Source organism: Monodon monoceros, unplaced genomic scaffold (assembly GCF_005190385.1).
Source record: "Monodon monoceros isolate NGI ecotype Baffin Bay Population unplaced genomic scaffold, NGI_Narwhal_1 Super_Scaffold_12, whole genome shotgun sequence".
In the NCBI taxonomy this organism is placed as follows: Eukaryota; Metazoa; Chordata; class Mammalia; order Artiodactyla; family Monodontidae; genus Monodon; species Monodon monoceros.
The window spans coordinates 170,145,592-170,217,680 of NW_021703768.1; the positions used below are offsets into that span (position 1 = coordinate 170,145,592).

The 72,089-nt window shown below is 40.3% G+C and overlaps 1 protein-coding gene across 3 annotated transcripts; it reads left to right on the plus strand.

The window, feature by feature from the left end:
- Window positions 1-5,350: 5,350 nt before the first annotated feature.
- Window positions 5,351-57,092, plus strand: NLRP3 (NLR family pyrin domain containing 3). 3 transcript variants are annotated; one of them, XM_029215580.1, is made up of 10 exons: window positions 5,351-5,499; window positions 5,669-5,989; window positions 9,289-9,393; window positions 9,910-11,683; window positions 15,552-15,719; window positions 18,371-18,541; window positions 19,592-19,762; window positions 52,511-52,681; window positions 53,187-53,357; window positions 56,501-57,092. In XM_029215580.1, the coding sequence occupies exons 2-10, from the start codon at window positions 5,713-5,715 to the stop codon at window positions 56,598-56,600; spliced, it is 3,108 nt and encodes a 1,035-aa protein (XP_029071413.1). In that variant the 5' UTR covers window positions 5,351-5,499; window positions 5,669-5,712; the 3' UTR covers window positions 56,601-57,092. The 3 variants fall into 3 exon arrangements, with proteins under 3 accessions (XP_029071413.1, XP_029071414.1, XP_029071415.1); XM_029215581.1 differs by lacking the exon at window positions 52,511-52,681 and having other exon boundaries at window positions 5,421-5,989; XM_029215582.1 differs by lacking the exons at window positions 52,511-52,681; window positions 53,187-53,357 and having other exon boundaries at window positions 5,421-5,989.
- Window positions 57,093-72,089: the final 14,997 nt, after the last annotated feature.

A 72,089-nucleotide genomic window follows, 5' to 3' on the forward strand; every position in this document is an offset into this window, starting at 1 on the left:
TCAGACAATATATATGTACATATATATATTGTGTGTATATATATATATGTATATATATCACATTTATATATATGTAACTACGTCTATATTTATATCAACATCTCTATCTATCTATCTTGAGGGATTTTAAGTGTTTGGCTCATGTGATTGTGCAGGCTGGCAAGTCTGAAATCTGCAGGGCAGGAGGGGAGAAGTTGATGTTGCATTGTTGAGTCTGAAGGCAAATCGCAGGCAGAATTCCTTCTTTCTTGGGGGATCTCAGTCTTTTCTCTTAATACCTTCAACTGATTATGTGAGACCCAACCACATTATGGTGGGTAATCTGTTTTAATCAAAATCTACTGATTTAAAAGTTAATCTCATTTAAAAAATACCTTCACAACAGCATCCAGAATGGTGTTTGGCCAAATGTCTGGGTACCACGGCCTGGCCAAATTGACACATTAAATTAACCATTGCAGGGACTCTCCATTTCTCCAATTCAGTCTCCTGTTGAAATGTTCATGTCCTTTGAAATTGTTCTCATATCACCTTACAATCTTCCCTGTGGTATAGCTTATGAGATAAAATTTATTTTATGAATTCATGAATGCTCATGCTATTTGGAGCTCAACGCAGAGTTTCTCTCTCAAAAAGCCTCCATTCTATCATAAAAGCCTTCCATTCAAGACCATTGTTCTACCTTGAAATTCAGAGCTGGCTGATAACTCCTTATTTTGTGGCCATGTTGCCACAGGGAAAAACTATGATGAGCAAATGGTGAGGAAATGGTAGTGGCTGACAGCTAGGGTCTTTTGTAGAACTATTTAACAATCTTCAGGACACCGATGCCCACCTGTTAGCCCAGGCACAAGTCGATAGCCATGCTACACCTGTACTGGTGAGTATTAGCTCAGTGTTGACCTCAGGGAAATCAAAACTCACAGAGAAGAATAGTCAATCACACCTCAACAATGGCATCTATGTATAAGTTGCCTTTGGATTTAAGGAACAGAGAAACCATATTAATTGGCTTAAACACCAGAGCATTTCACTGTTGGGCTGGTTGCTTCAGTGGACATGTTTCTTCCATCTCTGGCTCTGCCATCCTCAGAGTCTTTCATGTTCCCTTATAGTCATTAAATGGCCACAGCAGTTCCAGGCATCATAACCTGATGTGACCACATCTATTGGCAGCAAAGGACCAAACCTTATGGAAAGTCTTTCTTCAGAGCACAGACTGTTTTATGTGAAGTCCTGGTCTTATAACCAGAACTTACTCACCAGCCCACTCCTTAAACAATCATTATTAGGAGAGCAAGATCCAATTATTGGGTTATATAAACCCCCCTTAATTTGGAGAAAAGAATGAACTTTTCCTGAGTCCTGTAAGGAAAAAGTGAATTCTTGCACAAAATTGGGGTCCTTTTAGCAAGAAAGGAGGCAGAATAACAAGCAAAGCATGGTGATCTTTTTTCCTGATTAGTTTTTATACAAGATTAGAGTATATTTTCAAAATTCTGGAATGACATTTGAACACTGCTTTCTACCATGCATTTCCCTCTCAGGTATTGTTTGATTGATCTGCTGTCTCCCTCTCTGGCCTCAGCATCTGGATTCCTCACTGCTCCTGCATGCACCCTGGCCCTTAACAACATGCAGAGCTTTAGACTCAGGTCTTGCTATCCTGCCCTTACTTCAGTGGGAGTAGATGCCTCTCTTTCATCTCTCGGAGCATTTTGCACATAACTCTGTAAAAACGGTAGTAACAGGAGCTAACCACGGATGCCAGCTTCTTTGATTTAGGCTCTCTCCAAAGGCCTCACATCTACCCATTTGCTCAGTCCTTATGACAACCATCTCCTGTTGGTGCTATTGTCACCCCCATTTCACAGATGAGGAAACTGAGGCATGAAGTAGCATACCAGTGCCCCTCTGTTAGACTTGGATGCTTTTCCTTCTTGCTCCAAGTTTCCTGCACTCTCCTGGGGGTGCTGAGCGCTTCTCACTCACCATGCTCTATGGAATTCATGCCACTGTTGGACTGTGGTCCTGCAGCCATGGTGAGAGCTAGGAAAGTAGGTCTGGGTGTCTCTCTATCCTCCAGCTCCTCTTGGGTAAGGCAAGGTGCTTTTCAGCTTTGCGTTCATGCCTGACACACACTAGGTACTCCATAAGTGTTAGTTGAACAAGTCAGTGAGTCAGAGAGCAGAGTTTGTGCCCATCCAAAGGAATTTAAATCAGGATCTTGAAGAGATATCTGCTCCCATGTTCATTGCGGCATTATTCACAATAGCCAAGATGTGGAAACAACCTTGTCCATAATAGAAGAATGGATAAAATGTCCATAAATAGAAGAATGGATGAAGACAAACAAAGCGTCCATCAGTAGATGAATGAATAAAGAAGATGTGGTATATATGTACAATGCAATGTTATTCAGGCATGACAAAGAAAGAAATCCTACCATTTGCAACAACATGGATGGATCTTGATGACATTAATAAATAAATGAGACAGGAAAGCTAAATACTGAATGAAATCAGTGAAATAAATGAGACAGGAAATATAAATACCAAATGAAATCACTCATGTGGAATCTAAAATAGTCAAACTCATTGAAACAGAGTAGAATGACAGTTGCCAGGGGCTAGAGAGAGGAAGAAAAGGGGAAATATTAGTCAGAGGGTGGGCAGTTTCTATTATGCAAGATGAAAAAGTCCTAGAGATCTGCTGTACAGCATAGAGCCTGTAGCTAATAATACTGTATTGTGGACTTCCCTGGTGGCACAGTGGTTAAGAATCCACCTGCCAATGCAGGGGACATGGGTTCGAGCCCTGGTCCGGGAAGATCCCACACGCCGCGGAGCAACAAAGCTCGTGTACCACAACAACTGAGTCTGTGCTCTAGAGCTCAGGAGCCACAACGACTGAAGTCTGCGTGCCTAGAGCCCATGCTCCGCAACAAGAGAAGAGCACCACAGCGAAGGGTAGCCCCCGCCTTGCTGCAACTAGAGAAAGCCCGCGCTCAGCAACGAAGACCCAACACAGCCAAAGATAAATAAATAAATTTAGATATAAAAAACTGTATTCTGTACTTAATATTTGGTAAAAGGGTAGATCTTATATTGTGTTCTCACCACACACAAAATCATAATCATAATAGGGTGGGGAGAAACTTTGGGAGGCGATAAATATGTTTATAGCCTTGATGGTGGTGATGGCTTCACAGGTATATACTTAGCCTTAATAAAGTGGTTAAAAATATAACAGTCAATTGTTATTGTACTGTCTGCAGACTGCCTCCACGTGACGGCGTGAAAGTGCATGGGATTTGCAGTCTGATGGCCAGGTTATGCTCTCAATTCTCTATGTACCAGATCCAGTGGTATTCTCCAACGTACTCCCCTCTCTGTCAACAAAACACTCACGTGGCTGCTGACAGAGTTACAGGGAACATCCACTGAGTAGCAGTTGAATTTCCTCCCATTCTCTACCCCAGTGGCCACGGAGGAGAGGCTGACATCTCTGGCTACAGCCAGTCTCAGCTTTGAGAACTTCAGTTTGGAAAATCCAGTGATGTGAGTAATCGTTAGTCTCTGCCTTTGTCTGTGATGCAAGCCTGTTCACTCCATAGTGAGACCACATCCTTCCTGCTGGGCTGTGACTGCTATAAAATTCATCTACTTTCCTCTCCGGCTGTTCCTGAGGCTGGCGTCTGGGTGAGTCCAGCTCTGTGGAGCGGGATGGCTGAAATGGTCTTGGGAAGAATGGGGAGATTGTGTCACGGGCCAGAACTTGACTAGAGATTTCTTTTGCCAGCCTTCAGGTCTGTCCTTCAACAATGCTTCTGGAATGTTCTTTTATGTTTATCAGTATTTGGGTGCTATGTGTGCGAGTGCGAGTGTGTGTGGGGGGACGGGGGGTGAGGACAGGAGCCGCAACCACTGCTTACACCCATGACTCCAGCAGATTTGCCAAGCATTCCCCCAGAGAGAGGATAGATGGGATGCATAAAAGCAAATGAGTATTTTAGAAACCAAGGGACAGAGAAGGTGAAGGTCAGGGTGGGGTGCGCTAGGGTTAGGGATAGGGGAGCACAGAGGAAAGGCAGAGTCCTGATGTGGATGGAAATATCAATGGAATGGGACCTGGGAGGGTCTGCAGAGCTGGTGGATCTGTCTGGAGTGCCCCCTCCCCTCCTGCCACCTGCCAGATGCATAGGGAATGGATTTGGCGTGGTGTGCATGAGGCCAGGAGTGGAGAGGCAAGAATGAAGATAGAAGGAGAGATGAACATGTTTGAGATGTCTTGAACATTAAACTGTGTTCTTTATAAATTCCATTTTGGAGAGTTCCAAAGCTTCGCAGGGCCCCTCCCTTCCTTTAACATCATTTATGTCTTTGGGCTAATGTTGTGCTTTTCCAAATTCAGTAATATGAAGGGATCAATTCCAAACAAAGCCAATGTGTTCATCCATCTAAAATCTAGGAGATGTGTATGATCAAAAGATATAGCAGCTTATTTCTAGTCTTTGTGGAACTCAAACTCTAGTTAGGAAACTGAGTTGTTGAACACTATAATGAAAGGCTCTGTGTGATAAAACCTGGGAAAATGTCTTTGCCTTTTAACCATTCATTTTTATCATCTTCGATAACTTTTCCTCCTATCTGACTGAGATACCTACTTAAGTGGTGGAAGAAACGGTCTCACACTTTTTAAGCTGAGAAAAATGCAACGTTAGGGACATGACTCAGAAATCAATGACCCTGGTCCAAATCCTGGCTTTGTCCCTCCTGGCTGTGAAACCCTGGGCAAGTCACTTAGCCTAAGACTCAGTCTCTACTTCCGTACCATGCGACTAGGAATATAATCTTTGGGCTTTGTGCATCAGTGCAACACCTAGCCCATGAGAAGCTCTCAATAAATGTGAGTTCTAATAATTATTATAATTGTGGGTTTTGCAAAGAGACATTAAAGAAATATATGTGTTTATTATTCTCCCTTATCACCCCAAGTTCCATCTCATTTCAGTTTTTATCAATCAGTGGACTGATAAAAGGGCTGTTGCAGACCATCCTCTCCTCTACGTGTTTTATGTTCTCTGTCCTTTTCTCTCTCTAGACATATGCTCCCTGTTATCGCCATAGTTACTCACTCCTGGCATCCTTCTTCTTTTGTCCCTTACTCATCTTTCCTTGCTTCAAAACAGAAACAAGAAACCAGTCTTTCAGTTGGAAGGAATGTAAAAAACATATTTTCCACTCTGTCATTTTATAGAAGAGGAAACTGAAGTTGAAGAATAGTGAAGAATTTGTCCAAGGTCACACATAGCCAGTGATCAGTGGGACCAAAGTTCTCTTGGTGATACATCAAGGTGGCATCAGGAGGTGGTTTAAGATACACATTGCAATGTTAATGTGACTGTGTTTGTGGGTTTAATTTTTTCTCTCCACAGGGGCACCTTTTTTCCATGGCTCAGGACACACTCCTGGGTCAAGTCAATAGGAAAACTCTCTGGTAAGTATTTGACTCACTTTTCAAAACTAAAGATGGCAACTTGTTAGAGTCTGGTGATTTTTTTTTTTCCTTTCAATCTTCTGAGTTTTTGATAGTTTAGTTCTCTCTGAGGGTAGACTTCTTAAAAGACTTCTTATCCATATGGTGTTTTCACCACCCGATTTCCCAGTGTGGACGTATGCCCAAGGACTCTGACCAGGGCTGCAGACGAGCATGGCAAGCGTCCGCTGCAAGCTGGCTCGTTACCTGGAGGATCTGGAAGACGTAGACTTTAAGAAATTCAAGATGCACTTAGAAGACTATCCTAGTCAGAAGGGCTGCACGTCACTTCCTCGGGGTCAGACAGAGAAAGCAGATCACGTGGATCTAGCCACTCTGATGATTGATTTCAATGGAGAGGAGAAAGCATGGGCCATGGCCAAGTGGATTTTTGCTGCAATCAACAGAAGAGACCTTTACGAGAAAGTTAAGAGGGATGAGCCGGAATGGGGTGAGTGGAAGGAATACAGTGTATTTTTTTAAGTTGTAATAAAATACACATAATATAAAACTTACTGTCAACCATTTTAAAGTGTATGATTCATTGGTGTTAAGCACATTCACACTTTTGTGCAATCAATCTCCAGAAATCTTTTCATCTTGCAAAACTCTGTATCCATTAAACAACGATCCCTCATTCTACACTCCCCTCAGGCCCTGGCAACTTCTTTCTGTCTCTATGAATTTGGCTATTCCAGTACCTTTTATAAGTGGAATCATACAGTATTTGTCCTTTTGTGTCTGGCTTATTTCACTCAGCATAAACATCCTCAAGCTTCACCCGTGTTGTCACATATGGCAGGATTTCGTTCCTTTTTAAGGTGGAATAATGTTTTGTGGTATGTATATACCACAGTTTGTTCATCCATTCATCCGTCAGTGGACTTTCTGGTTGCTTCTAGCTTTTGATTATTATGAATAATGTTGCTATGAACATGGCTGTACAAATCTCTTTGAGACCTTGATTTCAATTCTTTTGGGTATATGCCCAGAAGTGGAATTACTGGATTACATTACATTACATTACATTTACATTACATTACAATTACTGGTAATTCTAGTTTAATTTTTTGAGGAATATTTTCCATAATGGCCGCATCATTTTACACTCCCACTAGCAGTGTACAATTGTTCCAGTTTCTCCACATCCTTACCAACACTTATTATATATATATATTTATATTTTTTTGATAGTAGCAGTCCTAATGGGTGTGAGAGGGTATCTCATTGTGGTTTCGATTTGCATTTCCCTATTGACGAGTGACATGAGCACCTCTCATGTGCTTGTTAGTCATTTGTTTATCTTTGGAGAAATGCCTGTTCAAGTCCCTTTCCCATGTTTTAATTGGGTTGTTTGTCTTTTTTGTTGTTGACTTGTAGGAGTTCTTTATATATCCTGGATATTAACCTCTCATCAGAGATATGATTTGCAAATGTTTTCTCCCATTCTATGGGTTGCCTTTTCACTTTGTTGATGGTATCCTTTGACAAATCAAAGTTAGTATGTTTGTTTATTTGTTTTGTTTGTTTGTTTAAATTTATTTTATTTATTTATTTTTTGGCTGTGTTGGGTCTTCGTTGTGGTGCGCGGGCTTCTCACTGCGGTGGCTTCTCTTGTTGCGGAGCATAGGGTCTAGGTGCATGGGCTTCAGTAGCTGTAGCAGTTGGGCTCAGTAGTTGTGGCTCGTGGGCTCTAGAGCAGAGGCTCAGTACTTGTGGTGCATGGGCTTAGTTGCTCTGCGGCATGTGGGATCTTCCTGGACCAGGGCTCGAACCCGTGACCCCGGCATTGGCAGGCGGATTCTTAACCACTGTGCCACCAGGGAAGCCCAGTATGTTTGTTTTTTAATCACTTGTTTTATTATCTTGGCTTCATCTTCTTTTTTCTTCTCATGATAGTGCTATGAGAAGATGGAGGAAAGCAGTTTACTTTTTTCTAACTCCTTTAAAAACCTAAGTCAGGGCTCATATACCGCTAGGAATCTTCTCTGATTAGTTACACTTTATCCAAATCTCTCCTGTGCCTGAAACTTCCTCCAGGTCTCCATCTAGCTCCTCATGTGTCTGCCTGCATAGTCAACAAACTTGAATCTCTGCTTCCCATGGCTCAGGGTGTTTTTTCTTCCAACCCGGTACTGTCCATATTGGCGTGTCTAAAGTCAATTAAAATGTTATTTATACTGGCAAAAAAAAATGAGTCATCAGGTCAGAAGCACGGTGAACTGGGGAAGCAATATGGGTCTAATGAGGGAGATAAAAATAATATGGAGGCATGAGAGCAAGGGCATACATCAGTGGGATGTTACAAACAAATTGCGTATAATAACACAGTTATAAATGTGTCAGTACTTAAATACTCAGTAACCTTTTTAAAGTATAATAATCATAGTGGCAGAAGCAGTTTTTGTGGATTTTATTCATTCTTCACAAGAACCCCAGGAAGCCTGGGCTTTTTCAAATGAACTTTCAGTTTTATTATACTGAGTGAAATAAGCCAGCCACAGCCCCTGGTGGTTGCCAGGGGCTGCAGGGAATAGGGAATGGAGAATTGTTGTTTAATGGGTATAGAGTTTCATTTTTACAAGATGAAAAATAATTCTGGAGATTGGTTGCACAACCATGTGAAGTGAGCCTGGAAAAGGTTTTGGTTGCCCACGACTCTGTTCTAATCAGAGCGAAGACTGGGATTCAATGCCGAGTGTGTCTTTGGTGGAAGCCTGGCCCTTAACCACTGTGCCATTTGGCTTCTACATCTGGGTTTTGGGGTGGAAGAATTATAACTAGGGTTAGAGGTTTTTTGTTTTTATGGGGGGGGTGCTGGCTAGGGTTAGGTTTTAGGTAAGAATTAAATTTTAGTCTTGGTTGGAGTTAATGTTTCGATTTTGTTTTGTGGTTTTGTGTGTGTTGGATGAACAGCATTGCCATTCAGAATAAGTAGACACCTATCAGGAATCCTTTATGTAGCTCTTCGGTTCCTGCCCACCTAAAGTTTTCTGTCCCGTGTGTTTCCCTTGGTGCCTAGCTCTTATTCTACTGTGTCTAATTTCTCCTATGAGATGCTTCTTTGGGATGTGTTATTCAGCGATTGTTTAGATCTGTGATTCTCAACTGTGGATGCATGTTGGAGCTTTTAAAATATAATGGTGCCTGGGCTCCACCTCAGAGAATTGACAAAGGATCACCGGGGGTGGAGTCCTGGAATCAGTGTTTTTAAAGCTTTCTAGGTGAATCTAAAGTCAGCCAGGATTCTGAATACTGAACTAGAGAAATAGACATAAGCCAGATTGGTTATTCTTACTCTTGAAGACTCAGGATACGGGTAAGATGAATTTCAGGTGTTTGGGGTCAAGGAAGGATGATATTGCTGGCCTTTAGCCATCTTGGGGATATTGGAACGTGTGTGGGATGGGCTCAAAACCAGAGCACCAGGGAGGGAGTCTGCCAAAGACAAATGAGGATGAGAAACCTTGATGCCTCACATGTTTACTGTTTGATTTCCAGGCTTGGGAGACAGATTCCAAGACTGGATAAAGTGTGGACATAATTCTGGGTGGTATCCATTGCTTTGAAATTAGGAGTACAGGGATGCCCCCAACTGGACATTCAACTGAGCTGTATTCTGGTTTGGGAGATGTTCAGGGCAGGTGCCTTTGACCTGTGCCATGTGTTAGATATTGGATCTCAATGACATCACCTTAATCAGGAGTCCTGGGTTTTGACACTTTGAATTTTTCTTCCTTTTACTCTCAGACAATGCAAATGTTTCTGTGATAAGCCAGGAGGAAAGCCTTGAAGAGGAGTGGATGGGTTTACTGGGGTACCTTTCCAGAATCTCTATTTGTAAAAAAAAGAAAGGTAAGCAATGGGGGTGGCACTTCTAGTTGGGTTTGGAGACCTGGTTCTGTAGGTACTTGAAGCTAGGAAGGTGGATAACTTGGTGATCCTAACATGTTCCTGCCCCTTGGGGGTGAAAAGGCCGGTCTCAGGAAATCCACTTCAGCTTAAGGAATAGATTCATGTTTGCCTGGCTCCTTGGAGTCCCAGAACCAAGGGGAGGCAATTGAGTGTTTCAGGTTTTATCAGGCATGAGCTGCAGACTACCTAAAGGAGTAAGATTGAATTAAAAGGATCTTCTGGCCAGGGCCAGTTCATATGGCGCTTTGCTGTTCTTTTGTTTAACCATGTCTAGGAAGATTTTGACACCCTAGATTTTCTGGGGCTGTTCATACCCAGGAAGTGGAGAGAAACTGCAACTCCCATTCCTCAATTCCAGTTACCATTCCTTATAGATCACCGGCCCCTGTTGATAGCTCATCTCTGGTGGATGTGCTCAGGCTTCTTCCAAAATCTAACTTTCTGTCTCTGCCACAGATTACTGTAAGAAGTACAGAAAATATGTGAGAAGCAGATTCCAGTGTATCAAAGACAGGAATGCCCGTCTGGGTGAGAGCGTGAACCTCAACAAACGCTTCACCAGGCTGCGTCTCATCAAGGAACACCGGAGCCAGCAGGAGAGAGAACATGAGCTCCTGGCCATTGGTAGGACCTCAGCCAAGATGCAGGATGGCGCCGTGAGTTCCATGAACTTGGAATTGCTTTTTGATCCTGAGGACCAACACTCTGAGCCTGTGCACACGGTGGTATTCCAGGGAGCAGCGGGCATTGGGAAAACAATACTGGCCAGGAAGATCATGTTGGACTGGGCGTCAGAGGAACTTTACAAGGACAAATTTGACTATTTGTTCTACATTCACTGTCGGGAGGTGAGCCTTGGGATGCAGAGAAGCCTGGGGGACCTGATCGCCAGCTGCTGCCCTGGCCCAAACCCACCCATAGGCAAGATTGTGAGCAAACCTTCCAGGATCCTCTTCCTTATGGACGGTTTTGATGAGCTTCAAGGTGCCTTTGATGAGCACACAGAAGCACTCTGCACGAACTGGCAGAAGGTGGAGCGGGGAGACATTCTCCTGAGCAGTCTCATCAGAAAAAGACTGCTTCCCGAGGCCTCTCTGCTCATCACCACAAGACCTGTGGCCCTGGAGAAACTTCAGCACTTGCTGGGCCGGGCTCGTCATGTGGAGATCCTGGGTTTCTCAGAGGTCAGAAAGAAGGAATATTTCTTTAAGTATTTCTCAGATGAGCAGCTAGCCAGGGAAGCCTTCAGGCTGATTCAGGAGAATGAGATCCTCTTCACCATGTGCTTTATTCCCCTGGTCTGCTGGATTGTGTGCACGGGGCTGAAACAGCAGATGGACAGCGGCAAGAGTCTTGCTCGGACATCCAAGACCACCACTGCAGTGTATATCTTCTTCCTCTCCAGTTTGTTGCAGTCCCAAGGAGGGAGCCAGGAGCACCACAACTCTGCCACCCTCTGGGGTCTCTGTTCATTGGCTGCAGATGGAATCTGGAACCAGAAAATCCTGTTTGAGGAGTGTGATCTCAGGAATCATGGCCTGCAGAAGGCAGATGTGTCTGCTTTCTTGAGGATGAACCTATTCCAAAAGGAAGTGGACTGTGAGAAATTCTACAGCTTCATCCACATGACCTTCCAGGAGTTCTTTGCTGCCATGTACTATCTGCTGGAAGAGGAGAATCAGGGGGAGACGAGGAACATGCAGCGGAGTAATTTGAAGCTTCCCAATCGAGATGTGAGGGTCCTTCTCGAAAACTACGGCAAGTTTGAAAAAGGGTATCTGATTTTTGTTGTCCGTTTTCTCTTTGGCCTTATAAACCAGGAGAGAACCTCCTACCTGGAGAAAAAACTGAGTTGCAAGATCTCTCAGAAAATCAGGCTGGAGTTGCTAAAATGGATTGAAGCAAAAGCCAAGGCCAAGATGCTACAGATTGAGCCCAGCCAGCTGGAATTGTTCTACTGTTTGTATGAGATGCAGGAGGAGGACTTTGTGCAAAGGGCCATGGGCTATTTCCCCAAAATTGAGATCAAGCTCTCCACCAGAATGGACCATGTGGTTTCTTCTTTTTGTATTGAGAACTGCCACCACATGGAATCACTTTCGCTGAGATTGCTCCATAACTCATCCAAGGAGGAGGAAGAGGAAGAGGAGGAGGAGAAAGAGGAGGAAGTTCAACACTCTGATGTGAACCCTTGTGTCCTCTCTGATCCTCATGTTGCATATTCTCAGCGGTAAGGAGATTCTGCTTCAGGCAGGTGGTAGTATATGTCTCCTATTTTCTAGCCACCTATCTCTTGGCTCTTGCTCTCTCTCCTTCCTTCTTAACTGTCTTGCAAATGCAGTTGCCACAGGTACATAATAATGCCACCACCGCTCATTTCTACCAGACCCCTTCATTGGCAGACATTGACTAGTAGAGAAAGGGTAGGTGGACAAACGCCATGAGAAAAAAGCCAATGAAACAAAAAGCAAATGTTTGGTGGATGCCAATTTAGCACAAGGCATTCTGTGGGGGAAAGAATGGAATAAAAATGTTCGTAAACTCAAATTGCTTGTAATGTACTTGGGGCTTTAGTGCATAATACCCTATCAGTACCTAAGGGGCAAAACAACCCCTTTGACTCTGCCCGGGAGCGCAGAGGACAGAGGGCCCTCAGTGTTGGATGCTTGGGGGAGGTTTCTTGGAGGAGTGAAGTTTGAGCCTGCCATGAAGGATTGATAGGATGTGCGTGAGTGGAAGAGAAGGTAAAGGGATTTGTGCAATGGGTTCTTGTAGGAAGAAAGCATGAATATGGTCTGAGGAAGAGGACTTATGTTGGAGAAAATGGGGAGGGACATGGCTTCACTGGAACAATCAATGAGGGGAAATCGAGGGAAATAGGGCTGGAAAGGAGAGAGTGCTCCAAGGCTCCCACCTTGCGTTTGCAGCCAGGCATTTATCAACAGCACCCCCTTCAGGGTCTGTTCACTCCCTTGCTAGGGGGTTGGACACCAGTTGCTGTGTGTGTACAGTGAAGGGATTGAGTTACTTGACTTCTAAATCCTTGCACAGAAACTGCCACAGCTACAGTGGCTGTGAGGATGTGGCTGCTCTGTGAATGCTTGGGTTTAACTGCTATAGAAGACACTTGACATAGGACAAAATTAAGGAGAAAGAGAGCTGACCCTTTCACTGGCAGCAATACATTTTCGGCTCCCTCTCTTTGCCTCAGCACCACTACCAGGATGACTTTTCTATTTACTGTCGGGTCATCAAGGACCACCTGCTGGGGCTTCAGTGGTGGCTAAGACCAAGGTCCTGCTCACAGTGACTTACAGTTGGGTTGTGGGGACAGGCAGGAAACAAGGGCAGATGGTAGAGAGGATGGGCTTTGGCAAGAACACTGGTGGAGTGCCCCTAGAGCACATGGGTGGAGCCCTTGAACAGCCGGACCCTGAACGATGGGGCATGAGAGAGCCGTGGATGTGCAAAGGGCAGCCCAGATTGAGGGAACAGTGGGTTCAAAGGGTGGGAGGTGGGAAAGGAGGGTACATTTTGACAATGGCAAATAGTTCAGAATAGCTAGAGAGAAGTTGGGAGAGGGAGAGAAAGAGAGAGGGGGACTAAGAGGAGAAGATCTGCTCTCTAGGGCTCTAAAATTGAAGCTGAGTAAACAAGACATCTGACAGAGATCACACAGCTGTGAGGAAGGCTGGCGGAGACTCAGACTAAAACTCCTGATGACAAGCCTGATGCCCATCTTGCGAGATGACAGCTGCCTTCTTCTCAGGGCAGGAGCTTGCTTTGCGTGTTCTAGAGCCTTCGAAGGGCCGGCAGCGTGGGCATCCACCTGGTGCCTGTTAGAAGTGCAGGACTGCAGGCCTGATCCTAGATCCATGGAGTCAGAATCTGCATTTTAACAAGAGCTGAACTTTGAAATCACCTGGAAGTCTTTTTTTTTTTTTTTTAACATTTTTATTGGAGTATAATTGCTGTACAATGGTGTGTTTGTTTCTGCTTTAGCCACTATGGAGAACAGTATGGAGGTTGCTTAAAAAACTAAAAATAGAACTACCATACGACCCAGCAATCCCACTACTGGGCACATGCCCTGAGGAAACCATAATTCAAAAAGAGACATGTACCACAATGTTCACTGCAGCACTATTTACAATAGTCAGGACATGGAAGCAACCTAAGTGTCCATCAACAGATGAATGAATAAAGAAGATGTGGCACAGTTATACAATGGAATATTACTCAGCCATAAAAAGAAACGAAATTGAGTTATTTGCAGTGAGGTGGATGGACCTAGAGTCTGTCATACAGAGTGAAGTAAGTCAGAAAGAGAAAGACAAATACCGTATGCTAACACATATATATGGAATCTAAGAAAAAAAAAATGTCATGAAGCACCTGGAAGTCTTAAAAATATCAATATGCTTGGTCCCACCTCAGAGATTCTGACTTTATTCCTATGGCCTGGCCTAGGGATTTTCGAGAGCACTGCTGATGCTATTGTGCAGAACTGGTGAGAACTGGTCTCTGGGTCACTTAGCAGAGTGTCCAGGGCCATGGGCAGGACAGCCGACTGTTGAGGGAGGAAGGATGCCTGAGGGAAGGGCCAGAGGGTATTCACAGTCAGCCAAAGTCACAGGCTCTTTCTTAATTGTTTTTTACTTTTAATTTTATTATTATCTTTTTATTGAGGTATAGTTGATGTACAATATTATATAAGTTTCAGGTGTATAGCATAGTGATTCACAATTTTTAAAGGTTACATTCCATTTATAGTTATTATAAAATATTGGCTATATTCCTTGTGTTGTACAATGTATTCTTATAGTGTATTTATTTTACACATAGTAGTTTGTACCTCTTAATCCCTACCCCTATCTTGTTCCTCCCCATTCCTTCTCCCCACTGGTAACCACTAGTTTGTTCTTTGTATCCGTGAGTTTGTTTCTTTTCCATTGTGCTCACTCGTTTGTTTTATTTTTTAGATTCCACATATAAGTGATATCATATAGTATTTCTCTTTCACTTATTTCACTTAGCATAATACCCTCTAAGTTCATCCATGTTGTTACAACAAAATTTCATTATTTTTAAATTTAATTTAGTTTTAAATTTTTATTTCTTTAATTGAAGTATAGTTAATTTATAGTGTCATGTTAGTTTCAGGTGTACAGCACAGTGATTCAGATACATATATATGTATATATATATATATATTCTTTTTCAGGTTCTTTTCCCTTATAGGTTATTACAAAATATTGAATATAATTCCCTGTGCTCTACAGTAGGTCCTTGTTGGTTATCTATTTTATATATAGTAGTGTGTATATGTTAATCCCAACCTCCTAATTTATTCCTCCCCCCCCACTTTGGTAACCATAACTTTGTTTTCTATGTCTGTGAGTCTCTTTCTGTTTTGTAAATAAGTTTATTTGTATTATTTTTTAGATTCCACATATAAGTGATATCATATAGCATTTGTCTTTCACTTATTTCACTTAGCGTAATACCCTCAAGTCCATCCATGTTGTTGCAAATGAGAAAATTTCATTATTTTTTATGGCTGAGTAGTATTCCATTGTGTGGTGTGTGTGTGTGTGTGTGTGTGTGTGTGTGTGTGTATACATCCCATCTTCTTTATACATTCATCATAGGCTCTTTGAATCATAGGTGTGTAGAACAGTCTTACCAAGTCTCCTTTGGCCTCTTTCTTTTTTTTTTTTTTGCAGTACGCGGGCCTCTCACTGTTGTGGCCTCTCACTGTTGTGGCCTCTCCCACCGCGGAGCACAGGCTCTGGACGCGCAGGCTCAGCGGCCATGGCTCACGGGCCCAGCCGCTCCGCGACATGTGGGATCTTCCCAGACCGGGGCACGAACCCGCGTCCCCTGCATCGGCAGGCAGACTCTCAACCACTGCGCCACTAGGGAAGCCCTCCTCTGACCTTTTTCATTCCTCAGTGCACAATCTTTTGTTCTGTGACTCATTTCTTAATTCCCAGGAGGCCTTTGAACTGGTGTCAGCCACTCCTGGCCCCTTGCTTCAGTTTGCTATTCTTAGAGATTGACTTTGTTTTCTGACCTTCCTTCCTTCCAATTTCTAGATTGGTGAACTATCTCACTTCCAGCATTTGCAGGGGCATCTTCTCAGTCCTGAGCGATAACTGGAACCTCACTGAATTGAACCTCAGTGGCAATACCCTGGGAGACCCAGGGATGAAGGTATTATGTGAAACACTCCAGCAACCTGGATGTAACATTCGCAGATTGTGGTAAGAACACGTGTGTGTCTGTGTGTGTGTGTGTGTGTGTGTGTGTGTGTGTGAGAGAGAGAGAGAGAGAGAGAGAGAGAGAGAGAGGGAGAGAGAGAGAGAAAGGGAGAAGAAGGACCAGATTAGTGATTAGTTTTCTAAGGTTGTCATAACAAAGTACAACAGACTGGGAGCCTTAAACAACAGAAATTAATTTTCTCACAGTCCTGGGGGCTAGAAGTCCAAGATGAAGTTGTCAGAAGGGTTGGCTTCTTCTGCATATTCTCTCCTTGGCTTGTATTTAGCTGTCCTCTCCTTGTGTCTTCACATGGTCTCTGTGTGTGTCTGATTTCTTCTTCTTACAAGAACACGTCATGTTGGATTAGGGCCTACCCTAATGACCTATTTTAACTTAATTACTTTTTAAACCCTGTCTCCAAATATAGTCACATTCTGAGGTCCTAAGTGTTGAGACTTCAACATGAAATATTTGGGGGGGACACAATTCAGCCCATAGCAAATGGGAAGGCAAAATTGATTGGAGGACAGTTGTTTGGGAAGTTTAAGATGGGGAAGAATAAAGGGGAACTGAAATTAAGTCATTTGTTGGTGTTGTGAAAGGACGTGACTTTCAGTATCTTCCATTTCTTCATCAGCCATGCTTACCGATGAGATTTGAAGAGTTTCATCAAATACAGCAATGGCTACCTGGGCTGGAACCCATCAAAATAGTTTGCATAGGTTGAATTGTCACAGGGAATCTCTTGTAGATTTATTAATAAAATGCTTGCTGTGAGCCCACACTGTGAATCAGACTCGCATGCCCTGAGTTGAGCACACAGTTGTATTGGCCACCCCTCCAGCCGTCTTCCATCACACATCTGCATTTTTGATGAGCTACACAGCCAGTGTTAAAGCCCACCACTCCAGGAGATTTTCATTCCTTCCTCTCTTGTTCATCATAACCACTCCATCACCAGTCTTATTTTACCTATTACACAAACCGTTGTCCACTTTTCCTCATCCTTACTCTGTTACTGACTAGAGTCCTTAGACTCCTTAATCAACAGAAAGTCACTAGAGGCCAGATATGAATTCAGGCAAGGCTTTATTGGGGCTCGTGCTACAGCACAAGGGAGCAAAAACAAGTAACAGGGGCCCTCGCTCACACCCTGAGGGGAGGTGAGCTGGTCCCTTAAATAGGGTGAGGGTAGGGGCCAGAGGTGTGGCTTAGGTGGTCTGCCACCCCCTTGGTGGTGCTGTGTTCAGGGATCATGCGCAGTACCCTGCTTTTGCTCCTGGCACCTCAGAAACAGCAGTTGGGTTTTGACTTTTTTGTATCTTATTGTTCATAATTTGCCCCAACTGCACACATGAACGCAGTTATGTTTAGTCCCGTATAGTTTCTTTGTGTTCTGTTGCTTGAGCAGACATTTGTCCAGGTGCAAGTGCTGCAGTAAAGAGTCCCAGGTCCCAGCCTATCTCAACTCCACCAGCCCAGGTCCAACAACCACCATGATTTGCCTGGATAGTGCAATAGACTCTAAGACCATAAACTTCTCGTGACAGGATTCACGTTTGTTCTGCAATTGTCTCTATAATGTCTGGAGACATTGTTCTTACCACGTGTGTTCATGCCCAAAAATACATATTGAATGAATGTTGGCTGTTTGGTCTCCCTGCATCTACTTTTGCCACTCACCAATCCTTCTCTGTACAAAACACAGAGTGTTATTTAGAAAATTATACTTTGATCATGGCTTAAGCGCTTTATCTTTGCTCTTTTGACAAATTATAAATTGTTCTTCTTGTCTTCAAGGCTCTGGCTGGTTTTGACATTTAACCTTCCTCTCCACCATCATCCCATGCCACTCTCCCCATCGCCCCTGTGGGTGCCCCTGTGTGATTCCAGAAAGTGAGACACAAATGGGGAGACATGGGTGAGAATGAGATGTTTTGCAGATAAGATCTATTATCCATTCGCTTCTAGTTGGTGTGGAAATGGAGGCAGAAAAGATGATCCAACAAGCCCCAGGACATTTGAACTATTCGCCTGAAGATGAGCTGGAATATTGTTCTCGCTCCTCTGATAGGGACTAATTGTTGTTGCTGGTGGTGATGGTGGTGACGGAGTGTGTGTTTGTGTGTGTAAAGCAAATCAAGAATCAGGGCTGCTTGCTCCTTCAGTTTAGCTGAAGGGCTGGGATTAAATCATCAAACAGTATAGCAGGGACAAGGTTGGCAAAGAGAAAAGGTAGATGGGTACAACCCTAGAGAGAACAGTATCCATCTGAAGGAATTTCAGCTGTTAGGAACATGTGGTAAAGAGGTGGAACCCATAGGTTCACCATTGTTTTCATTTACAAAGCAGGAACTTGCCATTTATATACTCATATGTATGCCCATTATTTATGGAGGGTGTTCACTGGCAGCTGTGGTCTCAGACTGTGAGCCAGTGAGCCCAACAGCTAACTTCCCAATATGCCTTGAGCTGTAGTCAGGAGTTCTGATAAGATGATACTTTCTTTCATAAAAATTTAGTTATAACTTACTCTTTGGAACATGAGAACACAGTGCCCCTTCCTGGTGCTAAAAACCAATCTAGTCCAGAAAGCAGTGACGGGAAAGCAGCCCAAGTTCTGACGTTTTCTGTTTCTCTGCTTGGCATGAAGGTTGGGGCAGTGTTGCCTTTCCCATCAGTGTTGCTTCAGCATCTCCTCGGTCTTGAGCAACAATCAGAAGCTGGTGGAACTGGACCTGAGCCACAATGCCCTGGGAGACTTTGGAATCAGACTTTTGTGTGTGGGACTGAGGCATCTATTTTGCAATCTGAAGAAGCTCTGGTGAGTCTGAACTAATTTCCCTCAAGAAGTATGAGCTGTGGCTTCAATGAGTCACGATGGTTTGGAATTTTAGTGTGAGAATGGCCTTTGCTGCTCAGAGGATTCCCTCTGTTTATCTCTGGGTGTTTGTCAATAATTAATTCAGTTAGTGTTTGTTGTAGTAAAAGCCATATACTCAGCCCTGGAGGGGAACTTAAAAAAATCCAAAATGTCATGCTTGCCTTTAAGGTATTTACAACCTAGCTGAGAAAATAAAACCAATGTACTGCATTGCTATAGAAGAGTTTTTGGACTTGATGACAGGGCCTTGGTCCACACAGAATAGGAAAAACGATGCTAAAGCAATGCAGACACTTGACATTCTATGCGGCTCTTCATTAAATGCTTCTGGGAGACTTGAATTTTGAAGAAGACAAGAAAGCACTTGAAAATGGTAGGGCTGATTCACACCCATTAGGGTGGCTATTATAAAAAAGCAAAGCAAAACAAGACTACATATTCAGTAAAATAAACCAGAAGAAAAAGGGCAAATATTGTATGATTTCACTTATATGAAGTACCTAGAATTGTCAAATTCATAGAGACAAGATGTAGAATGGTGGTTTCCAGGGGCTCGGGGGAGGGGAATTGGGAGTTATTGTTTAATGGGTACAAAGTTTCAGTTTGGGAAGATGAAAAGGGTTCTGGAGATAAACAGCGGTAGTGTTGCACAATTATGTGAATGTTACTTAAGTGCTACTGAATTGTAGCACTTATAAATGAACACTTATAAATGTTTACAATGGTAAATTTTATGTTATGCATATTTTGCCACAATAAAAATACATGTAGAGATCTGGGAAGATGTTGTAACATTGCATGGGCTTGGAAGGTGTTTACATGCTATTATACCAACCAGAAAAAGAAGCAAAAAGTTAATAAAGGGCTTGGATGTACTCTTTCTATGTGTGGACTGGACTGTAGGCAAAGGCAGGACAAGTGCTTTCTTGAGTCACAGCAGAGTGGGGAGTGGGATGAGAGAGGTGTTGTGACATTCTGCCATCTCTGAAGGTTGGTCAGTTGCTGTCTCACATCGGTGTGTTGTGATGATCTCGCATCTGTTCTGAGCACCAACCATTCCCTGACCAGACTCTACTTGGGAGAAAATGCTCTGGGAGACTCAGGAGTTGGAATTTTATGTGAAAAAGCAAAGAATCCACAATGTAACCTGCAGAAACTGGGGTAAGTCTTCATGAGTGTCTCAGCAATAAAGCAACTTATCTTTAGGGATACATTGTTTGGAAAATGTGATACATTTTCCATTGTTTGGAAAATGTGAGTGGGGGTTACTCTAAAAAAGATTAATCAGATGGAGTTGAGGGTAAAGAATGGAAGAGACAATATCTGAAGTAGTTTGAAGCACTAGATACTACCAACTGCTAGTAAGTTAGTTATGTCTATGCTACTGAATGCAAGTTCGTGTGCCCAGCACACAGTGAGGCAAAACAAACTGGAACATTGCAGTTTGGAGTAGAGAAAGGTTTATTGCAGGGCCATGCAACGAGATGGGTGGCTCATGTACCCCAAAACCCTGCACTCCTTTAAGGGTTTCAGCAAACATTTTTAAAGGCAAGTTGAGGGAAGGGCGTGCGTGGGTGGTTGTTGCAGACTTCTTGGTGTTATAATCCTTTGTTCTTGCACTGTCCATGTAGGTCAGGTCACACTGTTCCCATAAACCTCCAGCAAGACAAATGTTACCCTGTATTCTGTAACTTTTTATCTCCACGTGGATGACTCTTAAAAGTCAGAGCCTTGAGAATAGGCTATTCTGTATATTTCAGGCTACAGGCAACATTCTTATACAAAGGGGCAAAGCATGACTAAGCACAGGCAACAGGGCACAAAGGTTAAAGTAAAAGAACCAGATCTAATATGGAGTCAGATTTGTTCTTCTCTATTACATATAGAAGTGGAGATTCTCAGAGTTGAAAGAAAGCTTAGGAATTGTGCAGCCCAGTGAAGCAGCGAAGCATTTGCTTCTAAGACATTCACGTGGGTAGTCACCCATTTTACGGGTAAAAATTTCTAGGCATGCTAGTCATTGCTACACTGCCTGCAGTTCTTATTTCTATGCAGCCCCTTCTTTGTTTTTTGTGCATTGGTCCTTGTTCTGCTCCCCAGGTTCTGCTAAGAGATGCTGATCTGAATTCCTCAGAGACAACAGTCACACTCTAGGTCTTCTCATCTTTTGCCTGGCTGTCTCTAAACCCTTAACTAGGACATGGCTTAGCACCTTCACCTATTTAGTTATGTTGTCCTAAGTGAGAGTTGGTCTGTTAATGTCTCTATTCGAAGCACAATGCCCAGACCTGAACCTGATACTCCTAAGGATGTGTGGTGGAACTTTCACCTCCTGTGGCAGGGCACTATACTGTCACTGGTGAAGCCTGGGATTTCCTTATATTTCTGGCAATCACACTAGATCATGAGTTCTACTGGATGTCTGCAGTCAATAATAATACACATTTTGGGGGTGTTTCTAACACCAATAACCAATTCTCTGCAGACACCAACTGGGTGTCTTACGAGTCAATTCGATTTTGACGCTAAGTACCCAGAGTTATTGCAGACCCTTTAGCTAAGGTCTCAGTCCAAAAAGACTGCCTCCACCAACCCCTGCCAATGTCAGACATCAATTGCAAGTAGTGGGTCCCCAGATTACTCACACTTCTTTCTGACTTGGCTACAAATTGAGGATTCACACAACCCCCTACTCAGGTGGCAAAATTTGCTAGAATGACTCTCAGAAATCAGGAAAATACTTTACTTACATTTACATTTTTTATAAAGGGTACAAATAATCAGATGAAGAGACACATAGGGTGAAGCACAGAAGGGTCTGGAGCCCGGGGGCTTCTATCCCCGTGGAGTTGGGGTGCTTTACCCTCCTGGCATGTGGATATATTCACCAACCCAGAAGGTCTCCAAATCTCATTGTTCAAGAGATTTTATAGAGATTAATCTCCAGCCTTCCTCCCCTCTCCTTCCTGGAAGTTGGTGGATGGGGCTGAAAGTTCCAACTTTCTAATCACTTGGGCTTTCTGATGATCAGCCCATCTGAACCTATCTAGGGGCCCAACCTTAAGTTACCTCATTAGCATAAACTCAGGTGTGATCAAAAGGGGCTCCTTTGAATAACAAGAGACAGTCCTATTACTCAGGAAATCCCCAGGGTTTTAGGACCTCTGAGCTGGGAATGGGGGACAAAGACCAAATGTATTTCTTTTTAAAAATTTTTTAACATCTTTATTGGAGTATAATTGCTTTACGATGGTGTGTTAGTTTCTGCTTTATAACAAAGTGAATCAGCTATACATATACATATATCCCCATATCTATCTCCTCCCTCTTGCATCTCCCTCCCACCCTCCCTATCCCACCCCTCTAGGCGGTCACAAAGCACCAAGCTGATCTCCCTGTGCTATGTGGCTGCTTCCCACTAGCTATCTATTTTACATTTGGTAGTGTATATATTTCCATGCCACTCTTTCACTTCATCCCAGCTTACCCTTCCCCCTCCCCACATCCTCAAGTCCATTCTCTATGTCTGCATCTTTATTCCTGTCCTGCCCCTAGGTTCTTCAGAACAATTTTTTTTTTTTTTAGATTCCATATATATGTGTTAGCATAAAGTATTTGTTTTTCTCTTTCTGACTTACTTCACTCTGCATGACAGACTCTAGTCCATCCACGTCACAACAAATAACTCAATTTTGTTTCTTTTTATGGCTGAGTAATATTCCATTTTATATATGTGCCTACCACAAAAATACCCACTGATAATGTGCACTTTACCGTGTATCACTGCTCTTCCATGTTCTTTACATTGGGTTATCTCAGTTGGCCTCATAAAAACTACACTGAGTAGATATCAGTGTCTCCAATTGAAAGAGGAGAACGTGAGGCTCAAAGAGCTTAAAGGCAGGAAAACCCAATGCAGATACAGTCCAGTGTAACCCACCACCCACCCCTTAACTCCAGCACAACACTGCCTCATGATGAGTTGCTAGTAGGCTCTCTAGAAGGCTTCTACAATATATCCTGCCCTCTCCAACCTGTGTGGCACCTCACATTTAGGTCTGTTAAATTTCTTCATATCTTTCTTTTGACTCATTTTCTAGGCATTATTTTAATTTAATTTTTTAAAAAATATACAGCAGGTTCTTATTAGTAATCTATTTTATATATATTAGTGTATACATGTCAATCCCAATCTCCCACTTCATCCCACCACATCCTCCACCTCCTTGCTTTCCCCCCTTGGTGTCCATACGTTTGTTCTCTACATCTGTGTCTCTATTTCTGCCTTGCAAACCGGTTCATCTGTATCATTTTTCTAGATTCCACATATATGCGTTAATATATGATATTTGTTTTTCTCTTTCTGAATGACTTCACTCTGTATGACATTCTCTAGGTCCATCCACGTCTTTACAAATGACCCAATTTCATTCCTTTTTTATGGCTGAGTAATATTCCATTGTATATACGTACCACATCTTCTTTATCCATACATCTGTCGATGGGCATTTAGGTTGCTTCCATGACCTGGCTATTGTAAATAGTGCTGCAATGAACATTAGGGTGCATGTGTCTTTTTGAATTATAGTTTTCTCTGGGTATATGCCCAGTAGTGGGTCATAAGATAATTCTATTTTCAGTTTTTTAAGAAACCTCCATACTGTTCTCCATAGTGGCTGTACCAATTTATATTCCCACCAACAGGGCAAGAGGGTTCCCTTTTTTCCACACCCTCTCCAGCATTTGTTGTTTGTAGATTTTCTGATGATGCCCATTCTAACCAGTGTGAGCTTATACCTCATTGTAGTTTTGATTTGCATTTCTCTAATAATTAGTGATGTTGAGCAACTTTTCATGTGCCTCTTGGCCATCTGTATGTCTTCTTTGGAGAAATGTCTATTTAGGTCTTCTGCCCATTTTTGGATTGGGTTGTTTGTTTTTTTAATATTGAGTTGCACGAGCTGTTTATGTATTTTGGAGATTAATCCTTTGTCCATTGATTCATTTGCAAACATTTTCTCCCATTCTGAGGATTGTCTTTTCATCTTTTTTATAGTTTCCTTTGCTGTGCAAAAGCTTTTAAGTTTCATTAGGTCCCGTTTGTTTATTTTTGTTTTAATTTCCAATACTCTGGGAGGTGGGTCAAAAAATGTGCTGCTGTGATTTATGTCAAAGCGTGTTTGTTCTTCCTATGTTTTCCTCTAAGAGTTTTATAGTGTCTGGTCTTACATTTAGGTCTTTCATCCATCTTGAGTCTGTTTTTGTGTATGGTGTTAGGGAGTGTTCTAATTTCATTCTTTTACATGTAGCTGTCCAGTTTTCCCAGCACCACTTATTGAAGAGACTATCTTTTCTCCATTGTATATCCCTGCCTCCTTTGTCATAGCTTAGTTGACCATAGGTGCGTGGGTTTATCTCTGAGCTTTCTATCCTGTTCCACTCATCTTTATTTCTGTTTTTGTGCCAGTACCATATTGTCTTGATTACTGTAGCTTTGTAGTATAGTCTGAAGTCATGGAGTCTGATTCTTCAAGCTCCATTTTTTCTCCTCAAGATGGCCATGGCTATACGGGGTCTTTTGTGTCTCCATACAAATTTTAAGATTTTTTGTTCTAGTTCTGTAAAAAATGCCATTGGTAATTTGATAGGGATTGAATTGAATCTGTAGACTGCTTTGGGTAGTATAGTCATTTTCACAGTATCGATTCTTCCAATCCAAGAACATGATATATCTCTTGATCTGTTTGTGTCATCTTTGATTTCTTTCATCAATGCCTTATAGTTTTCTGAGTACAGGTGTTTTACCTCCTTAAGTAGGTTTATTCCTAGGTATTTTATTTTTTTATTGCAATGGTGAATGGGATTGTTTCCTTAATTTCTCTTTCTGATCTTTCATCGTTAGTGTATAGGAATGTAAGAGATTTCTGTGCATTAATTTTGTATCCTGCAACTTTACCAAATTCATGGATTAGCTCTAGTAGTTTTCTGGTGGCATCTTTAGGATTATCTATGTACAGTATCATATCATCTGCAAACAGTGACAATTTTACTTCTTCTTTTCCAATTTGTATTCCTTTTATTTCTTTTTCTTCTCTGATTGCCATGGCTAGGACTTCCAAAACTATGTTGAATAGTAGTGGTGAGAGTGGACATCCTTGTCTTGTTCCTGATCTTAGAGGAAGTGCTTTCAGTTTTTCACCATTGAGAATGATGTTTGCTGTGGATTTGTCATATAGGGCCTCTATTATGTTGAGTTAGGTTCCCTCTATGCCCACTTTCTAGAGAGTTTTTTTCATAAATGAGTGTTGAATCTTGTGAAAAGCTTTTTCTGCATCTATTGAGATGATCATATGGTTTTTATTCTTCAATTTGTTAATATGGTGTATCACATCGATTGATTTGCACATATTGAAGAATCCTTGCATCCCTGGGATAAATCTCACTTGACCATGGTGTATGATCCTTTTAATTTGTTGTTGGATTCTGTTTGCTAGTATTTGTTGGGGATTTTTGCATCTATATATATCAGTGATGTTGGTCTGTAATTTTCTTCTTTTTGCAGTATCTTTGTCTGGTTTTGGTATCAGGGTGATGGTGGTCTCATAGAATGAGTTCAGGAGTGTTCTTCCCTCTGCAGTTATTTGGAAGAGTTTGAGAAGGATGGGTGTTAGCTCTTCTCTAAATGTTTGAAAGAATTCACCCATGAAGCCATCTGGTCCTGGAATTTTGCTTGTTGGAAGATTTTCAATCACAGTTTCAATTTCATTACTTGTGATTGGTCTGTTCATATTTTCTATTTCTTCCTGGTTCAGTCTCGGAAGGTTATAACTTTCTAAGAATTTGTACATTTCTTCCAGGTTGTCCATTTTTTTTGGTGTAGAGTTGTTTGTAGTAGTCTCTTAGGATGCTTTGTATTTCTGCAGTGTTTGTTGTAACTTCTCCTTTTTCATTTCTAATTTTATTGATTTGAGTCCTCTCCCTCTTTTTCTTGATGAGTCTGGCTAACGGTTTATCAATTTTGTTTATCCTCTCAAAGAACCAGCTTTTAGTTTTATTGATCGCTGCTATTGTTTTCTTTGTTTCTATTTCACTTATTTCTGCTCTGATCTTTATGATTTCTTTCCTTCTGCTAACTTTGGGTTTTGGGTTTCTTTCTCTAGTTCCTTTAGGTGTAAGGTTACATTGTTTATTTGAGACTTTTCTTGTTTCTTGAGTTAGGATTGTATAGCTATAAACTTCCGTCTTAGAACTGCTTTTGCTGCAACCCATAGGTTTTGGATCGTCGTGTTTTTGTTGTCATTTTTCTCTAGGTATTTTTCGATTTCCTCTTTGATTTCTTCAATGGTCTCTTGGTTATTTAGTAGTGTATTGTTTAGCCTCCATGTTTTTGTGTTTTTTATGTTTTTTTCCCTGTAATTTATTTCTAATCTCATAGTGTTGTGGTCAGAAAAGATGCTTGATATGATTTCAATTTTCTTAAATTTACTGAGGCTTGATTTGTGACCCACAATGTGATCTATCCTGGAAAATGTTCCATGTGCACTTGAGAAGAAACTGTAATCTGCTGTTTTCAGATGGAATGTCCTATAAATATCAATTAAATCTATCTGGTCTATTGTGTCATTAACGCTTACGTTTCCTCACTAATTTTCTGTCTGGATGATCTTTCCATTGGTGTAAGTGAGCTGTTAGAGTCCCTCACTATTTTTGTGTTACTGTCGATTTCCTCTTTTATAAGTGTTTTTTACATTTGCCTTATGTATTAAGGTACTCCTATGTTGGGTGCATATATATTTATAATTGTTATATCTTCTTCTTGGATTGATCCCTTGATCATTATGTAATGTCATTTCTTGTCTCTTGTAACATTCTTTATTTTAAAGTCTATTTTATCTGAAATGAGTATTGCTACTCCAGCTTTCTTTTGATTTCCATTGGCATGGAATATCTTTTTCCATCCACTTACTTTCAGTCTGTATGTGTCCCTAGGTCTGAGGTGAGTCTCTTGTAGACAGCATATATATGGGTCTTGTTTTTGTATCCATTCAGTGAGCCTGTGTCTTTTGGTTGGAGCATTTAATCCATTCACATTTAAGGTAATTATCTATATGTATGTTCCTATTACCATATTCTAATTGTTTTGGGTTAGTTTTTGTAGGTCCTTTTCTTCTCTTGTGTTTCCCACTTGGAGAAGTTCCTTTAGCATTTGTTGTAGGGCTAGTTTGGTGATGCTGAATCCTCTTAGCTTTTTCTTGTTTGTAAAGCTTTTGATTTCTCTGTCGAATCTGAATGAGTTCCTTGCCAGTAGTGTAATTTTTGTTGTAGATTCTTCCCTTTCATCACTTTAAATATATCATGCCGCTCCCTTCTGGCTTGTAGAGTTTCTGCTAAGAAATCAGCTCTTAACCTTATGGGAGTTCCCTTGTATGTTGTCATTTTTCACTTACTGCTTTTAATAATTTTTCTTTGTCTTTAATTTTTGTCAATTTGATTACTATGTGTCTCAGCATGTTTCTCCTTGGGTTTATCCTGCCTGGGACTCTCTACACTTTCTGGACTTGGATGGCTCTTTCCTTTCCCATGTTAGGGAGGTTTTTGACTATAATCTTTTCAAATATTTTCTCAGGTCCTCTCTCTCTCTCTTCTCCTTCTGGGACCCCTGTAATGTGAATCTTGTTGCATTTAATGTTGTCCCAGAGGTCTCTTAGGCTGTTTTAATTTCTTTTGATTCTGTTTTCTTTATTCTGTTCCGTGGCAGTGAATTCCACCATTCTGTCTTCCAGGTCACTTATCCATCCTTCTGCTTCAGTTGTTCTGCTATTGATTCCTTCTAGTGTGTTTTTCATTTCAGTTATTGTATTGTTCATCTCTGTTTGTTTGTTCTTTAATTCTTCTAGGTCTTTGTTACACATTTCTTGCATCTTCTCGATCTTTGCCTCCATTCTTTTTCTGAAGTCCTGGATCATCTTCACTATCATTATTCTGAATTCTTTTTCTGGAAACTTGCTTATCTCCACTTCTTTTAGTTGTTTTTCTGGGGTTTTATCCTGTTCCTTCATCTGCTACATAATCCTCTGCCTTTTCATTTTGTCTGTCTTTATGTGAATGTGGTTTTCATTCCACAGGCTGCAGGACTGTAGTTCTTCTTGCTTCTGCTGTCTGCCCTGTGGTGGATGAGGTTATCTAAGAGGCTTGTGCAAGCTCTTGATGGGAGCAACTGGTGGTGGGTAGAGCTGGGTGTTGCTCTGGTGGACAGAGCTCAGTAAAACTTTAATCCATTTGTCTGCTGATGGGGGGGGCTGTGTTCCCTCCCTGTTTGTTGTTTGGCCTGAGGCAACACAGCACTGGAGGCTACAGGCTCTTTGGTGGGGCTAATGGTGGACTCCTGGAGGGCTCACAACAAGGAATACTTCCCAGAACTTATGCTGCCAGTGTCCTTGTCCTCGTGGTGAGCCACAGCCACCCCACCCTGCCTCTGCAGGAGGCCCTACAACACTAGCAGGTAGGTCTGGTTGAGTCTCCTATGGGGTCACTGCTCCTTCCTCTTGGGTCCTGATGTGCACACTACTTTGTATGTGCCCTCCAAGAGTAGAGTCTCTGTTTCCCCCAGTCCTATCAAAGTCCTGCAATCAAATCCCACTAGCCTTCAAAGTCTGATTCCTTGGGAATTCCTCCTCCCATTTCTGGACCCCCAGGTTGGGAAGCCTTACGTGGGGATCAGAACCTTCACTCCAGTGGGTGGACTTCTGTGGTGTAAGTGTTCTCCAGCTTGTGAGTCACCCACCCCGGGGTTATGGGATTTGATTTTATTGTGATTGTGCCTCTCCTACCATCTCATTGTGGCTTCTCCTTTGTCTTTGGATGTGGGGTATCTTTTTTGGTGAGTTCCAGTGTCTTCCTATCCGTGATTGTTCAGCAGTTAGTTGTGATTCTGGTGCACTCACAAGAGGGAGTGAGTGCACCTCCTTCTACTCTGCCATCTTGAAGAAATCTCTGTGCTGGTGTCTGGACTTATTGAGGCTCAGGTTCTTTGTGTCTCAGTGCAGAAGAACTTCAGTGAGAGGCATAGTGATAGGCAAGAACTAGATTTATTAATGTAGGATGCTTGTAGGAGGTGCAAGCAGGCAAGTGAGAGAGCTGTCTAGGCATTTTTGAATCATGATCCGGTCAGTATTACCTAGACGTATAACAAGCAAACAATAAATGTCTTCATTAATGTTACTGACAGAAATACCAACCAGATCAGCACCAAATACATCAGGAAGGGTCTTTACTGAGGAATAATCTGTTAATCCATAATTAAAACCCATAGATGTTCACAAAGCTCTGTTACCTCCTTGGGCCTGTCCCAGTGACCCATCCTCATATATTGCCAAGCTCTTTACCAAAAAAAGTCTATATTCAATGCCTTCATTTCCTTCCCTTATATCATTACTCTATCTCAGCAATTTGGCTTCTGCTACTCTTGGTTTGTTCAACAGATATGATTTAGCCCCTTTATTTTCCAGGTACTCTGGGGGCTCAGTTGTGGGTGTTGATAGTAGCAGTGAGTAAAACAAACCAAGACCCGGGTTTCACAAACATTCTTACAGTGGGTGATAAACACTAGACAATAGACAATCAAAACAATGTACAATATATGTAAGCTGTATAATAAAAACTGGAGTGACAATGAGGACTCCTTCCTTGCCCAAGTGTTCAGTAAATGCCTCTCATGCAGATGACATGGGATTGGGTACTAAATAAACTGAGAGTGAGAGCCATGAGGAAGCCAGGGGAAAACACTCCACACAAAGCAAAAAGAAGTGAAGAGGCCCAGAGCATAAACTCTCAGTTGACCCTCAGTGATCCTGTTTCTGACTCTTGTAGATTCTCCTCAGTCCTAATCCTAGTTGAAATCTGTTGCCTTTAATTCTGTTCATCATCTCCTCCTTGAAACCCTTCTTTCTTGTTTTTAGGGCACTGCTCAGTTTTTCCTGCTAATTTTATGGCTTCTGCTTCTCTGGCTTCTGCATTGACTTCTCTTCCTGTGGTCTGGGGATTTCACGATTGGTTTTCTTTTTCACTAAATGTTTCTCCACTCTCTGGGAACTCTCATATGCCCCTCAGCTTTGAAAACAACCTGTATACAGGTGGCTCCCCCAACAAATCTTAAACCTAGATGTTGCTCTTGTGCTTTTCTCTTTTTAAATAGACATTTTTTAGAGGGGAATTAGATACAGCAAAATTGAGAGGAAGATACAGAGATTTCTCATATGCCCCCTACCTCACATATGCATAATCTCCCCGATTATCACCATCACCCCCAGAGTGGTACATTTGTTACAGCTGATGAACCTACACTGACATATCATAATCACCCAAAGTTCATAGTTTACATTAGGTTCACTCTTCATTTGGTATGCTCTGTGGGTTTGGACAATTGTATAATGATATGTATCTACTATTGTAGTAACACAGAGAGTAGGTTTACTGACCCCCAAATCCTCCATGCTTGGTCTATTCATCCCACCCTCACCTCTAATCCCTGGTAACCACTGATCTTTTTACTGTCTCCATAATTTTGCCTTAAACAGAATATCATACAATTCCATTGTCTGGATGTACCACTTTATTTATCCATTTACCTAATGAAGGATATCTTGTTTGCTTCCAAGTTTTGATAATTATGAATAAAGCTTCCATAAACATCTGTGTACAGGCTTTTGCATGGACATAACTTTTCAGCTCTTTTGGGTAAATACCAAGGAGTGATATTGCTGGATCATATGGTAACAAATATTTAGTTTTGTAAGAAACTGAAAAACTGTCTTCCAAAGTGGGTATAAAATTTTGCATTCCCACCACCAATGAATGAGAGTTCCTATTGTTCCATATCATTGCCAGTATTTGGTGTTTTCAGTGTACCAGACTTTGGCTGTTCTGATATGTATGTGGTGGTATCTCATTGTTGTTTTAATTTGCATTTCATTGATGACATATGATGTGGAGCATATTTTCATAAGTTTATTTGCCATCTGTATATCCTCTTTGATGAGGTGTCTGTTAAGGCATTTAGCCCATTTTTTGTTTGTTTGTTTTGTTTGTTTGTTTGTTTTTGTTCGGTACGCGGGCCTCTCACTGTTGTGGCCTCTCCCGTTGCGGAGCACAGGCTCAGCGGCCATGGCTCACGGGCCCAGCCACTCCGCGGCATGTAGGATCTTCCCGGACCGGGGCACGAACCTGTGTCCCCTGCATCGGCAGGCGGACTCTCAACCACTGTGCCACCAGGGAAACCCTAGCCCATTTTTTGACTGGATTTTTTCTTTTCTTACTGTTGGGTTTTAAGTGTTCTTTGTATATTTTGGATAACAGTCCTTTATCAGATATATCTTTTGCAAATATTTTCTCCCAGTGTAGCTTGTCTCTTTATCCTCTTGACAGTGTCTTTCTCAGAGAAGAAAATTTTAATGTTGATAAAGTCCAACTTATCAATTATTTATTTCTTGGATCATGAGTTTGGTCATCGCCAAACTAAAGTCATTGCCAAACCCAAAGTCCTCTAGATTTTCTCGCATGTTATCTTCTAGGAGTTTTATAGTTTTGTGTTTTACCTTTAGGTCTGTTTTGAGTTAATTTTTGTGTTATTTTTGTGAAGGGTATGAGTGTCTGGATTCATGTTTTTGTATGTGGATGTCTAGTTGTCCAGCACCATTTGTTGAAAGGGCTTATCTTTGCCCTTGCTCCTTTGTCAAAGATCAGTTGACTATATTTATGTTCCTCTATTTCTGGGCTCTCTATTCTGTTCCATTGATCAATTTGTCTATTCTTTTGTCTTCATTACTGTTATTTTACAGTAAGTCATTCAGCTGAATAGTGTCAGTCCTCCAACTTTGTTCTTTACCTTCACTATTTTGTTGGCTATTCTGGGTCTTTTGCTTCTACATATAAACTTTAGAATCATTTTGTCAATATCCACACACACAAAAAAACTTGCTGGGAAGTTTATTGGGACTGCATTGAATCTATAGATTGCGTTGGGCAGAACTGACATCTTGACAACATTGAGTCTTCCTATCCATGAACATGAAATATCTGTCCATATATGTAGTTCTTTGATTTCTTTTATCAGGCTTTTGTAGTTTTCCTTATGTAGATCTTATACATATTTTGTTAGATTTATACCTAAGTATTGTTGCTGAAATTCGGCCTCTGTTCACCTGCACTGAATAAAAATGTGGACACAGAGTTTTGGATGAAGTAGAAAAGAATAGCTTTATTGCTTTGCCAGGCAAAGGGGGCCACAGTGGGCTAATGTCCTCAGAACTGTGAGTCCCACACTGGAGGGTGTAGTAAGGAGCCTTATAGTGTTCAAGGAGCAGGGCGTGGTCAGCTTGTGGACATTCTTCTGATTGGTTGGTGGTGAGGTAATTAAGAGTCAGCATCATCAGCCTTCTGGTTCCAAATGGTCTGGGGTCTACGCACTTGTGGGCAACATACAGTTAACTTCTTCCACCTAGTGGGGGTTTCAGTTTCTGCAAAACAGCTCAACGGACATGGCTCAGAATAATATCTATAATCCTTGAGGAAGAACTAAAGGTCCTTGACTTTGTTTAATGACTAAAGTATTATTATTTTGTCTTGCTTGACTGTTTTCCTTTCTTTCTGCATTTTCTCATTTCTCTGATTAAATTTATTCTTTGACTAAAGTTTTTCTTCAGACAAAAGGCAGGTGGAGGATGTGGGTGTAGGTCTATTCTGGGAAGGCCTCATAGGGTCCTGCTTGGTTAAAATGTTTCAGTTTTTTGGGTGTTAATATAAATGGTATTGTGTTTTATTTCAAATTCTACTAGTTCGTTGCTAGTATAGGAAAGGGATGGATTTTTTTAAATTAAATTTTTATTTTATATTAGAGTATAGTTAATTTACAATGTTGTGTTAGTTTCAGGTGTTCAGCTAAGTGATTCAGTTATACATATTCATATATCCATTCTTTTTCAGATTCTTTTCTCATATAGGTTATTATAGAATATTGAGTAGAGTTCCCTGTGCTATACAGTAGGTCCTTTCTGATTATCTATTTTATATATAGTGGCGTGTATATGTTAATCCCCAAATCCTAATTTATCCCTCCCTCCCCACATTTCCCCTTTGTCAACCATGAGTTTGTTTCCCAAATCTGTGAGTCTGTTTCTGTTTTGTGAATAAGTTCATTTGTATCATTTTTTTCTTTCGAGTCCACATATAAATGATATCATATGATATTTGTATTTCCTGTCTGACTTACTTCACTTAGTATGATACTTTCCATATCCCTTCATGTTGTTGCAAATAGCATTGTTTCATTCTTTTTTTATGGCTGGGTAATATTCCATTGTATATATGTACCACATCTTTTTTTAAAATAGTTGATTTACAATGTTGTGTTTATTTCTGCTGCACATCAAAGTGATTCAGTTATACATATATTTATATATACATTCTTTTTCAATATTCTTTTCCATTATGGTTTGTCCCAAGATACTGACCATAGTTCCTTGTGCCATACAATAAGACCCCATTGTCCATCCATTCCATATATAGCAGTTTGCAACTGCTAACCCCAAACTTCCACTCCATCCCCCCAACGCCCTCTCCCTTGGCAACCACAAGTCTATCCTCTATGTCTGTGGCTCCATTTCTGTTTCATAGATAAGTTCATTTGTGTCATATTTTAGATTCCACATGTAAGTGATATCATATGGTATTTGTCATTCTCTTTCTGAGTTACTTCACTTAGTATGACAATCTCTAGTTCCATCTCTGTTGCTGTAAATGGCATTATTTCATTTTTTATTTTTTAACTTTTTGGCTGCATTGGGTCTTCGTTGCTGCGTGTGGGCTTTTTCTAGTTGCGGCAAGTGGGGCTACTCTTCAATGAGGTGCACGGGCTTCTCATTGCGGTGGCTTCTCTTGTTGTGGAGCACAGGCTCTAGGCACGTGGGCTTCAGTAGTTGTGGCACGTGGGCTCGTAGTTGTGGCCCATGGGCTCTAGAGTGCAGGCTCAGAGTTGTGACCCACAGGCTTAGTTTCTCCATGGCAGGTTGGATCTTCCCGGACCAGGGATTGAACCCATATCCCCGCATTGGCAGGCAGATTCTTAACCACTGCACCACCAGGTCGCTATTTCATTCTATTTTTATGGATGGGTTGTATTTCATTATATATATATACCACATTTTTTAACATCCTTATTGGAATATAATTGCTTTACAATGTTGTGTTTCTGCTATATAACAAAACTGAACCAGCTATATGTATACACATATCCCCATATCCCCTTCCTCTTGTGCCTCCCTCCCACCCTCCCTATCCCACCCCTCTAGGTGGTCACAAAGCACCGAGCTGATCTCCCTGTGCTATGCAGCTGCTTCCCACTAGCTATATGTTTTACATTTGGTAGTGTATATGTGTCAGTGCTGCTCTCTCACTTCATCCCAGCTTACCCTTCCCCCTCCCTGTGTCCTCATAACCTTATATCCTGCAACCATGCTGAAATTGCTTTTTCATTCTAGTTTTTTTGTCAGTTCTTTCAGATTTTCTATATGGAAGATCATGTCCTCTGTGAACACAGCTTTACTTTTTCTTCCCAATCTGTATACCTTTTATTATTTTTCCTTTTGCTGTCTTATTGCATTAGCTAGTACTTCTACTCTGATGAAGAAAAGGAGTGGTGAGAGGGGACATCCTTGTCTTTTTCCTAATCTTAGTGGGAAAACTTCAAGTTCCTTACCTTTAAGTATGCTGTTACCAGTAGGGTTTTTTGTAGATTTTTTAAAACAAGTCCAGGAAGTTTCCCTAATTCCTAGTTTGCTGAGTACTTTTATCATGAATTGGTGTTGGATTTTGTCAAATGCTTCTTCTGTATCTATTGATATGATCATACAATTTTTTCTATATTCTGTTGATGTGATGGATTATATTAATTGATTTTCAAGTGTCAATTCAGTCTTGAATACCTGGGATAAATTCCATGTGATCATGGTATATAACTTTTTATACATTGTTGGATTCAATTTGGTAATATTCTTTTGAGGATTTTTGCACCTTTGCTCATAAGAGATATTTATAATGCTGGCTTCATAGAATGAGTTTGGAAATGTTCTCTTTGCTTCTCTCTTCTGAAAGAAGTTGTAGAGGATTGGTAAAATTTCTTCCTTAAACATTTGTTAGAATTCATCAGTGAAACCATCTGTGTCTAGTACTCTCTCTTTTGGAAGTTTGTTAATTATTGATTCAATTTCTTTAATAGATAAAGTTCTATTCAGACTATTTCTTCTTGTTTGAGTTTTGGGAAATTTTGTCCTTAAAGGATTGGTTCATTTCGTCTAACTTATAAAATTTGTGCACATAGAATTGTTTGTAGGATTCCTTTATTATCCTTTTAATATTTTGGGGAACTGTAGAGATTTCCCTTTTTTTCATTTCTGATATTAGTAATTTGTGTCCTCTCTCTTTGTTTTTCTTCATTAGCCTGGCTAGAAATTTATCAGTTTTATTGATCTTTTCAGGATTCTTTTGGATTCATTGATTTTCTTTTTCTTTCTTTTTTTTTTAAAATTATTTTTCTTTGCATTGGGTCTTCGTTGTTGCGTGCAGGCTTTTTCTAGTTCTGTTGAGTGGGGCTGCTCTTCCTTGTGGTGCGTGGGCTTCTCATTGCGGTGACTTCTCTTGTTGCGGAGCACCAGTTCTAGGTATGCAGGCTTCAGTAGTTGTGGCTCGTGGACTCTAGAGTGCAGGCTCCATAGTTGTGGCACACGGGCTTACTTGCTTTGCAGCATGTGGGATCTTCCCAGACCAGGGCTCGAACCTTTGTCCCCTGCATTGGCAGGTGGATTCTTAACCACTGCAACACAAGGAAAGCCCAAGATTCATTGGTTTTCTTTTATATATATATATATATATATATATATATATTTATTTATTTATTTTTGGCTGTGTTGTGTCTTTGTTGTGTGTGGGCTTTCTCTAGTTGAGACAAGCAGGGGCTACTCTTCGTTGTGGTGCACGGGCTTCTCATTGCAGTGGCTTCCCTTGTTGCGGAGCATGGGCTCTAGGCGCGTAGGCTTCAGTAGTTGTGGCATGGGGTCAGTCGTTGTGGTTTGCAAGCTCCAGAGCGGAGGCTCAGTACTTGTGGAGCACGGGCTTATTTGCTCCACGGCACGTGGGATCTTCCCAGACCAGGGTTCAAACCCGTGTCCCCTGCATTGGCAGGCGGATTCTTAACCACTGGGCCACCAGGGAAGTCCTAAAGTGGATTTCTTGTAGACAATAAACAGTTGGGTCTTATTTTTTGTTCACTCTCTGATACCTGTCTTTTAATTGATTTATTTAGATCATTGATAAATTAATTATTGACATTGTTGGATTAATATCTCATGTTTGTTCCCATTTTCCATTTATTGCTCTTGTTCTTTTATCTTATTTTTGTCTTCATCTCTTTTTCTGCCTTTTGTGACTTTAAGTGGACCTTTTATATAATTCCATTTTGTCTCTTTTCTTAGCACATCTGTCATACTTTATTTTTTGGCTGTGCTGCCCGGTTTACAGGATCTTTGTTTTCTAACCAGGGATTGAACTGGGCCCATGGCAGTGAAAGTGCTGAGTCCTAACCACTGGACAGCCAGGATTCCCTCCATTTTACTTTCAAAAAAATTTTCTTAGTGGTTGCTCCAGAGTTTGCAATACATATTTACAACTAATCTGTCTACTTTCAAATAACCCTATGGCACTTCACAGTATGAATACCTTATAATAACAAAGTAATCCTAATTCCTCCTTCCTGTCTCTTGTATAATTGCTGTCATTCATTCAATTTATATATAAGGATATATATACACATAAATATAAATGATTGAATACATTGTTGCTATTATTTTGAACATGATGTTATCTGTTTGATCAATTAAGAATAAGAAAAATAGGGCTTCCCTGGTGGCGCAGTGGTTGAGAGTCCGCCTGACGATGCAGGGGACACGGGTTCGTGCCCCGGTCCGGGAAGATCCCACATGCCGTGGAGCAGCTGGGCCCGTGAGCCATGGCCGCTGAGCCTGCGTGTCTGGAGCCTGTGCTCCGCAACGGGAGAGGCCACAACAATGAGAGGCCCGCGTATGGCAAAAAAAAAAAAAAAAGAATAAGAAAAATAAAAGTTTTTTTTTAACCTTCACTTGTTCCTTCTCTGGTGCTCTTCTTTTCTTTATGCACATCTGACGTATATTATTTTCCTTCTCTCTAAAGAACTTTTTAAAGTAACATTTCATTTCTTGCAAGGTGTTCTATTGGCTACAAATACCCTCAATTTTTGTTTGTATGAGAAACAAAGGCTGAATAATATTCATTTTTGATGGCTAATTTCACAGGGTTCAGAATTCTAGGATTTTTTTTCTCTCAACACTAAATATTTCACTCCTTTCTTTTCTTGTTTGCATGATTTCTGAGAATAAGTCAGTTGTAATTCTTGTCTTTGCTCCTAAACAGAAAAGGTATTTTCCTCCCTCTGGCTTCTTTCAGGATTTTTCCTTTACCTTTGATTTTTTGTGTTCTGAAAATGATATGCCTAGCTGTAGTTTTTTTTTTTTTCCATTTTTTTTGGTATCTATATTGCTTGGCGTTCTCTGGATCTGTGATTTGGCATCTGACATTAACTTAGTGAAAATTTTTGGTCATATTTGTTTCCTGTAATTATTCTGTTCCATTCTCTTCTCCTTCTGGTATTTCCATTATATGTGTGTTACACTCATATGGCAACTTTTATAGTTAGTTATTCCACAGTTCTTGGATATTCTGGGTTTTATTTTCCATCTTTTTTTCTATTTACTTTTGAGTTTTAGAGCTTTCTATTAAGATATCCTCAAGCTCAGAGATTCTTTTCCCAGCTATGTCCAGTCTACTAATAATCCCATCAAAGGCATTCATCTTTTCTGTTACAGTATTATTATTTTTTGGGTTTTTTTTGTTGTTGTTGTTTTAATCTCTAGCTTTCCTTTTTGGTTCCTTCTTGGAATTTCCATCTTTCTGCTTACTTTTTTTTTTTATGGTTTATCATAGGATACTGAACATAGTTCCCTGTGCTATACAGTAGGACCTTGTGGTTTATCCATTCCATATATAATAACTTACATCTGCTAACCCCAACCTCCCACTCCATCCCTCCCCTAAGCCCTTAGGCTCAGGTTTTTGTTTTTGTTTTTATACAGCAGGTTCTTATTAGTCATCAATTTTATACTCATCACTATATACATGTCAATGCCAATCGCCCAATTCATGAAACCACCCCCCCCACCACACCTCAGCTTTCCCCCCTTGGTGTCCATACATTTGTTCTCTACATCTGTGTCTCAATTTCTGCCCTGAAACAGGTTCATCTATACCATTTTTCTAGGTTCCACATATATGCGTTAATGTACGATATTTGTTTTTCTCTTTCTGACTTACTTCACTCTGTATGACAGACTCTAGGTCCATCCACTTCTCTACAAATGACCCAGTTTCATTCCTTTTTATGGCTGAGTAATATTCCATTGTATATATGTACAACATCTTCTTTATCCATTCATCTGTCGATGGGCATTTAGGTTGCCTCCATGACATGGCTATTGTAAATAGTGCTGCAATGAACATTGGGGTGCATGTGTCTTTTTGAATTGCGGTTTTCTCTGGGTATATGCCCAGTAGTGGGATTGCTGGATCATATGGTAATTCTATTTTTAGTTTTTTAAGGAACCTCCATACTGTTCTCCATAGTGGTTGTATCAGTTTATATTCCCACCAACAGTGCAAGGGGGTTCCCTTTTCTCCACACCCTCTCCAGCATTTGTTGTTTGTAGATTTTCTGATGAAGCCCATTCTAACTGGTGTGAGGTTTCATTGTAGTTTTGATTTGCATTTCTTTAACAATTAGTGATGTTGAGCACTTTTCCTTATGCTTCTTGGCCATCTGTATGTCTTCTTTGAAGAAATGTCTATTTAAACCTTCTGCCCATTTTTGGATTGGGTTGTTTGTTTTTTTAATATTGGCATGAGCTGTTTATATATTTTGGAGATTAATCCTTTGTCCATTAATTTGTTTGCAAATATTTTCTCCCATTCTGAGGACTGGCTTTTCGTCTTGTTTTTGGTTTCCTTTGCTGTGCAAAAGCTTTTAAGTGTCATTAGGTCCCATTTGTTTATTTTTATTTTTATTTCCATTACTCTAGGAGGTGGATCAAAAAAGATCTTGCTGTAATTTATGTCAAAGACTGTTCTTCCTATGTTTTCCTCTAAGAGTTTTAGAGTGTCCGGTCTTACATTTAGGTCTCTAATCCATCTTGAGTTTATTTTTGTGTATGGTGTTAGGGAGTGTTCTAATTTCATTCTTTTACATGTAGCTGTTCAGTTTTCCCAGCACCACTTATTGAAGAGACTGTATTTTCTCCATTGTATATCCTTGCCTCCTTTGTCATAGATTAGTTGACCATAGGTGCGTAGGTTTACCTCTGGGCTTTCTATTTTGTTCCATTGATCTATATTTCTGTTTCTGTGCCAGTACCATATTGTCTTGATTACTGTAGCTTTGCAGTATAGTCTGAAGTCAGGGAGTCTGATTCCTCGAGCTCCGTTTCTTCCCCTCAAGACTGCTTTGGCTATTCTGGGTCTTTTGCGTCTCCATACAAATTTTAAGATTTTTTGTTCTAGTTCTGTAAAAAATGCCATTGGTAATTTGATAGGGATTGCATTGAATCTGTAGATTGCTTTGGGTAGTATAGTCATTTTCACAATATTGATTCTTCCAATCCAAGAACATGGTATATCTCTCCATCTGTTGGTGTCATCTTTAATTTTTTTCATCAGTGTCTTATAGTGTTCTGCATACAGGTCTTTTGCCTCCCTAGGTAGGTTTATTCCTAGGTATTTTATTCTTTTTGTTACAATGGTAAATGGGAGTGTTTCCTTAATTTCTCTTTCAGATTTTTCATCATTAGTGTATAAGAATGCAAGAGATTTCTGTGCATTAATTTTGTATCCTGCAACTTTACTAAATTCACTGAGTAGCTCTAGTAGTTTTCTGGTGGCATCTTTAGGATTCTCTATGTATAGTATCATGTCATCTGCAAACAGTGACAGTTTTACTTCTTCTTTTCCAATTTGTATTCCTTTTATTTCTTTTTCTTCTCTGACTGCCATGGCTAGGACTTCCAAAACTATGTTGAATAATAGTGGTGAGAGTGGACATCCTTGTCTTGTTCCTGATCTTAGAGGAAATGCTTTCGGTTTTCCACCATTGAGAATGATGTTTGCTGTGGGTTTGTCATATATAGCCTTTATTATGTTGAGGTAGGTTCCCTCTATGCCCACTTTCTGGAGAGTTTTTATCATAAATGAGTGTTGAATTTTGTCAAAAGCTCTGTCTGTATCTATTGAGATGGTCATATGGTTTTTATTCTTCAATTTGTTAATATGGTGTAGCACATTGATTAATTTGCATATACTGAAGAATCCTTGCATCCCTGGGATATATCCCACTTGATCATGGTGTATGATCCTTTTCATGTGTTGTTGGATTCTGTTTGCTAGTATTGTGTTAAGGATTTTTGCATCTATAATCATCAGTGATATTGGTCTGTAATTTTCTTTTTTTGTAGTATCTTTGTCTGGTTTGGGTATCAGGGTGATGGTGGCCTCAGAGAATGAATTTGGGAGTGTTCCTTCCTCTGCAAATTTTTGGAAGAGTTTGAGAAGGATGGGTGTTAGCTCTTTTCTAAATGTTTCATAGAATTCACCTGTGAAGCCATCTCGTCCTGGACTTTTCTTTGTTGGAAGATTTTTAATCACAGTTTCAATTTCATTACTTGTGATTGGTCTGTTCATATTTTCTATTTCTTCCTGGTTCAGTCTTGGAAGGTTATACCTTTCTAAGAATTTGTACATTTTTCCCAGGCTGTCCATTTTATTGGCGTAGAGTTGTTTGTAGTAGTCTCTTAGGATGCTTCGTATTTCTGTGGTGTCTGTTGTAACTTCTTTTTCATTTCTAATTTTATTGATTTGGGTCCTCTCCCTCTTTTTCTTGATGAGTCTTACTAATGGTTTATCAATTTTGTTTACCTCCTCAAAGAACCAGCTTTTAGTTTTATTGATCGTTGCTATTGTTTTCTTTGTTTCTATTTCATTTATTTCTGCTCTGATCTTTATGATTTCTTTCCTTCTGCTAACTTTGGGTTTTGTTTGTTCTTCTTTCTCTAGTTCCTTTAGGTGTAAGGTTAGATTGTTTATTTGCCATTTTTCTTGTTCCTTGAGGTACGCTTGTATAGCTATAAACTTTTCTCTTAGAACTGCTTTTGCTGCATCCCATAGGTTTTGGATCATCATGTTTTCATTGTCATTTGTCTCTAGGTATTTTTTGGTTTCCTCTTTGATTTCTTCAGTGATCTTTTGGTTATTTAGTAATGTATTGTTTAACCTCCATGTGTTTGTGTTTTTTATGTTTTTTTTTCCTGTAGTTCATTTCTAATCTCATAGCGTTGTGGTCAGAAAAGGTGCTTGATATGATTTCAGTTTTCTTAAATTTACTGAGGCTTGATTTGTGACCCAATATGTGATGTATCCTGGAGAATATTCCATGCGCACTTGAGGAGAAAGTGTAATCTGCTGTTTTTGGATGGAATGTCCTCTAAATATCAATTAAATCTATCTGGTCTATTGTGTCATTTAAAGCTTCTGTTTCCTTATTTATTTTCATTTTGGATGATCTGTCCATTGGTGTAAGTGAGGTGTTAAAGTCCCCCGCTCTTATTGTGTTACTGTTGATTTCCTCTTTTATAGCTGTTAGCAGTTGCCTTATGTATTGATGTGCTCCTATGTTGGGTGCATATGTATTTGTAATTGTTATATCTTCTTCTTGGATTGATCCCTTGATCATTATATAGTGTCCTTCCTTGTCTCTTGTAACATTCTTTATTTTAAAGTCTATTTTACCTGATATGAGTATAGCTACTCCAGCTTTCTCTTGATTTCAATTTGCATGGAATATCTTTTTCCATCCCCTCACTTTCAGTCTGTATGTGTCTTTAGGTCTGAAGTGGGTCTCTTTTAGACAGCATATGTATGGGTCTTGTTTTTATATCCATCCAGCAAGCCTGTGTCTTTAGGTTGGAGTATTTAATCCATTCACATTTAAGGTAATTGATATGTATGTTCCTATGACCATTTTCTTAATTGTTTTGGGTTTGTTTTTGTAGGTCCTTTTCTTCTCTTGTGTTTCCCACTTAGAGAAGTTCCTTTAGCATTTGTTGTAGAGCTGGTTTGGTGGTGCTGGATCCTCTTAGCTTTTTCTTGTCTGTAAAGCTTTTGATTTCTCCATCAAATCTGAATGAGATCCTTGCTGGGTAGAGTAATCTTGGTTGTAGGTTCTTGCCTTTCATCACTTTATGTATATCATGCCACTCCCTTCTGGCTTGTAGAGTTTCTGCTGAGAAATCAGCTGTTAACCTTATGGGAGTTCCCTTGTATGCTATTTGTCATTTTTCCCTTGCTGCTTTCAATAATTTTTCTTTGCCTTTAATTTTTGCCAATTTGATTAGTATGTGTCTCAGTGTGTTTCTCCTTGGGTTTATCCTGTATGGGACTCACTGAGCTTCCTGGACTTGGGTGGCTATCTCCTTTCCCATGTTAGGGAAGTTTTCGACTGTAATCTCTCCAAATATGTTCTTGGGTCCTTCCTCTCTCTCTTCTCCTTCCGGGACCCTTATAATGCAAATGTTGTTGCATTTAATGTTGTCCCAGAGGTCTCTTAGGCTGTCTTCATTTCTTTTCATTCTTTTTTCTTTATTCTGTTCTGCAGCAGTGAATTCCACCCTTCTGTCTTCCAGGTCACTTATCCATTCTTCTGCCTCAGTTATTCTGCTATTGATTCCTTCTAGTGTAATTTTCATTTCAGTTATTGTATTGTTCATCTCTGTTTGTTTGTTCTTTAATTCTTCTAGGTCTCTGTTAAACATTTCTTGCATCTTCTCAATCTTTGCCTCCATTGTTTTTCCGAGGTCCTGGATCATCTTCACTATCATTATTCTGAATTATTTTTCTGGAAGGTTGTCTGTGTCCACTTCATTTAGTTGTTTTCCTTGGGTTTTATCCTGTTCCTTTATCTAGTACATAGCTCTGTGCCTTTTCATCTTGTCTGTCTTTCTGTGAATGTGGTTTTTGTTCCACAGGCTGCAGGATTGTAGTTCTTCTTGCTTCTGCTGTCTGTCCTCTGGTGGAGGAGGCTGTCTAAGAGGCTTGTGCAGGTTTCCTGTTGGGAGAGACTGGTCCTCTCTCCGATTACTTTGCCTGTCTGTTCTTCCATGCTATTTACTTAATCCGTTAGAGCTCTTAGGGTATTAGTTATAATTATTTTAAATGCCTGGTCTGATAATTTCACATTCCTGCCATATCTGACTCTGGTTCTGATGTTTCCTCTGTTTCTTCAACCTTTATTTTTTGCCTTTTAAACTGTTTTGTAACTTCTTCTTGAATCCTGGGCATGATGTACTGTGTAGCGGGAACTACTCTAAATAGAACTTTAGTAATGTGGTAATGAAGTGTGGGAAGAGTTGAAGCATTCTATAATCCTATGATTAGGTTTCAGTCTTTTAGTGAATTTATACCTCTGGACTGTTAATTCTCAGTGCTTTTCAACTGCTTCTCAGTTTTTTCCCCCCTTCTTAGCAGAACAGGATGCCTAGAGTAGGCTGAAGCTGAGTATTTCCCTTCCCTAAGATCAGTTAGACTAACAATATCCCAGCAGGTTAGGCTTTGGGCAACTATTTTCTCCTGAAGACAAGTATTGTTGAAAAGAACAGAGTTTTCTGGTATATAGGCATACATTAATTTATTGATCTTTGCTTTATTGTGCTTCACAGACATTGCAATTTTTACAAATTGAAGGTTTGTGGCAACCCTGTGTTGAGCAAGTCTATTCGCACCATTTTCCAATAGCATTTCCTCACTTTGTGTCTCTGTGTCACATTTTGGTAATTCTCGCTGTATTTCATACTTTTTGATTATTATTATATTTGTTATGGTGATCCATATGATCAGCAATTTTTGATGGTTCCATTGTAACTGTTTTAGGGGCACCACAGACCACACACATATAAGTCAGTGAACTTAACTGATAAATGTTGTGTGTGTTCTGACTGCTCCACAGATCGGCTGTTCCTGTGTCATCTCTCTTCCTCTCAGTGGGCCTCCCTATTCCCTGAGACACAACAATATTGAAATTAGGCCAATTAATAACCCTACAGTTCTTCTAAGTGTTCAAGTGAAGAGTCAATCAATATGGCAAACTTCATGGTTGTCTTTAAAAAAAAAATTATTGCAGTGTAGTTGATTTACAATGTTGTGTTAGTTTCTACTGTACAGCAGAGTGACTCAGTTATACATATGTATACGTTCTTTTTCATGTTCATTTCCATTACGGTTTATCACAGAATGTTGAATATATTTCACTGTGCTCTACAGTAGGACCTTGTTGTTCACTGTTGTCTTATTTCAAGACATCGCCACAGCCACCCTAAACCTCAGCAACCACCATTCTGATCAGTCAGCAGACATCAACACTGAGTCAAGACCTTCCACCAGCAAAGATTATGACTCATTGAAGGCTCAGACAACGGTTAGCATTTTTTTAGCAATGAAGTATTTTTAAATTAAAGTATGCATATTGTTTTCTTTAGACATATTGCTATTGCACACTTAATAGACTACAGTACAGTGTAAACATAACTTTTATATGCACTGGGAAACCAAAAAATTCGTGTGACTAAGTTGGTTGCAATATTTGTTTCATTACAGTAGTCTGGAACTGAACTGACAATATCTCTGACGTATGCTTGTATTTTAAAATGGGTCCTTTACTGCTCCCCATACTGGAAGCACAGAGGGATTTTCCCCTGATATTTAATGTGAGAACTTGGTTGAGCTCCTGAAGGTAAAACTCACAAAAGTATGCAGGTCCCCTTATGACGGGGTCCTCTGGTGTTTTTATTGTTCAGACTTGTCCAAAACTAGCCTTTATTTATTTGTTAATTACAATTCAGGTTTTCCTCCCTGGGCACTGATTCCCTCAGAGGTTTAAGCTCATGGGTTTCAGGAAGTTATGATTCTTATTTGTATTTGCCTCTGTGTCTCCCCAATTTTGGGGGCAGCAAATTGTGTTGTGGCCATACTTCTCGTGGATTTAAGAAGTATTGTTGATTCGTCAGCTTGTTCAGCTTTTACCTTGTTGTTAGGACGGAATGGCAACTTCTAAGCTTTCTACATGCTGGCCTGGAAACTGGAAGTCCTGCTTGTGAATTTTTTAATTACAAAAGTAATACATGCTTAGTGTGAAAATGTTAAATAATACAAATACATGAAGTAAGAATTGAAAGCTCCTTTTCAGCTCACTTCCCAAGAGAACCATTTACAGCAGGCTGATGAGCAAACTTCCAGACATTTTTTTATACATGAACAATCATCCATCCATTTATCTGTCCATCTACCCATCCATCTTAATACACTCTGTGTATTGGTTTTGTAGGGCTACTGTAATAAAGTACCACAAAAGGAGTGGCTTAAGCAACATTTATTTTTACTTTTTTTCTTTCAATTTTATTGGCATATAATTGAAGTACAGCACTGTATAAGTTTAAGGTGTATAGCATAACGACTTGACATACATGTATTGCAAAATGATTACCACTGTTAATATCCATCACTTCATATAGTTACAAAAAATATTTTAGAATTACTGTCTTAACAACTTTCAAATATACCATACAGCAGTGTTATCTATAGTTATTACTTTTCTTTTTGATGATGGCCATTTTAACAGACATGAGGTAGTATCTCATTGTGGTTTTAATTTACATTGCCGTGGTGAGTAGTCCTGTTGAGCATCTTTTCATGTACCCGTTGGCTATTCGAATATCTTCTTTGGAAAATATCTATTCAGGCCCTTTGCTCATTTTAAAATTGGATTATTTGCTTTTTTGCTATTGAGTTATATGAGTTCTTTACATTTTGTATATTAACCTGTTATCTGATACATGATTTGCAAATATCGTCTCCCGTTCTGTAGGTTGCCTTTTCATTTTGTTGATTATTTCTTTTGCTATGCAGAAGCTTTAGTTTTATGTAGTCCCATTTGTTTAATTTTGCAGCTAATGCTTTAGGAGTCATATTAAAAAAAATATCATTACTAAGACCCATGTCAACGAGCTTTGTTTTCTATATTTTCTTCCAGGAATTTTATGGTTTCAGGTCTTACCTTTAAGTCTCTAATCCTATTCGAGTTGATTTTTGTGAGTGATGTATGAAAGGGGTCTAGTTTCATTCTTTTTCATGTGAATATCTAATTTCCTCAGCACCATTTATGGAAGAGATTGTCTTCTCCATTGAGTATTCTTGGCTCCTCATCAAATATATGTTGACGGCGTATTCATGGAATTATTTCTGGTCTCTGGATCCTGTTCCATTGGTCTATTGTCTGTTTTTTTGCCACTATGATACTGTTTTGATTACCATAGCTTTACAATATACTTTGAAATTAGGAGGTATGATGCCTCTAGTTTTGTTCTTCTCTTTCATGATTACTTTGGCTATTCTGGGTCTTTTATGTTTCCATATAAATTTTTTTTTATAATTTTGAAAATGTTTATTTGTTTATTCACACCCATATAAATTTTAGAAGTGTTTTTTCTACTTCTGTGAAAAATTCCAGTGAAGCCTTGATAAGGATTGCATTGAATCGGTAGATGTCTTCAAGTAGTATGGACATTTTGATGATAGTAATTCTTCCAATACATGAACAAGGGATATCTTTCCGTTTGTTTGTGTCTTCTTAAATGTCTTTCACCCATGTCTTATAGTTTTCAGTGTAGAGATCTTTCACCTCTTTCATTAAGTTTATTCCTAAGTATTTTATTGTTTTTGATGCTACTGTAAATGGGATATTTTTCTTTATTTCTTTTTTATATAATGTTATTAGTGTATAGAAATGCTACTGGCTTTTGGAAGGCAGCTATGCTCACCACTATACCACCAACGCTACATGAAATGTTACTGACATTTGTATGTTGATTTTGTATCCTGCAACTTTACTGAATTCATTGATTAGATCTAACAGTTTTTTGGTTGAGTCTTTAGGATTTTCTATATAAAAATCATGTCATCTGTAGAGTCAGTTTTACTTCTTCCTTTCCAATTCTGATACATTTATTTCTTTTTCTGGCCTGATTGCTCTTGCTAGGACTTTCAGTACTATGTTGAATAGGAGTGGGGAAGGTGGGCACTTTTGTCATGTTTCTGATTATAGAGAAAAGCTTTCAAAATTTCACTGTTGAGTATGATGTTAATTGTGGGCTTGTAATATATGGCCTTTATTATGATGGGGTATGTTCCTTCTATACCTAATTTGTTAAGGGTTTTTATCATGAACAGATGTTGAATTTTGTCAAATGCTTTTTCTGCATCTACTGAGGTGGCCATGTGATTTTTTATTTCATTTTATTAATGTGATGTATCACATTGATGGATTTGCATATGTTGAACTATCCTTACATCCCAGAGATAAATTCCACTTGATCATATTGCATGATTCTTTTTTTTTTTGGCTGTGCTGGGTGTTCATTGCTGCACATGGGCTTTCTCTAGTTGCAGTGAGCAGGGGCTACTCTTCATTGCAGTGCGTGGGCTTCTCATTGTAGTAGCTTCTCTTATTGCAGAGCACAGGCTCTAGGCACACAGGCTTCAGTAGTTGTGGCACATGGTCTCAGCAGTTGCAGCTCGCAGGCTCTAGAGCACAGGCTCAGTAGTTGTGGTGCACGGGCTTAGTTGCCCCGCGGCATGTGAGATCTTCCTGGACCAGGGATTGAACCCGTGTCCCCTGCATTGGCAGGCAGATTCTTAACCACTGGACCACCAGGTAAGTCCTGCATGATTCTTATAATGTGCTGCTGAATTCAGTTTACTAGTATTTTGTTGAGAATTTTTACATCTATATTCATCAAGGAAATTGGTATCCGGTTTTCTTTTCTTATAGTGTCCTATCTGATATCAAGGTAATGCTGGCCTCATAAAATGAGTTAGGGAGTGTTTCCTCCTTTTTGAGGTTTGGAAAAGTCTGTGGAGAATTGGTGTTAATTCTTCTTTAAATGTTTAATAAAATTCACTAGTGAAGCCATCTGGTCCTGGACCTTTTTTTTGCTCAGAGTTTTTTTTTTTATTTCTGATTCAATCTCCTTACTAGTAATTAATCTGGTTAGATTTTCTTTTTCTTCCTGATTCAGTCTTGGTAGCTTGTATGTTTCTAAGAATTTTTCCATTTCTTCTAGGTTGTCCAGTTTGTTACAGTTGTTTATAGCAGTTCTTATGAGCTTTTATATTTTTGTGATATCAGTTTTAATGTCTCCTCTTTGGGTTATAATTGTATTGATTTGTGTTTTCTTTCTCTCTCTTCTTTTTTTTGGGGGGGGAGGTTTCTAGCTAAAGGTTTGTAAATTTTGTTTATCTTTTCAAAGGTCCAACTCTTAGTTTGTTATTTTTTTCTATTATTTTTCTACTTTTTATTTTACTTATTTCTGCTGTAATCTTTTTTTTTTTTTTTTTTTGCGGTATGTGGACCTCTCACTGTCGTGGACTCTCCCGTTGTGGAGCACAGGCTCCAGACGCGTGGGCTCAGCGGCCATGGCTCACAGGCCCAGCTGCTCCATGGCATGTGGGATCTTCCCAGACTGGGGCACGAACCCATGTCCCCTACATCGGCAGGCGGACTCTCAACCACTGCGCCACCAGGGAAGCCCTCCTGTAATCTTTTATTTCCTTCCTTTTGTTAACTTTGGGCTTTGTTTATTCCTCTTTTTCTAGTTCCTTGAGGTGTAGAGTTAGTTGTTTAATTAAGATCTTTCAATTTTCTTGATGTATGCATTTATGGCTAGAAACTTTCCCATTAGAAATGATTTTCCTGCATCCTATAAGTTTTGGTATGTTGTTTTCAATTTTTTTTGACTCAAGATATTTTATTGCCCCTATAATTTTTCTTTGACCCATCAGTTGTTCAGAAGAGCATTGTTTAATTTTCATGTATTTTTGAGTTTTTCAATTATCCTCCTGTTATTGATTTCTAGTTTCATACCACTGTGGTCTGAGAATATACTTGGTATAATTTCAATCTTCTTGAATTTGCTAAGACTTGTTTTGTGGCTTAACATATGATCTATCCTAGAAAACGTTTCATGTGCACTTGAGAAGAATGTTCTGCTATTGTTAAAATGTTCCAAACAAAATTTATTTTGTCTTAGTAATGGAGGCTAAAAGTCCAAGATCAAGGTGTCGGCAGGATTTGTTCCTCTGACAGCTGTGAGGAAGAATATGTTCCATACTTCTCTTCCAGCTTCTGGTGGTTCACCGGCAATCTTTGACATTCCTTGGCTTGTAGATGTATCACCTCAGTCTTAGCCTTCATCTGCACATGGTGTTCTCACTGTGTTGGTGTGTGTCTATCTTTGAGTTTAAATATCTCCCTTTTATAAGGATATCAGTCATATTGGGTTAGGGCTTACCTTAATGACCTCATTTTAACTAATTACATCTTTGATGACCCTATTTCTAAATAAGGTCATATTCTGAAGTACTGGGGTATAAGACTTCAACATATGAAATGTTGGGGGACATGATTCAACCCCAAACACTCTGTCTATCCAAACTGGAATCATTATGATACCATTTTTCCATGATTTACTTTTTTCATTTATTGTGGACACATTGCCATGCTGGTATATACAGATCTACAGATTTCAGCATAATGCTCTATACTATACATTATGGTAATATATTTAGCTGCTCATTGAATAATGAACCTTTGGATGAGTTTCTACTTTTTCACTATTACAAATAACTCTGCAGCAAGCATATTTATATATACAACTTTATGTGTGTGTATTTGTTTTCAAACGTATACCTACAAGTGGAATTAATGAGGCAAAACTTTTAGGCATTTTATATTTTGTTAGGTATAGCCAACATTTCTTTTCTTGAATTTTAGATCTTTCTCTTTGGCTGCATATTGCCCCTGCCCCTTCCACAATATTACACAAGCATCACACACTAAGCATTTGCAAAATTCTTTATTTCTTGTAACTTTTTTCCCACCCCTCTCCTTTTTCTTACCCTCTCTATTCTGCCTTGTTGAATAGTGGGACTTTCCAGAGAGCTGACAAGTAAACAGAGGCTAATTCTAATCTTGTGTTTACTTTCAATTTCCTCTGCCTCTCATCTTCCTTTTACATAACAACAGAGGGGATTTTCTGAAATGCAAATTTGATAATACTGGGCTTTTGCTCAAAAAACCTTCAAACGTTCTTCTTTGAAATCAGGGTAAATTTGGTATATCTTAGCTTGGCACACAAGGCTATCACTGATCAGCCCTAGATTGCTGCTTCTTCCCTCTTGCCTACCACACCTTTCACTCTTTTGAGTCATACTGAAGTTTTAGTTCTAAGAACCTGGCCCACTCTTTCACCCTTCCTCACCCTTGCATACCATTTTCCTTTTGCCTGAGGATTACCCTTACTCTCCCATTCCTACTGACCATCTAGAAAACTCCTTCTTATTCTTCAGCTGATTTCTCTGATCCTCCATTTTTCTATTTAGAAATAGATATAAAGACAACACGTGCATCTTGGTTTTGTAATAATTCAATGAAGTAATCCTATTTAAAGTCATCATCACACAGCTAAGCAGTTAGTAGATACTCAATAAATGTTAAATCTTCTTCCTCAATTTTCTTTGTGAGACATTTTTGTGACATGAGACATATCATTAGTAAATTTTTAAAAAATCAGTAACAGTATAGTACATGGAAAGACATCTATGTTCAGTAAATGTAGATCTGAGTCGAATGGATTGGGTGAAACCAAGATATATGATGTTTGTTACATTCTTCTAATCTAGTGGTTTGGTTGGTAGGGCTTGGTTGTTTGATTTTTCTAAACATTTCATTATGTACTCTATGTACCCATCGCTCAGTCTCAGTGGTTACCAACATTTTGATAATCCCGATGTGACTTATTCTTAACAAAACCACCCTATCTACTTGTAATTGCTGCCACTTCACTTCTCCTCAAACAGCTGTTGCTAAAACTTTTTAGCCCTTTTCTGGAAATAGTAGTAAATCTTACTATTCTATAACTTTCAAAATATTCTTTCTTTTCCTTTTTGAGGACCATCTCTAGTCTTCTGGAATGGTCTTCATCCTTGCCAGTGTCTTAGTCTATTTGGGCTGCAGTAACAAAAATACCATAGACTAGGTGGCTCAAACAACAAACATTTATTTCTCACAGTTCTGGTGGCTGGAAATCCAAGACCAAGGTGCCTGTAGATCACCTGGTTCCTGGTGAGGACTCTATTCTTGGCTTGCATACAGCCACTCTTGCTGTGTTCTCACAAGGTGATAGTGGGGAGGCAGCTCACTGAGGTCTCTTTTAAAAGGGCACTAATCCCATCATGAGGATTCTACCCTCAAGATCTAATCACGTCTTAAAGCCCCCACATTCCATTGGATTGGCCAAAAAGTTCTTTCAGATTTTTCCGTAAGATGTTACAGAAAAACCCAAATGAACTTTGTGGCCAACCCAATAATACCATCACATTGAGAGTTAAGATTTCAACATATGAAATTTGGAGGAGGGGGGACTACAAACATTCAGTCTATGACAGCCAGAAACCCTGAAAATCCCTTCTGCACGTTCACTGAAGATCCTCTGATAAAATTCCCTTAGCTAGAAAGAAGAACTTACTATAACCCACTCAGTTGTTTTTGTTCATACCTCTTGGGATTCGTTTCCCTCTTTGTCTTGCTTACTCAGTCTTTTTTGTTGTGATTCATTCTTGACTGGGAAGATGGAGACTAGCGGATGGATAATTATTTCTGTTTCCTTTTGGTCATCTGTTCATGCTATGCTGTCTGAACCACTTCTTTCTGTATTTCTATTTTTTCTGATTCTAAGGCACCTTGGAACTTAAAAACATGTCATTGTTAAGAAAGAAATATGACCACATGAGATATTCTTAAATCAAAGCTTTGTTGAAGGCCTAGCACATGTGACTTTCTGTATACTGTATATTACTCTCTGAGCTTCTAGGCAGGAGTGACACAGCTCTCCATTTCAGAGCCCTTATGCTCTTGTTGGGTGATAGTATATTCTCAACTTGACCCAAGAGTAGTACATCAAAAATCTTAGTTCCACTGCAAATAATGCAAACCTAGGGCTTTGTACTCTGAGAGGCCATTTAAAACGCAGAAGTTAGTGTGCAATGGACAGAAGGGCCAATAGAGCAGGGGATGGCTCTAGAAGGTGTAAGTCTGGTCCCCTCTCTACCAAATACTCTCTCTTTGACCTTAAAAGCAACACATGATTTGATGAGCTTCAGCTTTCTAATCTGTAGAAAATATTCAATAGTTACAGCTGCACGGCCACCTTGCTTGGTTGGTATAAGAATCAAGTGAGGTAGGCCTCTGCAGTGTTAATATAATAATAATGAGAATTATTAGTAAGAGACAATCTGGGATGTCTTTCTGGAAGAAGTGGTAGTGAGGAACATGTATGGTCAGAGGGAATATGTGTAAGAAGGAGGAATGTGGAGGGAAAGCAGATCAGTTTGCTTTTGCTCTGTCTCTCCTGCTGATCCCAGGAACGCATCTGCTAAGAAATCATTTGTCTCTCTTATGGGGCAAGAGATAGGGAGTCTTGCTCTCCTCAGATTATATCCAAGATGCTGGCCTTTAAGTTGAAGCATGAAGCTTTTCAGATAAAATGAAGTTCCTGTGTTGAGACAGCTGTGCAATGTTCAAGGAAGTCTGGGCACTGAGGATTCTTCTCCCTGTTCCTTCTACAGGTTGGTGAATTCTGGCATTACGTCAGGTGGTTGTGTAGCTCTGTGCTCGGTGCTCAGCACAAACAAGAATCTCACACACCTTTACCTACGGGGCAATGCTCTTGGAGACGTGGGGGTCAAGCTACTCTGTAAGGGGCTCTTACATGCCCACTGCAAGCTTCAGGTGTTGGAGTAAGTCTCTGAGCTTATTACAGTGATGGGAATGCATGGTGGCTACAGGGAAGGGGATAGTTGAGGGGAATGTTGATGAGATCATCTATATCTGAGAGTCTTCCTAGGGCTTGGCTTCTTACAGGATTATAGGACTAGGAGGACCTGTACTTTTAGATGGTGTAAAGGTAAATACTGAAGTTCCTTTCACCATAAATCTCTCTACCACAAAAGAGTGGGGGTGGTATGGCACTAGTGTTTTAGGAAAATCTTGGGGGGAGACACAGAATTTGGGAAAAATCATTTCATAAACTGCTGTTAATCATCTGAACTGCAAAATCCAGTAGACTGGAAAAAATATTCTCATCTGAAGAGGAGAGAATGATAACCCTTGGCACACAAGGCAGTTCCAAGCTTGTTAATCCTGAGCCTTTCCTGCATTTGAAATATTGCAGGCTAAGATCTGGAAGACCTGTGGAGGATAATTTAAGGGGACATTTTCTTGAAATCATCTTCTTTCTTTTAGATTAGACAACTGCAGCCTCACGTCACACTGCTGCTGGGGTCTTTCCACACTTCTGACTTCTAACCAGAGCCTGCGAAAGTTGAGCCTAGGCAACAATGACCTGGGTGATCTGGGGGTCATGCTACTCTGTGAAGTGCTGAAACAGCAGGGCTGCCTCCTGAAATGCCTGAAGTAAGTGTGCTCTGTAGAGATTTGTGTGGCAGGGCTCCTATTGCTAAGGAAAAGTTGGCCAATTTGCAAAATCCAGGTTGGCTTCATTTGCACTCTGGGTGAGGTTGGGCCTGGGCCAGTTGCAGATTTATATATGTATACAATGATTGAGTCATGAACTATGTATTCAATTTCATCCAGACATTTAGAATAATCAAGGTTCATTTGGGTGTGAAAAGACCTTTCATCCATATTCCTGAAAGAAACACAAGTCCCAATGAAAAATAGCCAAAGAGAATTGTATTTCTGTGCAAGGTATCATACTTTGTAGAACTAGACCTGTCCATGGGTCATCCTTATTGCAAAGGTCCTTGCGTAGTAGGGGTGTTGTTGGTCTTGTTTCGGAGAATTTCTAAATAGAAAGTGCTCCAGAAACATCAAGATTAGAAATTCCATAAACTTTGGCCTGTCTTCAGGGTGTTGGGACCGTTGGCTCCTTTCCATCATCAATGATATCACTGAGGTACACATTACCTCGCTAGTAAAAGCTTCCTAATTAGTTTCATAACTTCTGTCAGCCCTGACGATCACAGTCTCCACTAAAGACATTTCTTTCACTTGGTTTTAGGGTCAACACACTTTCCTCTGGATTTTCTCCTACTACATTGGCTGTTTCTGCTCAGTCTCCTCTGGCATCCCTTCATCATTCTGACCTTTACATACTGAATCCCCAGAACTCAGTCACTGGGTTAAGTTTTCTCCTTTACACTTTCTCCCTTGTTTACATCATAGTCTAGTCTTCTGGTTTTATCATATATGTGCTGTTCCCCTCCCCCCAGTTCATATCTCCATGAATTCCATGTTCAAATGCTTGTCTCACCTTTCTACTTGGATGTCTAATAAGCCTCCCAAATTTCACATGTCCAAATCCAAACCTGTGCTGTTCCCTTCTGTCTAAAATCTGCTTCTTCCCTATCTCAGTCAATGGTAATTCAGTCTGAATTGTTCAGGTCAAAACAATCCTGGTGTCATCTTTGACACATCTTTTTCCTTATGCACATATCCAATCTACTGGCATGTCCTGTTAACTCTGCTTTCACAGCATGCCCACTCATTGACCACTTTTGCCAGCTTCATGGCTCCTACCCTAGTTCAAACCATTGTCACCTCTTGTCTGGACTGTCCTGGTAGCATTCTGTCAGGCTACTCTGCATCTACCATTGCAGATGGAGGGTGTAGCTAAAACATCAGAGCATATCACTCCTACCAACATGCTTCTATCACAAAGTAAGAGCCACAGACTCATGGCAGTGTCTAAGGCCCCATGTGATCTGGCTCCTGCTGTTTTTGCAAAGTCATCTTCTAACGCTAGTTCCTTCTGCTCCAAGCACACTGGTTTCCTTGCTATTTCGAAAAACACTGTCACCTCCGAAACTATGCACTTGCAGTTCCCTCTGCCTGGAACTTCCCCCCTTTGATATCCACATGCCTTATTCCTGTGCATCATTAAATTCTCTGCTCAGGGTTTTCTCTGTGAGTCTGACTGTAACCATCCTACTGAAAATAACAGCCCAGCATGCCTTTCCTCTTCTCTGCTTATTTTCCTCCATAGCGTTGACCATCATAATACATGCTATATCATTTTCTTGTTTATTTATTATCTATATCTTACCCCTAGTTTATAAATTCTATTAGCCCAGAAATTTCTGTCCTTGTCCATGGCCTCAAGACTAAGAACCAATTGGAATACAGGTTTGAATAAACAGTAGTTCAGATCAGCATTGTATCCTTGTGTGGACACAGTGGAGCATGTTTCTTGCAAGAAAAGCCATTTCTAGAGCTAATAGAAATAGGAACAAAAGGAATTATTGGTCAGGATGAAGCTGGGGACATTGCTGTATGTGGGCTAATTGACCTAGCCCTGAAGGACACTCTGGAGATAAGGGACAGGCTCAAAATAGACTGGGGAATCCATGGATGCAGTCAACCTGTCTTGTGAGCTCAGGTTGCCATAACAAAATAGCATAGACTAGGTGCCTTAAACAAATCATAGACATTTATTTCTCACAGTTCTGGCAGCTGGAACATCCAAGATCATGGCGCTGACTGATTTGGTTTCTGATGAGAGCTCTCTTCTGGGCTTGTTGTGTCCTCGTGTGTACACACAGAGAGAGAGAGAGATAGACAGAGATAGACAGAGAGTGTGTGCTGTGGTATCTCTTATTATAAGGGCACTAATCCCATCATGAGGACCCACCCCCATGACCTCATCTAACCCTCATTACCTCCCAAAGACCTCATATCCAAATACCATCACATTGAGGGTTAGGGCTTTAACATATGAATTTTGAAGGAACACAAACAGTCCATAACACAACCAAATCAAGATTATTAGAAATGATTCAGGACAAATGGTATGATTTCTTAGTTAAGTTGCAAGGGAAATTTAAAAAAAGAGAAGGAGGAAGAACTGATATCAAAGGAGACTTGAGAGGCATACCAAGAAATTACAATGTGTGGACCTTTTCTTTTTGGCTGCATTGTGAGACTTTCAGGATCTTAGTTCCCCCACCAGCAATTGAACCTGGGCCATGGCAGTGAAAGCACCAAGTCTTAACCACTGGATTGCCAGGGAATTCCCAATGTGTGGACTTTATATGGCTCCTGATTAAATGAACATAATATAAAAGTTTTATCAGACAGTTGAGGAAGTTTAAACATTGATTGGACATATATTGATATTTAGAAATTATTGTTAACTTTTTTGGATGTGATAATGGCATTGCAGTTATGTTTTAAAAGTCTGCATTTAGTTTCACACATTGAAATATTTATAGATGCATGAACTGCTGTGTTTAAGATAATCCACTGATGTGAGGAGTGGGTGGGTGATAGATGAAACAAGATTGGCCATGAGCTGTTAACTGTCAAACATGGGTAATGGGATTCATTATACTATTCTCTCGATATTTGCACATGTTTAAACATTTCCAAACTTGAAGGTTAAAAATATTGAATATCACAGAAACCACATTAGGCATGAAGTGCAGCATTGGAAAGCTTAGAAGTGTGAGGCTAAGTGAGGAGATGAGATTTTTAAAGCCAAAAACTGAAAGTGTTTATTTGAAGAGTACAATCCAAAGCTTCTCTATTTACTTTTACAGGTTGTGTGGAATGTACTTCAATTATGATACAAAACGTGCGTTAGAAACACTTCAAGAAGAAAAGCCTGAGTTGACCATTGTCTTTGAGCCTGCTCGGTAGTGGTGGAAGCAGGGCTGCCAGACGCCAAGGTTCTTTGCCTCCCCTGCCATCTAGGTGTGGATAAGTGGTAGTGAATACTCCTCCAGCAGGGTTAAGACCACCACTCTGTGATTCTTCTGGTCCAGTGAGGAAGAGTGGAAGCTTGCTGATGGTGCCTTTGCCTAGAGAATGTGAGCATCTCCTTTACCTCTGGGTTGAAGACACCAGGGCAATAAAATCGTCAAACAACACAGGTCTCACCATAGTGCCTCAGTCAGAGGATGTGTTCCTCTTGGTGACCTCATGTAACTAACTCATTCAATAAAGCACTTTTTCTTTCTTTTTCTCTTTTTGCTCTAGCTCTCCTTTCCCTCATATCTTCCCCCCCCTTTTTGTTTACTTTTAACTGTATCATTCCTCCTGCCATCTTTCTCTTAACTGACCATAACAGAATGAGTTAACTGTATATTATGTTGCAATTTTGTGGCGGCAACTTATTTATTTTTAATCTTTGAACAGTTATATTTTCTAATAAAATAATTCATTTTATTGTATTGTAGCTGGTTGAAAATTTGGAAAATAGAAAAACTTTATTGTATTTATTGAGTTAATTTGTTTCCTTTCCTTAATTTTAAGAGAGGGTGCCTAGAAATCTTTTTACTTATTTATCTAAACTACTAAAGATAAATTAAATTGCTTCATGTATTAAAAAATCTCTTTGCCAAATGATTCAATTGTAATGAATAAGGAAAAAAAAATGTCTTATCCTAACTCTGATGGTTGAAATTTCAGCTCTGGTAGGACAGGAGGTTGAAATCATGCAAAAGAAAGTTTTAGAGTAGAGGGAGCCTATATTCATAAATAGAAGTATTACATAGAAAATGCATTTTGCCTTCAGTTATAAGAACTTATCTTGGATTTATCACATTCCAGGAGCATTTCATCTACCACACTTCACATAGCATTAAATCATTAATATATATTGAATGATTGCTTCTCCACACATGGAGCAACTCTTAAACCACATGGAATTTTTCAGGATGGAGATACCACTTCCTTTTTCAAATGAGTCATCTAGACCTCTGCTTGTCAAAGTATAGCCTATGGACTGTTGATGTAAGGAGATTTTGCAAGAATGTAAATCAATCGAATTACTAAGTATGCTTTTTAGATGAGCTGACTTTTTTCATGATAAGACTTTTTCAGTAAGGGAAGCAGTATGTGATCTATATTCTGGTGCAAAGTCTTTTTCTAGTCTAGGACTAGCACTTTTGAGTAACTCTGATCTTAGTGAAGTGAGATATTGCAGACTGCCTCTCTGCCACAAACACCTTGACATGCAGGATAAAACATAATTAGAAAAACACAGCTAAGCTGGAAAGACAGAAGAAAAATTTCTGTTCATTAAGATCTCAAAACTGGATTAAGAGTTTACCTTTCAGTGGTCAAGAGGAATATCTTAATAGATAAATACCCCACAATATAACTATTAATTTGGAAAATTCCATGAGGTTTTCCACACTAGTAGAACTAAAAGCTAAGTAAAGTTGATGGACAGAAAATCAATATACAAACATCAACACATGCAGTGGGAAAGAAATCATTCGTTCCAACCATCACAATTAAAATTGGGTGAGACATGAAGCAGCAATGGGTGGTAAAACCTAATAGGAAATTTAAATGATAAGCAGTATTCTTGTGTAGTCTGAAATTATCTTTTTACAGCTGGCTAATCAGTTGCAAAAAAAAATAGTAACTATATCAAGGGCAGAAAGTGGACAGTACCTGACCGTCAAATAAAAAATGTCAGTGAGGGCAGGTGGATGTCTGCTTTCAGGTGAGATGACTTGAGATGGAACCAATAGCACTACTGTGTGTTTCTGTTTGAGAACCCGGAATTTAATCATTGGCAAACACCAGACAAACTCCAAATGAGGAAGTTCTATTAAAAGGGGGAGGGGACTATATTCTTCAAGAACGTCAATGTCAGTGTTGACAATGGGTAAATCTTGGGGTGGGAGGGTTATGGAATTATTCTTTAGACTGTTCTTATTCTTGCATCTTTTATGTACATATGACATATTTCCAAATAAAATGTTTAAATAATCAAAACAGCAGTATTTCTAAGCACTTGCAATTTAAAATGTAATAAAATCCTATTAATCAAGGGACTTCCTTGCTGGTGCAGTGGTTAAGAATCCACCCGCGAATGCAGGGGACATAGTTTCAAGCTCTCGTCTGGGAAGATCCCACATGCTGCGGAGCAGCTAAGCCCGTGCACCACAACTACTGAAGCCCGTTGCACCTAGAGCCTGTGCTCTGCAACGAGAGAAGCCACCGCAATGAGAAGCTCACACACTGCAACGAAGAGTAGCCCCCGCTCGTCACAGCTAGAGAAAGCCTGTGCAGCAATGAAGATCCAACGCAGCCAAAAATAAATGAATAAATTTATTTTTAAAAATCCCATTAATCGTAGCAATAAAAGTTATTAAGTATGCAAACAAAAGAAGAGCAAAGAGCATTTTTCTCACCATCCAAGTCTACAAAGATTTACCCACTACAGTCACTGACCAACAGTGCACTCTGTGTTTCAGACAGAGGAAATTAAAGATGACAACAGGATGCTCTGTGCTTTGGACAAACAGGTTCCTTAGATAGTTAGATGTAGCTCAGGAAGAGTTTTAATAAACCCAGTTTCTTTCATCTTCTCATAGATAGAAAGGCACATTAATCATTAACTTGAGATATCTGTTCTTTATGACTAGCAGTAATCTTTTACCAAGATGTATACTTGACTACATGCATTCCCTAGCCAAAAAAAATCACATATATACTGGCTTCTTCCCCTACCTCTTTGGAGCAGTTCCTCAGAACTATCTGAGAGGCTGTCTCCTGGGCTATAGTCTTCAGTAAGACCCTGAATAAAATTTAACTTGTGTGTTTTTCTTTCAGTCAATATTTACCTGGAGTGAATCTCTTAAAAATTAAAAGTTGTAAAAAACCATACAAAAGAGGACCTGAATGAATGGAGAGATGGAGATATATGTCATAGTCATGGATGGGAAATTTCAAAGGCATGACAATGCTATCTATTCCTCCCCTCAAACTAAAATTCAATGCAATTGTCATTAATATACTGACAGGGATTTTCACAGAACTGAGTAAGATAATTTCTTAAATGTATAAGAAAAATAGGGATCAAAGAATATCCAGAAAAAATTTGACAACGTAGGAAACTTGCCACACTAGATATTAAGAAAGCTATAAAACTGATTGATGTAGTTTAGGCAGGATAGAGTTCATGCACAGGCACAGGCATGCATGCAAATGTAATTTGTGATATTGAAAATGTTGAGGAAAGGAAGAACTAGTCAACCTGGCTGGGACAAACAGCCATGCACATGGTAACATTGTATTTCTGCTTTATATCATACAAATAAATTCCAAAAGTAATGAAGACACATTTCTTTTTTAAGGTTTTAATTTTATTTATTTATTTACTTATGGCTGTGTTGGGTCTTCGTTTCTGTGCGAGGGCTTTCTCCTGTTGCGGCGACCGGGGGCCACTCTTCATCGCGGTGCGCGGGCCTCTCACTGTCACGGCCTCTCCCGTTGCTTAGCACAGGCTCCACACGCGCAGGCTCAGTAGTTGTGGCTCACGGGCTTAGTTGCTCCGCGGCATGTGGGATCTTTCCAGACCAGGGCTCGAACCCGGAAGACACATTTTAAAAGTAAAGCTACATGTACAACAATGTGACTATAGTTAACAATACTGTATTGTATAATTGAAGTTTGCTAAGTGGATAGATCTTAAGTCTTCTCACCACACACACACACACACACACACACACAAATGAAAAGTGCAGCTATGTGAGACAATAGATATGTTAATTAGCTTGATTGAGATGATTGTTTCACAGTGTATACTTATACCAAAACATCACATTGTTTTCTACCTATCTATCTAATTTTTGTCAGTTATAACTCAATGAAGCTGGGGGAGAAACAGAATGACAGGAAAGTGCATTACATGACATAAGCACATTGACACAGATCATTAAATTCACAGAATGCAGTCACAATAAAAGCACATTGTTTTCTTCAGGGAAAAAAGTATAAACACTTTAGAAGAAAATAGAGCAAAACGTGTAAGTTTAGGTAATGTGCTTCTTGAAATAAATATAAAATACACAAAGTATAAAGGAAAGGTTGATAAACTATAAAATGTAAAACTTTTGAGCATTGTCGTAAAGATAAAATATTAGCTCCAGCTTGAAACCTCTTGTGCCCAGTTCTGGTTCACATTTCACTCCAGCCATTGTTGTGCTCACCGGCTGCACACAGATGCAGTACGATAGTATGTCAAGTCAGAGGTATCACCTATCTTTCTTTGCCTTTCAGCCATGTGGCTTCTCTGATACTCCATGGGACATTTGCTGAACAACCCCATGCTGCCCAGCCTGCCAATACAGCAAAGCTAATGCCCTTGAGCAACAGGGGTGGAGACCACTATGAAGGTTTCCTCTTCCTTTCAGTGATACATTCTACATGCTTTTCAGAAGGCCTTGCTAGGACTGAGACCCTGTAACTTACTGTAGGGGCCAGCTTATTACACCTCCCTTGTGTTTGCTTTCCTTCTGTTATGGATTATGTCGACTTGAATGAAAATGCGCAACGCAAGAACTGTGAGTGTAGTTTATTCAGTGTCTTACTGAGGTCTATAGCCTGGGAGAGAGCCTCTAAGATAGCTCTGAGAAACTGTTCTGAAGAGGTAACGGGGGAGGCCCACATAAATATGATTTTGCTAAAGGGTACTTGTAATCAATCACACATCTCAGTAGAAGATTGTTGCTAGTTGCCGAGAACAAATATCTTAGTGGTTTTAGTGTTTTTCTAAGTATAGGAAGATGCAAGAATTTGGGTTCATAAAATTTTCTCCTGAAAATATCTAACTATCTGAAGGCTTGTTCTGCCAGTTTTCCCAGAGTGCCTCATTCCTGATCTCTGCCCTGAATTTCTTTCAAGTTGTATTGAAGGTCAGCCACTACAGTGGCTAATGACTTAATTCTTGTAGAACCAGTGGCGAGTGACATTCTTTAGTTTGCAGTTACGTTGTGTTCCCTCGACCCACAACCTGTCTCAATTCATATGTTGAAACCCCAACCTTCAGTAACTCAGAATGTGACCCTATTTGGAAAGAGGATCTTTATAGATGTAATTAGTTAAGGTGGGAACATGCTGGAGTAGGATGGGCCCTAATTCAATATGTCTGGTATCCTTGTAAAAGGGTAAAATTTAGACACAGACATAAACACAGGGAAAACATCATGTGCAGATGAAGACAGAACTCTACAAACCGAGGAATGCCAAGGATTTTCAGCAAACCACCTGAGAGACAGACAGAGACAGAGACAGAGACATGGAGCAGATTCTTTCTCATAGCTCTCAGAAGGAATCAACCTGGCTGACATCCCGGTTTCAGATGTCTAACCTCCAGAACTGGGAGATAGTGCATTTCTATTATTTAAACCACGCAGTTTGTGGGACTTTGTTATGGCAGTACTAGTAAACTAATACAATTTGTAAGAGCAAAATGTTTAGTCAGGTTCAGATGGTAACACTTACTCTCAGAATTGATGTGTCACTAGCAGCCAGTGGAGCTTTTCCAGTGATGAAACTTTATAGGAATATTTGTAGAAATGGAGGAGGCCCACCCTACTCCCGTATGTCCTCATCTTAACTAATTACAACTGCAATAATGCTATTTCCAAATAAGGTCACATTCTGGGGTACTGGGAGATAGGCCTTCAATATATAAATTTTGGGGGACACAAACTCATAAGCGTGCTCTCTCTGGTTCTCCAAATTCATGTTCTTTTCACATGTAAAATACATTCACTGTATCCCAACCTCCCTAAAGGTCTTCACCCATTCCACTACCCAAGCTCATCTGATTATCATCTAGAATTCCCTGGCAGTCCAGAGGTTAGGACTCTGGGCTTTCACTGTCAAAGGCCTGTGTTCAATCCCTGGTTGGGAAACTAAGATCCTGCAAGCTGTGCGGTACGGCCAAAAAAAATACATCATCTAAATCAGGTATGGGTGAGACTTGAGGAATAATTCATCCTGAGGCAAAATTCCTGTCCAGCTGTGAACATGTGAAACTGAACATCAGGTTATGTACTTCCAAAATATAATGGTGGGACAGCCATAGGATAGACATTCCCATTCAAAAGGAGAAAAATCAGACAGAAACAAATAATCACGTGTCCCAAGCAAGTATGAAATCTGACAGAACAAATTCCATTAGATTTTAAGTCTTGAGAATAACCTGCTCTGATTATGTACTGCCCTCCTGGTCACAGAAAAGTAGATTACCTCACTCCCTGGGCCTGTGCTCTCTGGACCCTTGTGGCAATGGCAGCTTGTCAAACTCTGAACCACCAATAGGATCAGTCTTCCACTTTCTTGTAGGATAACATGTATTCCTAGACAGATAGCTCTGTTGGCCCATTTCTTGCCTCTGGAATCCTAGAAATCTGACAGTCTTCTTTATTTTATCCTGTTTCTGTCTCCTTTAGTCCAATCTGTCAGTATTTCTGCTGATAGAACATTCACAAAAATCTTGTTCGTTTCCTGTGAAATTCATAGGAGTCCAAATCATCAAACAAGAGGGAACTTTATACATCTTTCCTGGACAATGACAACTTTATTCCTGGTTTCTACTGAGATAGTTGATTGGATCCATGAGTCACATGCCTAATCCCTTTAGCAAACAGTTGTCAGTCACATTCTTGATCCTGTAGCTTAAACTACACACACACACACACACATACACACACACACGCACACCTTGCATGAAAGCATGCATGCATTTCTGTTGAACTTAAGTTTAATTTGGGAAAGAATCACAGTTTTGTGATATGTCATGCCATCTGTAAACATTGTATATCAACCCCATTATTCTCCTTTTCTATCTTTCAGTAATGTTTAGTTATTTTTTCAATATGTATCTCCCTCAGTTTTAAAAATTAGCTTTATTCCTATATACTCTAATATCTTTGTGGCCTTTACTAATGGGGTTGCATTTCTGTTGCATTTTATAATGTCATTGTTGGATTGTGAAATTGCTGTATATAAATAAATATTTATCTATAGCAAAACAATTAGATTGAATATTCTAGTGGTTTGTCTAATGAATTTGCTTGCTTTTGCTATGTAGATATCACCTTCAAATAATAATAATTCTGATTCTTCCTTTCTCTTTCTCCTACATCTTTTTTTTTTTTTACATCTTTATTGGAGTATAATTACTTTACAGTGGTGTGTTACTTTCTGCTTTATAACAAAGTGAATCAGTTATACATATACATATGTTCCCATATCTCTTCCCTCTTGCGTCTCCTTCCGTCCCACCCTCCATATCCCACCCCACTAAGTAGTCACAAAGCACCGAGCTGATCTCCCTGTGCTATGCGGCTGCTTCCCACTAGCTATCTGTTTTACATTTGGTAGTGTATATATGTCCATGCCACTCTCTCACTTTGTCACAGCTTACCCTTCCCCCTCCCCATATCCTCAAATGCATTCTCTAGTAGGTCTGTGTCTTTATTCCTGTCTTACCCCTATGTTCTTCATGACATTTTTTTTTCTTAAATTCCATATATATGTGTTAGCATACAGTATTTATCTTTCTCTTTCTGACTTACTTCACTCTGTATGACAGACTCTAGGTCCATCCACCTCATTACAAATAGCTCAATTTCGTTTCTTTTTATGGCTAATATTCCATTGCATATATGTGCCACATCTTCTTTATCCATTCATCCAATGATGGACACTTAGGTTGTTTCCATCTCCAGGCTATTGTAAATAGAGCTTCAATAAACATTTTGGTACATGACTCTTTTTGAATTATGGTTTTCTCAGGGTATATGCCCAGTAGTGGGATTGCTGGGTCATATGGTAGTTCTATTTGTAGTTTTTTAAGGAACCTCCATACTGTTCTCCATAGTGGCTGTATCAATTCACATTCCCACCAACAATGCAAGAGTGTTCCCTTTTCTCCACACCCTCTCCAGCATTTATTGTTTGTAGATTTTTTGATGATGGCCATTCTGACTGGTGTGAGATGATATCTCATTGTAGTTTTGATTTGCATTTCTCTAATGATTAATGATGTTGAGCATTCTTTCATGTGTTGGTTGGCAATCTGTATATCTTCTTTGGAGAAGTGTCTATTTAGGTCTTCTGCCCATTTTTGGATTGGATTGTTTGTTTTTTTGCTATTGAGCTGCATGAGCTGCTTGTAAATTTTGGAGATTAGTCCTTTGTCAATTGCTTCATTTGCAACTATTTTCTCCCATTCTGAGGGTTGTCTTTTCGTATTGTTTATGGTTTCCTTTGCTGTGCAAAAGCTTTGAAATTTCATTAGGTCCCATTTGTTTATTTTTGTTTTTATTTCCATTTCTCTAGGAGGTGGGTCAAAAGGATCTTGCTGTGATTTATGTCATAGAGTGTTCTGCCTATGTTTTCCTCTAAGAGTTTGATAGTTTCTGGCCTTACATTTAGGTCTTTAATCCATTTTGAGCTTATTTTTGTGTATGGTGTTAGGGAGTGATCTAATCTCATACTTTTACATGTACCTGTCCAGTTTTCCCAGCACCACTTATTGAAGAGGCTGCCCTTTCTCCACTGTACATTCCTGCCTCCTTTATCAAAATAAGGTGACCGTAAGTGCGTGGGTTTATCTCTGGGCTTTCTATCCTGTTCCATTGATCTTGATTTCTGTTTTTGTGCCAGTACCATACTGTCTTGATTACTGTAGCTTTGTAGTATAGTCTGAAGTCAGGGAGCCTGATTCCTCCAGCTCTGTTTTTCATTCTCAAGATTGCTTTGGCTATTCAGGGTCTTGTGTGTTTCCATACAAATTGTGAAATTTTTTGTTCTAGTTCTGTGAAAAATGCCAGTGGTAGTTTGATAGGGATTGCATTGAATCTGTAGATTGCTTTGGGTAGTAGAGTCATTTTCACAATGTTGATTTTTCCAATCCAAGAACATGGTATATCTCTCCATCTATTTGTATCATCTTTAATTTCTTTCATCAGTGTCTTATAATTTTCTGCATACAGGTCTTTTGTCTCCTTTGGTAGGTTTATTCCTAGATATTTTATTCTTTGTGTTGCAATGGTAAATGGGAGTGTTTTCTTGATTTCACTTTCAGATTTTTCACCGTTAGGGTATAGGAATGCCAGAGATTTCTGTGCATTAATTTTGTAACCTGCAACTTTACCAAATTCATTGATTAGCTCTAGTAGTTTTCTGGTAGCATCTTTAGGATTCTCTATGTATAATATCATGTCATCTGCAAAGAGTGACAGCTTTACTTCTTCTTTTCCGATTTGGATTCCTTTTATTTCCTTTTCTTCTCTGATTGCTGTGGCTAAAACTTCCAAAACTATGTTGATTAAGAGTGGTGAGAGTGGGCAACCTTGCCTTGTTCCTGATCTTAGTGGAAATACTTTCAGTTTTTCACCATTGAGGAGTATGTTGGCTGTGGGTTTGTCATATATGACCTTTATTATGTTGAGGAAATTTCCCTCTATGCCTACTTTCTGCAGGGTTTTATCGTAAATGGGTGTTGAATTTTGTCAAAAGCTTTCTCTGCATCTATTGAGATGACCATATGGTTTTTCTCCTTCAATTTGTTAATATGGTGTATCACATTGATTGGTTTGCATATATTGAAGAATTCTGGCATTCCTGGAATAAACCCCACTTGATCATGGTGTATGATCCTTTTAATGTGCTCTTAGGTTCTGTTTGCTAGTATTTTGTTGAGGATTTTTGCATCTATGTTCATCAGTGATATTGGCCTGTAGTTTTCTTTCTTTGTGACGTCCTTGTCTGGTTTTGGTATCAGGGTGATGGTGGCCTCGTAGAATGAGTTTAGGAGAGTTCCTCCCTCTGCTATATTTTGGAAGAGTTTGAGAAGGATAGGTGTTAGCTCTTCTCTAAATGTTTGATAGAATTCACCTGTGAAGCCATCTGGTCCTGGGCTTTTGTTTGCTGGAAGATTTTTAATCACAGTTTCAATTTCAGTGCTTGTGATTGGTCTGTTCATATTTTCCATTTCTTCCTGATTCAGTCTTGGCAGGTTGTGCATTTCTAAGAATTTGTCCATTTCTTCCAGGTTGTCCATTTTATTGGCGTAGAATTGCTTGTAGTAATCTCTCATGATCTTTTGTATTTCTGCAGTGTCAGTTGTTACTTCTCCTTTTTCATTTCTAATTCTATTGATTTGAGTCTTCTCCCTTCTTTTCTAGATGAGGCTGGCTAATGGTTTATCAATTTTGTTTATCTTTTCAAAGAACCAGCTTTTAGTTTTATTGATCTTTGCTATCATTTCCTTCATTTCTTTTTCATTTATTTCTGATCTGATCTTTATGGTTTCTTTCCTTCTGCTAACTTTGGGGGTTTTTTGTTCTTCTTTCTCTAATTGCTTTAGGTGCAAGGTTAGGTTGTTTATTCGAGATGTTTCCTGTTTCTTAAGGTAGGATTGTATTGCTATAAACTTCCCTCTTAGAACTGCTTTTTCTGCATCCCATAGGTTTTGGGTCATCGTGTCTCCATTGTCATTTGTTTCTAAGTATTTTTTGATATCCTCTTCGATTTCTTCAGTGATCACTTCGTTATTAATAGTGTATTGTTTAGCCTCCATGTGTTTGGTTTTTTGTTTGTTTGTTTGTTTTTGCGGTACACGCGCCTCTCACTGTTGTGGCCTCTCCATTTGCAGAGCACAGGCTCCGATGCGCAGGCTCAGTGGCCATGGCTCATGGGCCCAGCCGCTCCGCGGCATGTGGGATCTTCCCGGACTGGGGCACAAACCCATGTCCCCTGCATCGGCAGGCGGACTCTCAACCACTGCACCACCAGGGAAGCCCCATGTGTTTGTATTTTTTACAGATCTTTTCCTGTAATTGATATCTAGTCTCAAAGCGTTGTGGTCAGAAAAGATACTTGATACAATTTCAATTTTCTTAAATTTACCAAGGCTTGATTTGTGATGCAAGATATGATCTATCCTGGAGAATGTTCCATGAGCACTTGAGAAAAATGTGTATTCTGTTGCTTTTGGATGGAATGTCCTATAAATACCAATTAAGTCCATCTTGTTTCATGTATCATTTAAAGCTTGTGTTTCCTTATTTATTTTCATTTTGGATGATCGGTCCATTGGTGAAAGTGGGGTGTTAAAGTCCCCTACTATGAATGTGTTACTGTCGATTTCCCCTTTTATGGCTGTTAGTATTTGCCTTATGTATTGAGGTGCTCCTATGTTGGGTGCATAAATATTTACAATCGTTATATCTTCTTCTTGGATTGATCCCTTGATCATTATGTAGTGTCCTTCTTTGTCTCTTCTAATAGTCTTTATTTTAAAGTCAATTTTGTCTGATATGAGAATTGCTACTCCAGCCTTCTTTTGGTTTCCATTTGCATGGAATATCTTTTTCCATCCCCTCACTTTCAGTCTGTATGTGTCTCTAGGTCTGAAGTGGGTCTCTTGTAGACAGCATATATATGGGTCTTGTTTTTTTTTCCATTCACCCGGTCTGTGTCTTTTGGTGGGAGCACTTAATCCATTTACATTTAAGGTAATTATCGATATGTATGTTCCTATTCCCATTTTCTTAATTGTTTTAGGTTTGTTATTGTAGGTCTTTTCCTTCTCTTGTGTTTCTTGCCTAGAGAAGATCCTTTAGTATTTGTTGTAAAGCCGGTTTGGTGGTGCTGAACTCTCTCAGCTTTTGCTTGTCTGTAAAGGTTTTAATTTCTCCATCAAATTTGAATGAGATCCTTGCTGGGTAGAGTAATCTTGGTTGTAGGTTTTTCTCCTTCATCACTTTAAATATGTCCTGCCAGTCCCTTCTGGCTTGCAGAGTTTCTGCTGAAAGATCAGCTGTTAACCTTATGGGGATTCCCTTGTGTGTTATTTGTTGTTTTTCCCTTGCTGCTTTTAATATGTTTTCTTTGTATTTAATTTTTGACAGTTTGATTAATATGTGTCTTGGCGTGTTTCTCCTTGGATTTATCCTGTATGGGACTCTCTGAGCTTCCTGGACTTGATTAATTATTTCCTTTCCCATATTAGGGAAGTTTTCAACTATAATCTCTTCAAATATTTTCTCAGTCCCTTTCTTTTTCTCTTCTTCTTCTGGAACCCCTATAATTTGAATGTTGGTGAGTTTAATGTTGTCCCAGAGGTCTCTGAGACTGTCCTCAGGTCTTTTCCTTCTTTTTCTTTATTCTGCTCTGCAGTAGTTATTTCCACTATTTTATCTTCCAGGTCACTTATCCATTCTTCTACTTCAGTTATTCTGCTATTGATCCCTTCTAGAGTATTTTAAATTTCATTTATTGTGTTGTTCATCATTGCTGTTTCATCTTTAGTTCTTCTAGGTCCTTGTTAAATGTTTCTTGCATTTTCTCTATTCTATTTCCAAGATTTTGGATCATCTTTACTATCATTATTCTGAATTCTTTTTCAGGTAGACTGCCTATTTCCTCTTCATTTGTTAGGTCTGGTGGGTTTTTATCTTGCTCCTTCATCTGCTGTGTGTTTTTCTGTCTTCTCATTTTGCTTAACTTACTGTGTTTGGGGTCTCCTTTTTGCAGGCTGCAGGTTCATAGTTCCCGTTGTTTTTGGTGTCTGTCCCCAGTGGCTAAAGTTGGTTCAGTGGGTTGTGTAGGCTTCCTGGTGGAGGGGACTAGTGCCTGTGTTCTGGTGGATGAGGTTGGATCTTGTCTTTCTGGTGGGCAAGTCCACGTCTGGTGGTGTGTTTTGGGGTGTCTGTGGCCTTATTATGATTTTAGGCAGCCTCTCTGCTAACGGGTGGGGTTGTGTCTTGCTAGTTGTTTGGCATAGGGTGTCCAGAACTGTAGCTTGCTGGTCGTTGACTGAAGCTGGGTCTTGGTGTTGAGATGGAGATTTCTGGGAGATTTTTGCCGTTTGATATTACGTGGAGCTGGGAGGTCTCTTGTGGACCAGTGTCCTGAAGTTGGCTCTCCCACCTCAGAGGCACAGCACTGACTCCTGGCTGGAGCACCAAGAGCCTTTCATCCACACAGCTCAGAATAAAAGAGAGAAGAAGGAAGGAAGGAAGGAAGAGAGAGAGAGAGAGAAATAAAGAAAAAGAAAGAAAGAGGATAAAATAAAATAAAGATAAAATAAAGTTATTAAAATAAAAAATAATTATTAAGAAATTTTTTTTAAAGTAAAAAAAACACCAAAAAACTGATGGACAGAACCCTAGGACAAATGGTGAAAGCAAAGCTATACAGACAAAATCTCACACAGAAACATACACACTCACAAAAGGAGGAAAAGGGGAAAAAATAATAAATCTTGCTCTCAAAGTCCACCTCCTCAATTTGGGATGATTCGTTGTCTATTCAGGTATTCCACAGAGGCAGGGTCCATCAAGTTGATTGTGGAGATTTAATCCTCTGCTCCTGAGGCTGCTGGGAGAGATTTCCCTTTCTCTTCCTTCTTCGCACAGCTCCGGGGGTTCAGCTTTGGATTTGGTCCCGCCTCTGCGTGTAGGTCGCCTGAGGGCGTCTGTTCTTCGCTCAGACAGGACAGGGTTAAAGGAGCCTCTGATTCCCGGGCTCTGGCTCACTCAGGCCGGGGGAGGGAGGGGTATGGATGCAGGGCGAACCTGCGGTGGCAGAGGCCGGCGTGACGTTGCACCAGCCTGAGGCGCGCTGTGCGTTCTCCCGGGGAAGTTGTCCCTGGATCACGGGACCCTAGCAGTGGCGGGCTGCACTGGCTCCCGGGAGGGGAGGTGTGGATGGTGACCTGTGCTCGCACACAGGCTTCTTGGTGGCGGCAGCAGCAGCCTTAGCGTCTCATCCGCGCTTTTAGCCGCTGCTCGCGCCCGTCTCTGGAGCTCCTTTAAGCAGCGCTCTTAATCCCCTCTCCTCGCGCACCAGGCAACAAAGAGGGAAGAAAATTTCTCTTGCCTCTTCAGCAGGTCCAGACTTTTCCCCCCGACTCCCTTCCGGCTAGCCGTGGCGCACTAACCCCTTCAGGCTGTGTTCACGCCGCCAGTCCTCTCCCTGCGCTCCGACCGAAGCCCGAGCCTCAGCTCCCAGCCCCGCCCGCCCCGGCGGATGAGCAGACAAGCCTCTCGGGCTGGTAAACCTCCGTGCGGGAATCTCTCCGCTTTGCACTACGCACCCCTGTGGCTGTGCTCTCCTCCGCGGCTGCGAAGCTTCCCCCCTCCGCCACCCGCAGTCTCCGCCCACGAAGGGGCTTCCTAGTAAAAGTCGTGGTTTTCATCTGAGGTTCAGCTTTAACTGGGCGCCCCGTGTGGGCTTTGCCGGCTGTGGTGGGCGCCGAGCGGGGTCGGCGGGGACCGTGGGGGACTGTGGCCCGAGCCGGGTTGCACACCCAGCCCACAGCGTGCAGCGAGAGAGGGGCAGCCTCGTCTCCGCTGCAGGAGCTGAGACGGGGAGAAGGGGAGCGCCCCAAAAGGAAACCAGCTGCCCCTCCCAGGAGAGAGGAGATGGCTGTTCAGCAGCCAGAAACAGCAGAGGAGCCCGAGCACCGAAGCGGCGGCCTCTGAGGACGCGGCGCACATATTTCTGGTGGGCGAGCGGCACGCGGGCCGGTCCGTGGGAAAGAGGGGAGCCCGCGCCGGCCCCTCCGCCTCCCGAGCCTGTGCGTTTCCGTAAAAGAGCAGCAGCTGTGCAAACTGACGGTTCACAGTTGTGATAAATCGCCTTAGGAAAGCACTTCGATTAAAGTCACATCTAACTAGAACGCAAGAAGTCACCCCGAACAAATCAATTGCGAGAGGGGCAGCTCTGGGCGCGCACCCACCCCGCTGCTGTTTTGCTTTCCCCGCAGGACGAGGGCCGCTCACTGGGTCGCGGGGACAGCGCGCTGTCTCAGCTGGGGAAGAGGCGCTTCCTCAGGACACATGCAAAACCCAAAGTGTGAAAGGAGGCCTTTATTCCATTCCTTTGGGGGATTTCTTAATGATGTAAAGCCCAACTTGGTTTCAGATCTGCCTGTCGTTTCCGTGACAGAACCTCCCTGGGGGGTCCACCAGCAGCGGGGTGGCCAGGCGCCACAGGGCTGTGCTCTCCTTCCCAAGCCAGTTCATCTCCATCTGTAGCATTTTCAGAGAAGCTCTCGGATAGGTTTTCTTCAACAGGTTCTTTTCCCTTCAGTTTATAAAGTCATTCTCCTGCACAAAATGAACGGCCTGAAGACATCACTGAGCCTCTTTTTCTCCCAGGGTCAGGGCCAGCACGGCCCCCAGACCACAGGGGCGCAGGGCCTCACAATGGGCTTCAGGCCTTCCCCTCCCCTCCCGCCCCTCCCACCCCGTCCTACCCCTCCCCTCCTCCCCTGCAGAAATCACATCCTTTTCTCCAGACTCCCCACTTCAGCTTGACCTCCAGCAGATCTTTACCCTGCCAGTTAGTAATTCAGGACTA

Excerpts from the sequence above, each read along its gene's own strand:
- NLRP3 (XM_029215580.1), top strand. The coding sequence starts at position 5,713 with ATGGCAAGCGTCCGCTGCAAGCTGGCTCGTTACCTGGAGGATCTGGAA. Across the intron at positions 11,684-15,551 it reads CATGTTGCATATTCTCAGCG|ATTGGTGAACTATCTCACTT; the intron begins GTAAGGAGATTC and ends TCCAATTTCTAG. Across the intron at positions 15,720-18,370 it reads TGTAACATTCGCAGATTGTG|GTTGGGGCAGTGTTGCCTTT; the intron begins GTAAGAACACGT and ends CTTGGCATGAAG.